We start from the raw sequence: 69,742 nt of genomic DNA, 5'->3' as shown, positions 1-69,742 counted from the left end.
TGCCGTGGTGGCTCCGTATGGAGCAAACGAGTCAACGATTCTGTCTCCACCGGATGTGAGCTCCATGTAGACAGAGACCTGTCTCGTTTTTCTTCTGCATTGTTTCCCCAGTGCCTGGCACACTGTAGGTCCCCAATAAATACTCAGATTGAATCAATGAATGAATAAGTGAATGACGAGACTGAATTCTACCCTTAGAAACTTCTAGAACTTTGGAGGTGATGAGACAAACCACGAGGCAGCGAACACAACCAGCTTGAAATCAGCCGTTATTTCCCTACTTTCTACAGGAGGAAACAGGCTCAGAGAGACTGGATGAGTCTCTCATCCAGTCAAGGCCCCATAGCTCCTGGTAAGTGGGGGACCAGGATGGGAGCTCAGGATTTTGCCTCCAAAGCCTGTGTTTTTCCTCCTTAGTAAAGTTCCGGCTGCAGCTGGTCCACTGGGACAATGGCCTCTATGACTATCTACTTGACAAGCTGGAATATTCTTTCTGGGGGAGAGCTCACGATTGCGTGCCATCTCAGGGACCCCTGGTTGGGGGCTGCTGGCACCAATGAAGGGCCAAGATCCATTCAGGGTGTGCCAGGCCCAGAAATCCCCGCACTCTCCCAGGACGTTGTGTGCAGATGAGGAGACCACCTTCGGAGGGGAGCTGTGGGTGGGCTCTCCTGGCCCACAGCCATGCCTCCTTTCTGGCGCCCTGGGCCAGTGTGGTTCCCTGAGGGCTCCATGACTGCTTCTTCAGGCAGGGACTTCTCTTGTCACAGCAGCTGCCCTTGCTATCCCTGAATGGGCTTGGGGCTTTGCCATTCAGGTCCCTGCTTCCCAATGTATGTTCCATGGGGCTATTTGTTGGCTGTTGATAGGTATTTCTTATAAAAAAAAAAAAAAGAAAGAAAGAAAGAAAAAAAAAAGAAAGATGGTGTGTGATGGGATAAGTTTGGGAAAGCTGGGTCAAACAGGCTGCCGCTGTGATGAGTCCTTGAAGGCACATAAGCGGAGTCAGAAGATCTGACTGATGTTTCAGAAGACCACTGGCTCTCTGCTCCCAGTGAGGTTGTGGTCGGGATGGGGCGGGAGAGGCCAAGGTCCCACCAGGAATTCTTCTCCAAGGCAGAAGAGGCTAACTAAGTGCGGTAAGCATCCCCAATCCAAGAAGCCTCCTGGTGGCTTACTCTTGGCAACTTAGGTCTTTGGCTGGCTTTCTCTCCTGTCTCTTTTCAAGAATCAATAAATTACTTGAGATTAAATCAGGTGGCCTGTTGTTGCTTTTTCACCATCCTTCGTGGGGCTGATGGTCTAGGCATTCATCCCCCAAAGTTACATGGGGTCAGCCTACCTCCTCACTGGGGCATGGGGATCCAAGTTGTGAGACTTCGTTCTACGGCACAGGTGGCAATGCCTAGTTTATTTTTAGTCTGTCCTGCTGTCAAAGGTCCAGTCCCTCGGCACTGAGGCCAGCTGAGGTTAGGTCGGGCTGGAGCTCGGGAGACAGTAATCCCAGCATCCTGCTCTCTCACCACCTCGGCTCTATCCCAGTCTGGCTCTGCAGCTCCAGTTCATGGAGAAATGGGTTACTGCTACGCCTCTTCCGTCTCCCCTGGTGGCTACCAGGTCCCCAGAAAAACTGGACAATGGGGCGCCTGGGTGGCTCAGTGGGTTAAGCCTCTGCCTTTGGCTCAGGTCATGATCCCAGCATCCTGGGATCGAGCCCCGCATCGGGCTCTCTGCTCAGCAGGGAGCCTGCTTCCTCCTCTCTCTCTGCCTGCCTCTCTGCCTGTGATCTCTGTCTGTCAAAAAAAATAAACAAAATCTTTAAAAAAAATTAAAAAAAAAAAAAAGAAAAACTGGACGAGAGCATAGACTCCCTTCACTCTCCCAAGAGTCAATGTGGAAGATAGTAAGTTCTGCTTAAGTCCCAGGATTCAGCTTGGACATTTGTCCGGCTGTTGTGGCTGCTGGGATTCCCTGCACCTGATGTGGACAATGGACATCTGGGTCTTGTGTTCCAGTTTGCTGAGATCCTGAAGCCCCCTCCTCCTTCAGGGTCTTCTCTGGGCCCCTAGTTGGAGGTGCTAGAAACTCCTTTTCCTCCCTGTGCCTACAGGCTGAATTTGAGTAGAGATCCCCTCCCTCCCCATCAAGGCTCTCCTCTCTCTTTGGAACCAGCTCAGAAAACGGGTCTGTTTTGCAACATGAAATTTGATTGGGTCACTCCCCTCTTCAGCAACTTTCAGTAGCTCCCTATTGGCTTCAGGATAAAATTATCCTTAGATTGCCATTAAAAGTCCTGCTTACTCTTAAGGCATCTCTCCTGCTTCTCAGCCACTTCAGGTTCCAAATTTTTGGATTGATTGAATGAATGAATGATGAGACCTAATCCTACCCTTAGAAACTTCTAGAACTTTGGAGGTGGTGAGACAAACCACAGGGCAATATAACCCAATGAACTCCTGGCTTTAGAGGCATCAAGATCTTGGTTTGGGTCCTGAATCTCACTGCAATTGTCCCCCACAGTTCCATGGCCCACCCCCTGTGTCTCACTGTTTTTTTTATGCCTGGGACACTTTCCTCCTCCTGGTTTACCCAGCAAATTCCTATTTGGCCTTCAGTTCTAGGCTCAAAGTCTAACTCCTCTGTGAGGCCTCCCCTGTTTTCTGAGCGCTTCCTAGGTACATCCTGGCACTGTGCCAAGCACTCTCTATGAACCACAATTTCATTTTCATAATCCCACCAAGCCACCAAGTAAGTGCTATAACTTTGCCTACTTTACAGACATGGAAACTGAGGCTTAGAGAAGATAAGCACCTTGCCCATGGTAAGTGAGCTGAGCTGTCGGGATTCAAACCCACTTCTTCCTGGCACCAGGTGCCCAAGCGCCCATCTCCTTCCCACTCCTGTCCTGTCGGATGACAGCTTGCACGCACCCCCCTTAAAAGTGGCTCCGGTGCTCTATGTTTCTCCTGCTTGTGCGTCCATAGTCCCACTGAACTGTCAGTTTCTCGAAGGCAGGGGCTGTGATGATTCATTTGGAACGTGCCTGACACAACAGAGGTGTGCAATTAATGCTGGAGGAGGAAGGAGAGAATTTGGGGGGAGGGTTCATCAAGGTCTCCACTCTAGCCAAAAAAGCCCTGCGTGATTAGTAATTAACTAGTAATGAGTTTCTGAGTGCCGGGTTGCTCATTACCATAAATTCAGTGACTTAAAAAAACGTAAACCCAGGTCAGAGTTCAGAAATCTAAAATGGGTCAGCAGGACTGGCTCTTTCTCAAGGGGAGAATCTGTTTCCTTGCCAGTTTCAGTGACTAGAGGCTGCCTATATCCCTTGGCTCCAGGTTCCTTGCTCACAGCTTTCTGACCTCTCTGCTTCCATTGTCAAGTCTCTGTGACTCTCCTGACTCCCTCTTTCCCTTATAAGGACTCTTAGGACTGCACTGAGCTCATTCTGGAACATCCCAATCACAATTACAGGTTCCCGGGATTAGAACATGGACATCAGGGGGCAGGGGTCATTATTCTGCCTGCTACACCCTGGAAACTGAGAATGGGCCAGTTTGAGATGAAAGAAGGTTTTGGATTCTCAAATGAGACCCCTGCTTGGCCTCAGTTTCCTCATTTGTCATGAGAGAAAAGGAACTGCAGGACCCACGATGTACTCTTGGGGGACATTTTATGAACCAAAGATTCTACCTCTGAAGCAGGAGGGGATGCGGTCAGAACACAGAAGGACCACTTCCTCCTGCCACAGGTGATGCCGATCTATCCAACTTTAACTCTGACTCTCCCCAAAGGCCCCTCCCCACCCCTCCCCCCCCCACCTGCTCCTGAGACCAAAGCTGGTGCTGGAACCACTCCCTCCCCGGTGCCTTTGCCTTCTGCTCCTGGGGCAGGATGGAGGGCTCTGTCTGGCTGTTCTGTGTACCCATGGAGCCCTGACACATGGCTCAAATGGGGTCTCAGGCTGCCCCTGGGTCTGCCTCAGGTGCCTTCAGTGGGCACAGCCATAGGGTAAAAATGGCAGCACTGCTTCACCCTCAAAGATTTTTCAGGCAGAAGTTTGTAATTTAACCAGGAGATGAGATATTTTCCGAGGGAACAACATGGATGCGATATGGAGTAGAATACAAAATTGGCTAGAATTTTGGAAACAAAACTGGAGAACCCATCGTGGGGCAGGCCCAGAAGGAACTGCTGGGGGAAGCAAAGCAGAGACCCTTACTGGGGGCCCTGGAGGGGCCACATGGAGGAGTTGAGAGAGAAAACAGGTGTGTGCTGGGGGCAGCCGGGAGGGAGGGAATAGAGGAGATGAAGGGCTGATCTGTGTTGAATGGGGCCCCAGAGAGGGGGTGGATGAGGAAGATGTCCCTCCCACTCTTTCCATCCCGTGCCCCGCTCCAGCTCTTGCCTCCACCGGCTCTTCCTACAGACCTGCAGCCTGGACCTCAGGCAGGGGAGGCAGATGTTTCCAGATGAGGCCAGATGCTGAGAATCAGGGAGTGCCTGGCCCCCGTGGGCTTGGAAGGATGAGGGGATGAAGGAGGTACAGGAAATGAGCAAGGAGGGAGTGATCTCTAGCCAGGGGTCTCAGCTAAGCCTCACAGCAACTGGGGAGGCAGGTGTCAGGCCCATTTTACAAATGAGTCAACTAAGACTCAGCGCTACCATCACAGGTCTGAGATTCCCCACGTCCCTGCCCAACCACTCCCCACTGAGTCTGCACTCTAGATGGACACAGCACCCACAGCCCTCCTCCAGGCCCCTTTCCCTTTCCTGTTCTCGCCATAGACCCTTCCTCTTTTTCCTTGGCCTTGCTGCTCTGTCCTCACTTTGCCTCCTCCTCCAGGAAGTCCACCCAGGTCCGTCCTGCAGCTCTGCCCTGCTGGATAGTCTGTCCCTTCAATCTGTCACCTGAATGCACCGCCCCCATCAGATGGGAAGCCCACTGTGAACTCCAGCTCCCCCCACCCCATCAGATCACCTAGCTGCTGTAAGGTTGAGGGCGGCTCGCTTCCAGTCCCGTGCACCGGGGGCCAGGCTGGTGTCCACAGCAGGCGCCGGGCAAGGGGAGAAGTACAAAGGCAGCTGCCTGGGGCCCCAGATGAGGTGAGACTCTTGGCTGGGTCCCCAGGCTCATAAAGAAGGATGTTAACGGCCTCTGAGGGAGCAGGCGAGGGTCGATCAAAGGGGTGTGCTGGGGGCTCACTGCTGAGGGAACGAGGCAACGGCTCCTTCCAGGTTGGGGATCAACGCTGGCACCTCCTTTCTGCTCCAGCAAATGGAGTATTTCATCCTAGGAGGCTACTGATCAGAGGAGAATGATTTATTCAATCTCTTACCCTCCCTTCCTCCCTCACCCCCCACCAGGGCTCTCCTGGTCTCTACCACCAACTGGGTCCACCTCTTCCCCTCCCCACCACCCCCGGGAAACCCAGCAGCTGTTCCTCTCCTGAGCAAGGAGAGAGGATGGGGCGGTATCAGCTGAGAGATGCGGAGGGGAAAGGGTAGGAGGTTGGGCTGACTTAACAATACCCTGTGCTCCCACCAGCCTGACTAGGAAAATTGAAAGCAATCGGCTTTGCCGGCGGATAGATTCCAAACCGGGATCTTGCCGAGGCTGGAAGTCCTGCTTGGAAGTAGGAAGTAGGGAAACTATGGGGAAGGGGCTACTTTGGAGAGGAGTGCAGAAAAGCCAGCCAGCCCAGATGGGTAGATGTTTGGGTAGAGGGTCAGAGGTGGTAAACATGGGGGATTGGGGGCCGAGGTGGCAGGACCCCTGGTGGGGCCATGGAGTTCAGTGCCAGGCCCATGGCCCTTTAAGGGTGGTTAAGAACAACCTATTATTTTTACAAACGAGGAAACAGAGGTTCAAAGACAAACAGGGACTTGCTCAAGGTCACGCCGCCCTGACTTAGTGGCAGAGCCAGGACTAGACCCCAGGACAGGATGTGAGCTTGCCTGCCAGGGAGGAAGGCCTTCTCTCTAGCACTGCGTGTTGGCTTCAATGAGCAGCAATGAGGTTTTCTTTATTTTGCATATGAGGACTATTTTCATTGCACCACCAATCCTCCCTGACCTTCCCTCCAAATTCTGATAACAGGCTTTCCCCTTGCCTTGCTCCTTCCATGCTCTCCAGCCCTCCAGGCCTTTGCTCTGAGCCCAGTAAGGCTGGGCCAGCCCCGGGAGTGGATGCAAAGGGATGCCGCTCCCCACCCTATTCATTCCCCAGGACTCTCCATCCCCCAGGTCTTTTCCTGTCCCCTTCCTCTGGCCAGGCCATTGATTTCCACAATTAACTGAATCACAGCAGCTAGGGCCAACCTCTCTCAGTGTGGGGCTGCCTGACCTTCTCTCCCACTGATCCCGCCTTCTCCCAGGAGCGGCTGCTGGGGACAGTTGCTGGTCTGCTCTGGGCAGCCCGCCCCCGAGATACAGCTTTTCCTTCTCATTCCCACACCAACCACCCAGGGCCCTCCACAGGCCACGGCATCATAACCCAACGCATTTGTACAGCATCCGAGCTGGAAGGGATTTTAGAAATATCCTCTGCCTCTACCCAAACACTCACTGGACACAAGGACACCGAGGCTCACAGAGGAGAAGTGAGTTGTTCAAGGTCATGTTCTTCGGCTCGGAATCTGGATCACCTGACTCCAGTCTGGGTTTTCTGGTCCATGTTGTTCTCCAGATTAGGTATTCGCAGTTCCAAGGGTCACATAGACCTTGGCCAACTCCCAGGATTGCCTTCCACAAGACTCCTTTAACTGGATGGTCTCTGGCCTTGGGAGCGAGGCCAGAAAAACAGGAAGCTGGAGGATGGAGAAAGAGGAGAGAGAGGGCAGGCCATCCATCTATCAAACCTTTATTGACCCTCCCTGACATACCAGAGTCTATCAGGGGAGCGGCACTGAGCAGTCCATGGCCCCTGCCTCAGACTGAGGGGAGGGATGCGGGGGGTGGTGGTGGCCCCCACTCACTGCGCGGCTGGGGTAGAAACACGAGGCTAGCAGTTTGAGCAAAGTGCCGGGGGCGCAAGGAAGAGGGAACAGTTCATCCTGCTGGGGCGGGGCAGGGGAGGCTTCACGGAGGACATGACATTTACCCGATCTTGGAAGGGGGAGTACAGGTGGGCCGGGTAGGAGGTGGGGAAAGGGGCATCCCTGGCAGAGGGGCGGCGGGAGCAAAGGCTAAGAGGTGTGAACACCTTGGTACAGCGGGGAGAGGTGAGCAGCCGCTGGGGCCAGTAGGTCACCAGCTGTTGAAAAGGAAGTGGCCAGAGGTTGTCTTACAGAGGTGTGCCGGGCATCCTTGTGGAGGCCTTGTAATGCTTTCTCTTGAAAGCAAAGGGGAGCCAGCGTTATTAAGGTAGGAGGTCAGGATAAGATCGTATCTGGGGAAGCAGACTCTGGCGGGAACATGGAAGAAAGAACTGAGTGGGAGGCCCGCTGGAGTTCTGGGATTGTCTAGTAGAGAGAGGCCCAGGGCTTGAGTGCTTCGCCTGTCCCACAGCTGGGAAGTGAGGGGCTGGCGGGGGGCCCATGTCACAGACAGAACAGATTCCACACTCGTACACCTAGTCAGATACGGAGGAAGAAAGGGAGGAGGGGGAATGTCTCCACCTTGCTGGCTGAGGCGACCAGTGGCTGGAGATACATTTTACAGGAGAGCAGGATGGGCTAGGAGGGAGAGAGGGATAATGAGCTTGGAATTCAACACTGAGTCCGAGGCCCCTGGGGCACAGCTAGTTGGCGATGTCATCTAGGCAGTTGTGTGAATGAGACTGAGTTCTGGACAGAGTCAGAGTCCTGTGGCTCAGAGGTTATCTGCTCGGAGGTACGGAAGTCCGCCAGACCGGGAATCAAATCCCGATCCGAGGTTCTCGTTCTGGGACCTTGGACAAGTCCCTGAACCTCTCCAATCCTTAGTAACCTCCTCTTAAAATGGACAAAGTAATAGTGAACATCAAATGAGACATTTGGCCTGCCCTTGTCATGTGGCATTCAAAGTTCTGGAGGTTTCTCCCTTCACCTCCTCTGTGTTCCTCACTCCAAACTTTAGTCCTCCCACAGTGACCCTGAGCATTCAGAAGGGGGTGGGAGGGTGGGGATGTGGCGGTGGGGTGGGTCAACCCTTCCCCCCACTCTTGCTGCCCAGCAGGGACTCCCTGCCAACCATGGACCAGTCACCAGAATCAAACTTTGGGGCATCCAATCGGATGACAACACAGAGGCCCCCAAGGGCTCGGGGAGGTGGCTCTAGGCCCTGGCAAGGCTGATAGGGTGCATCAGCTGCTGCCAGGCTGAGCTGGGTCCCTGACCAGCCGCTTACCTTCTGTGGGCTTCCTCTCCCTCCTCTGTCAAGATGGGCAGATTTGGGTGATGGGGGCTGACATGGGTGATCCCTGAAGCTAGGTGCACCACTCACGATTCATACCACGGGACAACCCGGATTTAACCCTCTGTCCCTGCAGCCTGAGAGAAGGCCTGGCTCTGGGGTCTCCCACCTCGTGTTTTCTTAGGTCGGATGGGGTGAGCTGGTGGGGTGGAGGGGACGTGTCTGGGGGCATCCAATGCCCTCCCGCCATGCAGATGACATGCAAATGACCACGTGTGACACGCCCCCCCCTTCTGCGACAGGAGGGTCTCAGAGGTTCTGAGAGAGAGGGGCTCTGGGGAGGAGGAGGCTGGCCGGAGGGAGAAAGACCCCGCTCCCCCACCCCCCACCCCGCGGCGACCCCACTTGGGTGGGGTTGGGAGAGGAGCGAGTCCGGTCCCACTAATGGGCTCGTGATTCATCGCTGGGCTCTTGTCTGCGCTAATTGGCTCTGCCGGCTGCCTGATTCATGGCAGGGAGCCGGGCTCTGGGGGACCCCCGTGTCCCTCCCCCGCCTCCCGCGCAGGATGGCTGCGTGAGGCTTTTAGATCCAGGATCCGTTCCAAGGGACTGCTGCGCGGCATCCATCACCGCTGACAGACTGGGGCTCCGGGGTGGGGGCGGTGACGCCGGGGGCCCCCAGCTGCCCGCTGATGCCTCCGACCCCACCCCAACCACGGAGGGGCATCCGAGGGCAGCAGGAGCTTGGGCTGCGTCTTAGGGAGCCACACGGGGTTATTCAGGCAGGCGTGAGTGGTGAGAGCTGGTTTTCTAGAGCAGGGGAGGTGGCAATGGGTGGGAAAAGGGAAGAACTGCAGGCAGGAAAAAAGACTTGGAAGCAGGTGACGGTGGAGCTCAAAGGGAGCAGAAAATTGTGACAGGTGAGTCTGGTGCCTGAGAGCAGAAATGTGTGGCATAGAACTCACTCTGAAGCTTCCTCTTAGGCCCAGAAGAAGACTAGAGACCTGAGGCTCTGTCTGAGAAATTGCTGTGCATCCTACAGGGAAATCACTTAACCAGTCTGAGCCTCCACATCTTAGGACCTTTTAGCAGGAAACAAGGACGTCCAAGCACTGGCACTCTTGGGGTCCTACCTCTGGCAGTGCCTTGGTCTAGGCATTCAAGATCCCTAGGGGTACTGTCTGTCATTCATTATAATCTTCAATGACAGGGCGCCTGGGTGGCTCAGTGGGTTAAAGCCTCTGCCTTAGGCTCAGGTCATGATCTCAGGGTCCTGGGATTGAGGCCCGCAACAGGCTCTCTGCTCAGCAGGGAGCCTGCTACCCCCACCCCTCTATCTGCCTCTCTGCCTACTTGTAATCTCTGTCTGTCAAATAAATAAATAAAATCTTTAAAAAAAAAATCCTCAGTGGCAAAAAGTGTATGCTGCTGCCCGCCCTCCTGCCTGCAGGGACTGGTGGGGGGCAGTACTCCCTGGACAGGGACATCTACTCCCACACCATCGCCACCAGAGCATCTCAGCGCACCGAGCTTTTTCAAGTTGTCCAAGGCCTGTGATGTCTGCCCACATCTGGGTGGAGGTCCTGGGTGAGGCCACACCCACCGGGCTCAAGGCCACCCCGCGGTCCACCCTGAGTGGCAGAAGCGGGCTGGGGCCTGGGCAGGGGAGGCCTGGGGGCTGGCAGGAGCCTACCCCGGAGCTTCAGAACTATGTCCTGCAGGAATTCATGAATGAACAACTGTCCTGCCGCCTCGGCAGAGGGAGGCCTGGGCTCGCAGCCGGAGATGAATGGAGTAGAGTCCGCTGCAAGGCACCAGCGGCGTCTCAGCTGCTCCAGCCAGAAGCCCAGGCATCGTCTCCCCTCTTTTGACCCTCAGCCACATCCAGTTGTCAGCGGGGCCTGTTGGCTCTCATTCTAAACCAAACCCGTTTCGGGTTCTTCTGTCTGTCTCCACCGCCACCAGCGGCTGTGGGCCGGACACCACCGCCAGCCCGGGTCCAGCCTCCCCTCCCAGCCCCAACGCTGGCACCTCCAATCCAGTCTCCGCTCAGCAGCCGGATCTTTTAAAGACATAAATCAGATCTCATCCCTCGCCGATGCAATACTCTCTCGTGGTTTTCTATCACATTCAGCAGAAAATTCAACCTCTTGCCTTACCTTATGAGGCCCTCGGTGATCTAGCCCTTGGCTGCTTCTTGGACCCGCCTTTCTGTTCTGGTTCAAAATCTAGCCGGTTTATTTCCATCTCAGGGCCTTTGCACCGGTGTTCCTTCTGCCCAGAATGCTTCCCCCCACCCCCGCCCTGACACACACTCAGTTCTGCCAATGGCCGGCTCCTTCTTGACCTTCAGGGATCACCTCAAATGTCACCTCCTCAAAGAGGTCCTCCCGGACTGCTCCATCTGTCATAGCCCCCAGGCACTCTCTACCTAACATGGCAATCTATTTTATTGTCTTCAACCCTTAAAACTACCTGATAAATTCTCATTTATTTGTTGAACTGCCCCCCAGCCCACTTCCCCACCCCACGAGTCCTGTCTCCTGAAGTTTCCCTGCCCTGGCCACCGTGTTTCAGGGATGGCTGGGGCTCTGCTAGCATTCTGAGGCTTGAATGAAGGACTCACGGGGCAGGCCTTGCCACCAGCTTTTCCTCATGGAATGTTTTTCTTTTTGCATGTGGGAAAGTCATCTTCCCCGTGTCCTGCCCCTGTAGTTGGACAGCTGGCCCCCTCCATGGCCAGTCCCTCCTCACATTCACCTTCTTTCTCCCTACCTCACCTCACCCCACTGCCTCCCCCTGGCAGGAAATCTGGGGTCAGAGCTGTGCTGGGAGAACGGTCACAGTCATGGCGGGGCAGGGGTGTCATCCCCCCCGCCCCCGCTCAAGATCTCTGTGGCTTTGTAATGGGACAGGTGGCCTGTGATATTGCGAAGCTAGTGGGAGAGGCATCCCAGCAGTGTCCCAGAGCCTAGCACTTTCCACCATGCCACAGCCTCCCCTGCTCCCAGGGAGAAGGAGCAAAAGGAGACTGTCTGGAGAGAGGATCTCTGTCCCAGCGGGGGTGGCCATGCCTAGCAAGGTCACTGCCGACTAAGCCAGGAAGTCCTTCTAACCTAGTATCCATCCACTCTGCAATTTGAGCTCTCAAACGAACTGAGTGACTCTAATCCTCACACAGGATTTATTTCCCATCCCTGGACCCCATCATAGAGGAAACTGGAGGTCAGGGGTCAGGAGAGAGGAGGCCAAGTTCGTGTCCTCAGGGCTTAGAGGCCAGGGTCTACAGGGAAAAGCTCTGATTACGATTAGCAGTACGGCCAGACTGGAAAAACACATCCCCACTTTCCAGATGGAAAGACCAAGACCTGGAGGGTTCCTTCTACCTGTCTAAAGTCAGGGGACCAGGTTCCACCTACTGCTCCTGGCTGCCCCCTCCCCCAAGGGCTCCAACGTCTTCAGGCTTCCCCCATACACCCCACACCGGCCCTGCCCTCCCAAGAGGATGTCCCTGAGATTTCTGTGCCCCTGTGCTTCTTCCTCCTTCTCTCTCTCCTCACGAGGGTCAGGCTTCCTGAAGAAACGTGGACTATTTGAACCCTGACAGTGGTCACTGCTGCCTCGGCCCAGTGCTGACACCTGGGGAAGGCTGCTTGGCTCTGAGGCTGGACTCACTGGCACCCTGACACAAGCGTTTCTTCTCTGAGCCTCAGTTTCTCCATTTGCACATGGCTCCAAGGACGCCTTCTAGTTCTGTGAGTTTTCCTTCTGTGAAGTCCATCTAGCTGGGGTTCTGGGGGAGGGAGGTCAATGCGCGTCATGGGGGTGGGGTGGGGAAAGTTCCTGAAAAGGGACAGTCAGGGCAACAGAGGCTGTTACCCACCGTGGTCACTCTCTGCTCGTTCTGTACTTGCTGTCTTTTTTTTTTTTTTAACCAACCCTCTTCTTCTCCAGGCCCACCCTGCTAATTGGGAGAAAGGAAACCAGGCAGAGGGCTTTGGAAGAAAGTAGCAGAAGGATCCTGATCACCCCCCATCTTGCTCTAGCTGCCAGCCAATGACCTTCCCCACCCCACCCCCACTGTCCACTGAGGAAGGAGGTGTGGCCCACCCTGGGGGCTCCCCCTGATCTGGACACGCAGGCCCTACCCTTGCGGGAGCCTCAGTCTAATTGGGGAGGCCCAACCCCAGCCCTCCGGTCCTTTTGAAATCAGACGTCTCCGGGGTCTAAGGCAGCTCTTCCTCAAATCTACTGACTTCAGGACCGAGTTTGCGCCAACACAAGGAGAGACTTGGCAGCCGCCCCAGCTCCTGGGGGCTCAGAGAGGGTGAGACAGGGGTCTGAGACCACCCTGCGAGTGAGCCACGAAGGCTGGGGAGTCTGGGATAAGACCACTCTCAGGGGCACCAGGAAAGGGGCAAGAAACCCAACAGGTTGAATTTCTAAAAAATGTACCAGGATGGCGCATGCTTTCCCAGCCTTCCGAAGTGTGGTTTTACAATGGGAGACATAGCCCATCAGGGCAGAAGCATGTTTAGACGAAGCGAGCCCTCTCCCTCCTCCCCTCCGCCTGGAAGCTTTCTTTCTGCCTAAGCGAACATGTGATTATATTTATTTCACAGGCCCCGGAGGCCTGATTGTCACCCCTCCCCTCCACCCAGCTGGGGGCAAGCAGATCTAGGCTTCCCCACCAGTGGTTTCTTCTCCAGGAGCTTGGGAGTGGGAGAAAGGGTCTGGGCTCAGAGAGGGGGAAAATCAGTGGTCAAGCCTCTGCTTTGGGTGACTGGAGTAACTCCGGGTGAGCCTCGGGTTTCTGCATCTGTGAAATGGGGGTGATTGGCTGTCCTGGGGCAGATGGCCTCCAGTGTGGTCCCTGCGAACCTCACCTCCTGGTTGTCATGGTCTGACTCCCCTCCCACATGGAACAGGGCCAAGGGATGTAACCAGTACAATCTTGCAGAAATGATAGAGTGTGACTTCATGTGACTTCTTCCTTATTCTCTCCTAGATCACTTACGTGGGGGAAAACCAGCCACCATGTTGTGAGAACAGGGGAGCAGCCCTATGGAGAGGTCCGTGGGTGCAGCTGCTGAGGCCTCCAGCCGCCAGCTGACTGCGACCTTCCAAGAGACCTTTAGCCAGCACTACCCCACTAACCTTCCAAATTCCTAACCACAGAAACTCTGTGGAATAATGAGCGGTGGAGATTGTCTGAGGCCTCTAAGTGGTAGGGTATTTTGTTATGGAGCAATGGATAACAAACAGAGTCTCACAGTCCCTTTCCCTTCTGGCAGGAGCCGTACCAGCAGCTGCCCTCCTTGTCTGGGAGCCCTGGGTCCCTTTCTCCCAGTCTTGCCACCCCCTCCCTTCTAGAACCAGCCGTCTTTAGCTTTCCTCCCCTGTTTCTCCAGCTTACCTGAGCTTAACAATCAGCTCAGACCCCTGTTAAAAACATTAAGTCCCCCTAGAGGATCTAGGTCACCCCAGAGGGCCTTAGGACCCAATAACTCTGGAAAAATCTAACTTGGGTAGAAGCTCTTTACCTAGCTCTTAGCACATGGCAATTATTCAGTAAATATTTGCTCCAAAGTTCTGCTCCTACCGGTATCCTCTCATGGGATGGGCCATCATGAACACACGTGCCACGGAACAGGGGCTGTGCTAAGTGTTGACCTATGTAATTCTCCCTCCTCTGAGCAGGGAGGTGCTAGAAAGCTGTGATGCCGGCATTCAAACCCAGCTTCTTCCCTCTCTGAAGCCCACCTTAACCACTCTCCCTCGTGAAGCTCACTGGGTCTAGTGTCTCTCCAGAGTGCCATCAGAAGCTTCTCTTGCTGTCATACCAGTTGGCTTATCCCACTTTGGCTCTGGTCCAGCCGGTACAACATGCTGGCACCTCCTCCGTGCCAGGAGAGCTCGGCCTGTCTCCCAGCCACTGCCCTCCCTATTTCCCACTGGTATTCCCTGCCTCCACCCCTCTTCTGCGACCCAGCCAAACTCATGGCTTCCTCTGCCAGGAAGCCTGCCTGGGTTGTCCCTGCATTCTCTCCACTGTTTCTCTGTTTCTGAGTCAGAGTCTAGGCTGCCCGTCCCAGGGGGGCATCTGTCTGGATGCCCCACCCCACCCCTGTCGTCAACCGGGGCGGTGACTCTGTGTGGGGCTTACACAGATCAGAAGCTGCCCTAGCTGCAGGTTAACACTGGGTCAGTCCCTCCTTGATTTCTCTGAGCCTCGGGCTCCTCATGCCTATACTGGGCATCTAAAATCTGCCTCGCACTGCTCGTGGTGAAGGTGTGAGGAGATTGTGACTTTGAAAAGCACCTTACTGATTGTAAAGTTCGGGGTAAGTGCAAAGTGTTAGTAAGTATGAGTGTTTTCCAGCCCTGCCTCTGCCTGCCCTACCACGCACAATGTCATACCTTGGCTACAGTCCAGAGGTTATGTTAGTCCTCCCCCAAACACCCCCAATTCCTTCTGCTGCTTCACTACCTGGAAGACTCTCCTCTTTTGACGCTGCCTGGCTTTGCTCCTTCTCAGCCCAACTCAAGTGTCTCCGCCTCCACGAAGCCCTTTGCTTCTCTCCCTTGTGGAATTAATACCTTCCATCCCCTCCATGGGTGCCTTTACTGTCCTTATTACCCTGCTCATGTCTGCTCACATGTCTACCTCCCCCAGTGGACCATCTTATTCACCCCTGTATGTGTGCATGCAGCAGGCACTCAATAAATGCACATTAGCTTTGCATTCCCTGCTATACATTCCAGTCCTGCTTAATAGCCGCCTGCTGCTTTTCCTTGCTATCCACAAACACTTCCTCTTCCAAATAAGTCTTTAGGATTCACTCTCCAACTCCTTCCCCCCCAAATCTCTATCAATTACCTGCCTTCCGCAAAAAGGGACCAAAATGAAGCGTGACTGTGGTCTGGCACTCAGCCTCTCTCCTAGGGCCTGGGACAGACAAGAAAGGCATGGGGAGGGGTGCGGGGTGGGTGGGAAGCTCCAGCACCCCACCCCCACCCAAACTGTTGTGCGGATGGGGTGGGGGTGGGGTCAGTGTTTGGTTTTCTGGCATTTCATTTATGCCTTGGAAGTTGGTTTGGGCTGTCAGGGGGTCTGGGGAGGGGAGCCAGGCTGGTGGCAGGGGGTGGCTCCAAGAGCGGTTTCTGCCATCCCATTGGCTTCCTCCCTGTGCTGAGGGCAAGATCAAACATCAAACGCGGCCCGACTGGTGCCTGGGCTAATGGAGCTGGACAAGCGTCTTCCAGATGTGAGCAACTGTTTTCTCCCACTCCCCATCCAGAGTTTTGAGTTAGAGACCCAAGTCTGCGGCTCTAGGTTTGGGGTTGGAGAGGCTGGTCTTGACTTCTCCCACCCGTGACCACAGGTTTCCACTGATGGAGCCTCTCTCACCTTCCCTTCTTCTCCTCCTTCCTTCCAAGGAGTCTTTTCATGGCACTGGGAAGTCCTTCTTGCTGTATAATGTTCCTCCTTCCGGCTCTCGGGGACTATCTCCTGGGACTGGACAAAGGTAGAGGGGGAGCAACTCTCTGAAGCAGAGAGGAAGGAAAGAGAGATGCTCTGGATGATTCAACGGGGGGAAATGGGGGGAGATAATGAAATCCGTGGAGCTCAAGTTAATTTGAAAATGGGAGCACTCCACTTCCAGGCACTCGGCCGTCAGAGAGGCTATCAGCCTCTTAGCCGCCCCGAGTCCCTCTTCCCAAATGCTATAAGCGTCTAATAAGGATGTAATACAATTGAATTTATTACAAACTTAATTGTTTACAGAAATTTACCCAGCTGCAGACATGGGCAGGGAAGACTGACCCAGGGGGAAGGCAGAGAAGAGCTAGAGAAGGAGATGAGGGGAAGGGAAAGGCGTGGAGGATGATGGAGAGATGGGAAGGGAAGGGGAAGAGGGAAAAAAAGGAGAGGGATACAAGGAAGAGAGGGAAGGAGGGACGGTCTGGAGGTTGAGTGAGTCAGTCCTCATCAGTCCGTGGGACCCCAGCGCCATGTTGGCAAGAGAGGGCTAATGAGCCCGCAAAGAAGGAGGAGCCACAATGACAGCTCACACAGGGCCAGGTAGTGGCCCGGTGGGACCCACCACGGGCCAGGCTGGGGGCAGGGCAGAATTTCCAGGATTAGCGCAGAGTCTGGGCTGCCTCTGGTGCAACTGCTCAGAAGGCTTCTACAGGAAGGCTCACTTGGTTGAGCAGAGCAGCGGGCTGGCTGTCTTGCATCTAGAACTCTCCAGGCCCCTCTGCTCTACACCCTATTGTCCTTCTCCTTTGGCTGTCCACTGCCTCAAAGCACATAAACACCAGGGAGATGAGCACGCACTCGTTCATTCATTCTAAACAAATGCAAGCAAGAAGCAGGTGTCAGGCGCTGCCGTGAGCACTGGGGATTCACCAACTGGGTGCCCCATCGTCAGGGAGCTCAATCTAAGAGGCAGAGGCCAGGACAGATGTGGACAAAGTCTAGGACAATAGGACGGTAGGAGGAACCATAGAGCCTGGCATGTAGTAGGTGGCCAAGGAATATTTGTTGAATGAATAATGTAAGCACACTGCCAGGAGCAGAAGGGAGAGGGGGCTCCCTGTCTGTGGAAACTGGCCAGGTAGCACAGAGGGGTGGTACTGGGGCAACTCTGGGCTCCTTGAAAGCTGCGCTTTATTCACCCTTGGATTCCACCCACCAGCTCCTGGCACAGAGCAGGCACACGGTGTTTGACGTATTAATGATGCATTAGTCAGGAGCTCTTGGGTTGTCAGCGACAGAAAGACATCTCAAACTAGCTTACGGAAGAAGAAAAAGAGGGAGAGGGAGAATATGGTTCATGATAATGGAAATTTCTGGAGTAGGGTTAGGGACAAGGTCCAGGCAAAGCTAGCTGCCGGTGCTACCTGTTGTCCCTGAGCCCCTCTTCGCTCTGCTTTCTTTTCTTAGGCCAACTCAATCAAGCCCTCATTCTTAGTCAGACTATCCCCAAAGGGTGGTAAGAAGGCTTACAGTGTTCTAGCTCAGCATCCCAGATAACAAGAAAAAAGTACTTTTTTCCCTGTAGTCCCAGAGGAAGCCTGTGGCTGACTCTCCTTGGGTGGCTTTGGTGACATGCTCCTTCTTGAACCAATCACGTGACTAGGGGTATTGTATACACAAATTTACCAGGCTTTGACCATGTGGCCATTCCCAGAGTGGACAGAGGGGTGAAGGTAGAGTGAAAGTAAACCTCTCCCATAGAAAGAGTTGGAAGGAGGAGGTTTCCCACAGGCTAAAAAGGGCGAAGTGGTGCTAGACCACAGATGTCCATGACAGATGAGTACATGAATGACTGGATAAATGGCTTGGGCTTTGAAAGGTGAATAGGAGTTCACTAGGTAGCAAGAAGAGAGAGGGTCCCCTTATATGTGTGTGTAGACGCACAGAGTCTGATTTAACATTCTGTTTTATTTTTGTTCCCGCCTGCCCATCCATGTCTGTTCCCATCTGTGTGTCTGGACCATCCTGGAAGCCCCAGAGGGCAGGGACAATGTCTGCCACACTCCATCTGGGCACTGCCCAGGCCTGTCCATTCAGACACTTAATCAAGGCTGGTTAAGCTCTGTGGCCACCCTTCCCTGCAAGCAGGGTGCTCTGTCCTTCCTTCAGTAGATCTGGGCTAGGCCAGGCCTCTGTCCAGTACTGGAGAAGTGGGTGGAGACAGCGAAGACCCAGAGACATGAGAAGGGGATGATGGGGAAGCCTCTGTCCAAGATCTCTCCCATTCCTCTGGGGCTTTCTCCTTCCCCCGATGGCAACAGAAAGTCATTAAAAAGTCATCTGTGAACAGTAAACATAATAATCTGACATTTTAAAGGAGGGTTTTTAAAAAGGAAAAAAGCATGTCATGTAATGGCTCCTTCTGGCCCTTGAGCACATGGCATATTGAATTTGGAGTTACTACTCCACTTTTTCCCACTTCCTGCTTCCCTGTGCTGCCCCTTGCCTCCTAATTACAGCATCTGACAGCCACTTCAAGGTCACAGAGGGCCATGTCTTTGACTTCCCTGACTCTGCCAGGTGGTGGTTTAGGCTACGGTCGGCTCATCCACTCCTTCCTTCCTTGGCCGGCACGTTCATTCACCCTCGGCTCTTGAGCTCTTGAACCCAGGCCTGTGCTAGGTGGGCGGAACCCTGGAGGGGTGACAGACAAGATCACTCCCCTCCCCAAGGGGCTCAGCACCCTGATGGAGAGAGAGAAGGCAATCCCCGACCAACAGCACGGTGTGCCGGTGGTGGGGAACGAAGCAGGGCGCCTGAGGTCCACGTGGGGTCCCCCAGGCTAGAATAAAATGGGGGACTTCCCCAAAGAGGTGATTCCCGTGCCAAGTTGCGCTGGTGAGTAGGAGGGAGTGAGACGGTTCCAAAGGGGGACACGGTGGGGTGACGGGGCTGGGGAAGCACACAGGGGTGATGAGCATCATTGGCTTCGGGTTTTCTCTTCGGCGGAGTTCTTCCCCCTCCCGGCTGCCCTGTCTCCATTCATTGGTGTGCATGGCCATTCGTGCCTGCCTTCGTTCCTGCCTCCCTCCCTCAGTGCCAGGCACGGGGCCCAGTCCACAGCCCACACCCCTCTCTCAGACTCGGGGGGTATATCTGCACATGGGGGAGGGGAGGATAGGGGACCCGAGCAGAAGGAAGGGGCGAGAAGGGAGATTTGTTTTTTTTTTTTTTTTTTTTTGGAAGAAAAGCAGCATTCTGCTCCCTGAGGGGGTCGGGCTGAGACTTGGGGGTACGTCATAGGCCCCTCCCATAGAGCTTGGGGGAACTCTTACTCCCCCCCACCCTGACTGCTGGTCCACTAGAAGGGGGGTCTCAAAGAGGACTGAGATGGGAGCCAGACCTCAAAAGGCAGAAGATGGAGAGAAAGCTGCCAGGGGAAATGACCTGTTTCCAAAGCCTTGGGGGCTACAGTGATGAGAACCAGAGAAGGGGCTAATGGAGATCAGATTGCCAGGGGGCCAGCCCCCAGCAGCCCCCTCCCCAGCTTGCGGGAAGGAGAAGCCCGGGGACAGGAGGTAGGTGGGAAAGGGCCACTCTCCCCACCTGGTCCATCCCTAATCTCAGCCTGAGTTGAGGGGTTTAGGGCTGGAGGAGCAGGACCAGGTCCCTAGGGTGCAGGTTCCGTGGGTTCCACGGGCAGCCACTCAGTGAGTCGGTCAACAACCTGCCCAACACATGGGACCATCTGGCCACGGAGGACCGGGGCACTCAGAGGGAGAAGAAAGCGTGGGCTGCGCCCCTGGGGGCATTCCCAGCCTGAGGGGAGAGACACGTCCCACAAGTCCCCAGTCTGGGGCAGGGACAGGGACCACAGCCCTGCAGTCTGGACCCCAGTCTGGTGAGCCGGGTGGTTGGCCCCAAGCTGCCCCTGCCCGTCAGGGAAGATGGTGTCGGCCCAGAGGCGCTCACAACAGGGGCCGAGATGAGGAACCAGCACTGCTCTAGAAATAACCGGTACTGTTACTAGTAATAACCACAGCCTAATGAGGTGAGCTCTCCTTTGGGGGCGGGACCCCCCAGGAGGAGTTTTGTGCACACTTAATTGCATCAGTCTTCACAACCACCTCAGGAAGAGGAAAGGGCTGACCTTAAGGCCATTTTGCAGGTAGGGAAGCCAGAGCTTGGAGGAGGGGAATCAAGTGCTCCCAGTCCTGACCTCCATGGCCTCAGCTCCAGGACCCCCCGGGAGCCAGACACCCCCCTTGCTCTCCTCTCCTTCCGCCTCTGTCCCTCCGTCTGTCTCTGGCCTCTGCTTTTTGCTCCTTCCTCTTGTCTCTTCTCTTTCTTGGCACCTCTTTCTCCTTCTCTGTCTGTGTCTCCTTCTCTGCCTCTCCTCCTCCGACTCTGTCCCATCCCCTACCCAGCCCCCTGTCCCCGGGACGGTCCAGCGGGGCACTAGGTCCTGGAAAGCCATGAGCTGCCCTCCTGCTTGCTCCGGGCCTGCCCCTTCCCCTACATCAGGGAGCCAGGAGTGTGGGGACAGCCTGGGGGCAGGGGATGCAGGTGGGGGACCTGGGTGGGGCACACAGGCCACCCATCTCCTCCTCATAGGACACCGACAGCCCCGGGAGAGGAAACTTCTGGCAGGTCTTGACAGGAGGCAGGTGGATGTGAGGCTGGGGCAGCTGGATGGGTCACGTGCGGACGAGGGTCACTTACAAAGTGGAGAGGGAAATACCTCTCTGCAGCTTCTCCCTGACCGTCTTCCCTTCCTGCCCTTCCCCCTTCTCATCTTTCTTCCTCCTTCCTTTTATCTTCCTGTTTACCTTCTCCCCTTCTCCATTTCTCCTCCTCCCCGCCCTTCCCCAAGGCTTGCATTTTCTCTCTCTTTCTCTCTCTCTCTCTCCCCGCTTCCCCATCCCTCCTCCTCCTCTATCGATCAGTCTCCCCAGCTCTAGCCAACACAGAGGCCTTGGACGGTGCTCACAGTCTTGCTTTAAATTTATTGCCCAGTAAAGGAGGCAGCAGATGGAAGTCTCCACCACCCCACCCCCATCCCCGTGTCTCCTCATCCCAACAAAAGCCAATCTAGACGCGAATGTCGAATGTCGTCCATCAAAGGCACCAATATGGGGTTATTTATAGGCTACCCCCTTCCAAGAAAGCAGAGTGTTTTTCCTCCTCTCTTTTCTCTGTGAGCTTTCGCGTCTTAGGAGCGAGGGGACGGCTGGATTCATTATTTGAAAAGCTGCACACTGAGCTTCCCATCCCTCAGATTCCAGGGTAGGGGGGCATGGAAGTGTCTTGATTGGAAATGAATTAATTAGAAGTGAGGCTCTTCAAGTCTCCGAGTTGGGTTATTTATAGTGTTCGGTTAATTTTGATAATTAACACTGGGGAGGAAAAGCGAGTTCCGGGCAAAGCGGTGCCCGCCAACAGAGACACACTTCCCGCCCCGTCTGCTCCCCCTCCCCACGCTGCTCCATTTGGACTCTGTCTAAATAGGCTACTCCCTGCCGCGGAGTCCCTGGTTTTTCTAAAAGTAGAACGAAGAAGAGAAGGCCAGAGGCTGCGGGACTACTTGGGGTGAATAGCAGCTTCTGAGAAGTGGGGGGACCCAGGCTGTCGAGGATGCAGGTGTCTGGTCTCCCATCCATCTGGCATCAGGCCAGAGTCCCCTCCTCTCCCGGGGCCGCATGTCCTTCCTGGAGGAGCAGGATCCAGGCTGAGGCAGCCCAGGGACCTAGGAGAGTGGGGAAGGCTGCACTCAAGGGCATGGGTGCCCATTCTACCAAAGCAGCCAGGGACAGAGGAGCCAGTGCACGAGGGCTGACGGATCCAAAGTCAGCCATTCTCCGGCCACCTGATTTGGAAGGAGAGAAAGCGTGGATCAGGAAGAGATTTTTGGAGACTCGGGAGGTTTAGACTTGGATCCTGAGGACCGCCATCCCGGGAGCAGGATGGACATTTCAACGAGGAAGTGATCTATCACCAACAATGAAAAGGGAGCTTCCAAGTGCCCCACTGTGCATGGCCAGCTCCAACTGGCCCCATCCCTTACACAACACTGTCTGCTCCCTGTCCCGCTCCTACACCCTCTGCTCAGAATGTCCTCCCCTCTCCCAAGGGAAGGTCCTTTCCTTGGACAAGGCAAAGCACATACAGGACCTCCCCTGGGAGCCTTTGCTGAGTTGGTGTTTCCCTAACTTTTGTCAGGTGCAATCCTCAGTGCCGGCAGGGGGCTGGTGGAAAGACAGGGGGAGGGGACTGTGAAGGGCCCAGCTGTGCAGCCCCTTCCCTTCCCTGGAGCTGGGGAGTGCGGTGGGTTCTGGACTGCCCCCAGACACCAGGGTGGTTCACTAGGAAGGGATCGCCTTTCTTCCCGGGATAAGAACCAACTGCTGTCCCCTGAGTGGAAGGCAGGTGGGACCACCCAGCACAGGTACAGGAAGTGGTGGGAGGCCTTTCTCTCCGGGCCAGGCAGGCTACCGCTGCCTCTGCAGCCTGCTCTCTGGAGCGCAGAGGCGGTCTGGAACACCGGGAGGAACTTCAAACGCAACCGTCCTCTCCAGCACTCTCAGGAGGGAGGCTCTGCTCTGGGGCTTGCCAAGGGCTGGGCCAGACCGGAAATGGGATCGGTGACCAAGGGCCGTGGGCTCCTGTTGTTCCTGCAGCCTGTGCCAGCTCCCCTGCCCGCCCTCCGTCCCTCCTCCCCTGCGGATGTTCTCAGGTGTCTCCACCAAATCCCTTCCCCTGCCACTCCTCCCCTTCTCTCCAGCTCCTGATCCCTGATAGGAGCGGGGAGGAGAGAGAGAAAAGGGTAGAGTCCTTCTTCTGCTGGCTTTTCCCTGCATTCCATCTCCCCATCTTCGTAGGAAAATGCCCTGTGTCCTGGTCTTGCTCCGCTTCCTCTAGGCTCCCCACTATAAGCACACTGCCCTTCCAGCCCCATGTGCCTCTCTACCTTTGGATCTGAGGTCCTCCTGCAGGAAGCCTGCTGAGGATGCCCCTCGCTGCCCTCCCACACGCACACGCACACCATTGTTCTTTTTGATCTGCCGGGTCACTGCTGGGTTTGCTTCTAGGTTGTTTGGAAGTTACTTATCCATTGCTCATGTTCTATCCTGCATTCTCTGTGTCAGACCCCACTCCTTCTTGAGGGCAGTGACCTGTTCCTGCCGGAAACTGGGGGCTCCCCAACAATGAGGGTTTGTGGAAATGGAACCCCTTCCACTTTCCACCCCATCCCCACCCTAAGTCTATGGAGCAGACCTGTTTGCTCAGCCCTCTGCCTCTGTCCCTGCACTGTCCCTGTGCCAAGAGGATTCCAGGCCCCTGCTGCCCTCTGTGGGCGGGGCCTGTGGGCACTTGGCAGCTAGGGGGTGGGGGGGCTGACCCTGACCACAGCAGGCCAACCTTCAGACATCTCTGAGTGGTTTTCCCTCACTTTTTCAGCCTGGGGGCCTTTGGGGAGCTGCTCTTCTGTCTCCAGCTTCCTCTGAACTGAGAGCCCATTTTTAATTAAAGTGGAAAAAGAGCTGAAAATCTGTTCGCATTTAATCATCTTGACGACCTTTTTGCTTAAGAGTTTCCAGCTGAGGGGGGATGTTGGGGGATGGGCGAAGGCGTTTCTGGAGATTGGGCCTGGGTCAGAGAGGAGGAGGGAGAGCCTCTTACAGGGATGAATAATGGAACAGGAGCGGAGGTGGCTGGGGCTCTGAGTGCCGACTCAGCACTTTCTTCCACCCATGGGCTCCTCCAGGAGATGGCCCCACCCGCACCTGCCTCCCCTCCCCAGGGCACCCTGGGGGCTGGACCAGGCTGGGGCTGGACAAGAACCTGGCCTCAGACTGCCCAGGGAGTAGGAACAGGAGCAGTCAGGAGAGGACCACTTCCCTCTCCTCACATTTGGGAGAAACCGGCCTGGAGAGGTGTTGTGAGTGGTCCCGGATCACGCAAGGAGTAGGGGCAAGCTGAGGGGGGAATGCTGACCTCTGGCCTCCTTTAGCTCGCTGTGTTGAAATGGCCCAAACTGGTCTGTAATCCCCTTTGTTTGCAATGGACCCACAGCATGACTTAGAATATGTTGTGCCCTTCTCTGGGCCTCAGTTTCCCCAATTGCAGATGGCTCCTGGGGGTGGCTTCCCCTTCTGAGATCGGAGTCCTGGCCTTGAGTGTATAACTAGGAACACTCTTGCACTCCTGCTCCAGGTGTGAAACACTGTCTGACTGGGGAATCCCTTAGACTGGGAGATCCCTAAGGCCTTGTGTTGCCCTCCCCGCCCCGCCCCTGTCCGGCACAGCAGAGGGGAGGACAATGGCGTTGATGTTCCTCTCCATGTTCCAGACCCACCTCTGCACTCCCATGGGACAGCAGATCGCAGCCTAGAGACTGCGTCTCCCTCCTCGGGGTAGGGGTCTTCCAGGGCCAGGGGTCTGTCTCCTGTCTCCTGGAACTGCCCCCACCCCCACCCCCCAGGGCAGGGCTGTCTCTTCTCTTTCCTCAGAGGGGGCACTCATGACCAGTGGGGTGGATGGCACTGAGAGAGCGGATGTAGGGGCAGTTGGAAACCTGGGCCCTCTGTTCTTAAAAGTTCAGCCCTGTCTCAGGGGCCCCCCAACCTTGGGAGTTTGGGACAGATGGGGAAGGGATGCTCCTCCTTTGGCTCCTCCCCCTTCCTGGGCCCTCTTGGGGGTCTTCCCTTGACTGGGAGACTTACCAGACTGTGCACCCATGCCCTTTACCCTCCCCTGCTGGAAGCCAACCCAGACAATTGCACTTGACCCCACTTCCCAGACGCGCCAGAGAGAAGATAAGCTTGAGCCTGGGATATCTCCTCCCCCAGTGATTCCCGTGGGAATTTTGCAGAGCCCAGGGCCTGACACGGCTCTGGCTCTTATCTGCAGCAGGAAGGCCCCGGAGCCTGGGTCTCCAGTGCTGAAATGTCATCTCACCCCTCATCCGGTCTCTAGTCTGCAGGCCAGAAGCCACCATCAGCAGCAGCATCAAAGAGTAATTGACATCTCTCAAACTCCCTTGACTTTCGGAGCACACTCACTCAATACTGCTTTGACTCCTTGCAGTAGTTCTGGGAGGGTGGTATCTCACATCCATTTTACAGATGAGGAGACCGAGGCCAAGGGGAGGGGTGGGGAGGTGGGAGAGGACTGGTCCCAGGGCACACGGCAAATAAATGGTAGATTGGTACCCGTGTCATCTGATGCCCCGTCTTCTTACCTTCCCACCTGCTGGCTTCACCCTGCTCCAACCATGGGGTAAGCCTCCTCGATATCCCTTTGGAATGTCTTGACTGTCTTTGGATGCAGGATAAAAAGTGAGAAACGTGACTGAGTCCCTTAGAACTGCAGGGCAGCTCTGTGACCCTAAAGGACTGGCAAGGAGCAAGGTTGAGAGTCAGGAGGAGCTTTCTGGAGGATAGCCACTCACAGGGGAGTGGGAGACTAGGGCGGAGGCTGGAACAAAAGGTCAGGGAAGCTTGGGCCCTAGAGTTAGCAAGAAAGACCACCTCCGTGAGGCACAGGGTACCCAGAATCTCCCCCGTGTGCCCTCACTACAAGGTTGGGAACACTTCCGCTGAAGCACTCAGCAATGGATTTGCCCTCTCTGGGCTTTCCCTTCTCCAAGACACAAAGTCTGGAGACATGAAGTCCCTACCACCTATGTCTGATCAGATCTTGTGATCCCTTGATGAGAGATATGGGTGTGGAACAGGGCAGATGGGAAGGTGGAAGCCTTGACCGATTCAAAGGGAGAAATTATGTCAAAGGAAGAGAGGAGACAGCTCTCAAGGAACCCGTGCAAGGGCCTGGGGATGGGAGCTGCTGAAGAATGTGGGTCAGGTGGGGGTCCTTGCAGGATAGCGCAGCAGAGGCAGGAAGGGAAAGCTGGCCTCCGGTTTCCCAGGCTGGCGCAGGCGGCGAGGGAGGGCACTGCAGCCCAGCCCACTTGGATGCTCGAGTTAATCTAACTGGACTCCAAAATTGGCTAATTTCTCCTGCCCCTTGCACTATGAATGCAGCCCCCGCAGCCAAACTGCACCAACCCAGACCTGGTCCAGGGCCCCACCCTGCCCCCCTCATTGGTCAGGACCCTGTCGCAGCCCAGGAGGCAGCCCAGAGGTAATCACTGCATCACGCTTCAAAGCCACTGAGCCAGCTCCTAATGGGGGGCAGCGGGTTTCACTTACCTTGCCTGGCCGCCTGCCCAGGGCAGATGGGATGCAGCTGGGGGAGGCCTGGCAACCTCCCCCTCGCTCCCCTCCCCCTCGGAAATTGTCATCCTCTTGCCCACCTCCCTTCACCCCTTCTCTGGTTGGTCTTTGGAACTGAGGGATAGGGGAAGACGATTCCCCCAAAGCAGGAAAAGGGAGTACTCACTGAGTGAGCTTGAAATCATGTCTTGGATCAAAAGACAAAGATCATCCCCTGGCTTGTCTCCACCCATCCAACCAGGGGCCCCCTGCAAGCCCAGGTTCTGTGAATGTGTGTCGGGGTTGGGAGCGTGAGTGGTAGCCTAGCATGGAGGGCCAGGGTACAGCCGTTTTGACAGGCAGGTTCCAGCTCCCCAGCTCCGGGTGTGGACGGGAGGGGCAGAGATGGAGGGACGGACGGAGGGACCAGGACCTGAGGGTTAGCAGTGGGGCGTGGAGGGCCTGGTGTCTCACACTGGCCATTTATGGTACCACTGCTTCCTTTCAGGGGGTCCTGGGGCGAGTGGCTTATCCACTTCAAGCCTCAATCGCTTATCTGTAAAATGGCAATGCCAGCATCTCCTTCATGGGAAGACAGTGGGAATTAAAGGAGATGATGTGCAGTGCTCCCCACCCATAGGATGTCTCCATAGATGTGAGTTCTCATGGTCTGGTTTGGGAGGCAGGCTGGTTGCGCAGTGATTGCTGGGGATGTGTACAGGGATCTGTGAGTGACGTCCTGCAGGGGGCCTGGGGCAAGGGGTCCCAACAGGACTGGAGGACAGGGATCATGTTTTAGGAGCTTGCCTTCCCAAGGGGGCAGGGTGATGGGGGAGGCAGGGTGATGGAGGAGGGCCAAAGCCCTCCCATTCTGATGTCTGAAGATGAAATTGGACTAGCACTGCCACTCCCAGCCCCATGTCGATGGCATTGACATGATCCATTCTCTCCTCTTAGGCTCACCGTTGAGTCCAGGAAGACTAGGAGCGTGTGTGGTGGGGGCAGGGCCCTGGTGTGTGCAGCTGTTACAGGAAGTAGTTCTGGGGGACCCTCCAGTGAGAGCGGCTGTCCCCCAGCTCTGCCTGTCTGATCTCACTTGCTCCTAAAAGCCCACTCCCCATGCCCCATCCCACGACCCTGGCTCTATGTGCCGAGGGCTGGGGACAGAGGGCCGGGTTGAGGGAGAAATTTTGGAAAGACACTCGTGTGTGGGGTCAGGAGTCACAACCATTAGGGAGATAGACTGAGGCCGCCAGCGGCTCCCTAGGGCCTCCGATATTGTTCCAAGGCCAAGGGACAGACCCCGGGATCCCGCACTGATCAGGCAGAGGAGTCCCTGCTGGGTGGTGGTGCAGATGCAGGACGCCAGGTGATGGCGTTGGTGGCCATGGCCCCGCAGTCGTGGCGATGAGGGTGATGGTGGTGACAATTAATTGTGTGGTCACAATAGTGACGGGGAGGACTCTAGGTGTGGTCGTGATGGCAGTGATGCTGGTGTCATGGTGACCATGTTGGTACAGGTGGCCGTGACGGTGACAGCCGTGGTGACAGTGATGGTCCCTGCAGAGGGACATCCTGATCACAGCTGTGCTATCCACGGCACCATCAGGCCAAGAAGCCACATTATAAAATCATGCTTCACATCAAATAACCAGCCCCTGGGACAGCCCATGAGGACTATTCACTGCTGTATCCCCAGTGCCTCCAACAGTGTGGGGCACACAGTAGGTGCTCAATAAATACGTGCCAAAGGAGTGCAAAGAGCTCAAGTCTCTTCTGGTGATGAACACTATGTTGTCTCGTTTGTTCTTCACTGTGCTCATTCAAGATCTTTCTTTTTAAAGATTTTATTTATTTGACAGACAGAGATCACAAGTAGGCAGAGAGGCAGGCAGAGAGAGAGGGGAAGCAGGCTCCCCACTGAGCAGAGAGCCAGGACCCTGAGACCATGACCTGAGCTGAAGGCAGAGGCTTAAACCACTGAGCCACCCAGGCGCCCCAAGATCTTTCTAAAGACATTCCCACTTGATGGATAAAGACACTGAGTCTGAGAGCGATGACATAACACACCTAAGACACGGGGGAGTGAGAGATCTGTGTGGGGGGGGGGGGGTAGAGCATGTAGGCATTTACAGCCAGGCCTATCTGACTCTCAGTTTGGTGCTCTCTCTCTCCCCCAGCATTCTGCAGCCACTCTCCCCACCAGCTCTCAGCATTCCATCGTGGTCTTGCGCTCAGGCTTAATCATAGAAATACTGCTAATAATAGTAACAGTTGCTGTTTGTAATTGTTCGAGTAGGGCTTAAATGATCAAAACCATGGAAATTATTAACAACCCAGGCCCAGCCATGGTAGTGTGGGTCATATTAAATCGTGTTGAGATGGATAACCTTGGCAATAATAGTAACCGGGATCATAAATTAATAACAGGAGTATTTAAATTAATGCCACACTGTCGATACCCTTGGTAGTAAGCAGCTTGATGCTGCTGTTAGTACTAACGTTGGCCCTTCCTGCCGTCCATGAACTTGACAGAGAGGAAAGACCGAGCTATAAAAGCTGCTCGAGGAGGAAACTGTTTAGAGGTGGTCCCTGTCTGGGAGAGGGACTCCTCAGGGATTCCTGAAGAAGGGCTAGCTGCCTGGCCTTGGAAGTGGTGGATCGTCCAAGCTCATGCTCAAGGACACAGTGATGTCTACCTGTTTTTTCTGAGGCTGTCCCCTGGACTTTGTTGGATACACAGGAAAGACATTCATAGGGCAGATCCCCCCCCCACACACACCCATGAATGAATAAATGAGCTTCAGCTGATCTAGGGAATCACCTACCAACCGCTTAGGTGCTCGCTTCACAAGTGCACTTGATCTTCCCCCTCTTCCTGTAACGTGGGAGGGCAGTACAGTTTTTTTTCTAACTCAAAACTGAGGTCCACACATGGCTAAGATCAGGCTGTGGGGATAGGCTTTGTAGACTTGTCCCTTATAAGCTCTCTGTTCCTTGGCCTCTTTGCCAGGGGATCAGGACAGGGTGGGGAGAAGCAGGGAGAAAGTAGTGAGGTGGGGGTCCTTCCCACGGAAACACTGGTAGTACTCTCCCTAGGTTGCCAGGGGCCCGGGATTGGGACCTGCTGTGGTTTCTAGAGCCTGGTGAGTGTGGTCCCAGGGATGCTTAGATAGTACATGGTACATGGTTATGAGTCTATCCCACCATGTTTCCTTTTATTCCCTTCTACAGGCCTTCTTTGAACACCTGCCATATACCAGGCATTCAGATAAGAAACCATAGTCTCTGTCTGCAGGGAGCTCATAAGCCAATGGAAATACAGTCTAGTGAAGGCTATATTGTTGGGGCTGTAAGTGTATGTTTGTGTATGGGTGTGTGTATTCATGAATGTGTGTGCACTTGTGAGAGACTGTGTGTGTGAGGGCTTGTGTGGAGATGACGGCACACGTACACGTGTATGTATGAATGTATAGGTGAGTGTGTGTTTGAAGGTTATAACCACATGTGTAATGAGTGTGCAAATGTGCACGAGTGTGTGGGTGCACGTGCATGTGTAGAATGCACAGGTTTACATGAATGCATGAGGGAGGTGTGAACACACGTAGTGGGTAAGCACATATATATGTGAGTTTGAGAGCGGGCGTATTCCTATGTCTGTGTGCACACCTGTTACCCCTTCAAACCCATCTTTTGAGAATTCAGATAACATCCCACCTTAATGTCCCTTCTGCTCACTTTCATGGTCAGACCACCTGCTGCTTCTCCCCTCCCCTTCTCCTAGGACTTTGCACTGGGAAGGGACAGAGGTAGGGGTCTGGTATGGACCAGGAGATGAAGGGCGGGGCGGGCAGGGGGCATTCTTGCTGACAGTGGCTGGGTAGGGAGCAGGACCCCCGGGAAGAAGCTGAAGCTGGAGGCAGAGGAAGATGGGTAAGGCAGGGAACGGGTCTGCAGCGGAGAGGAGCAGGAGCCGCAGAGGGGATGCCCTGGTCCCCGAGCCCACAGCATCCGGGAGCAACGCGCACGAGCGCGGACCCGGCACTGGGTACCGGGGCGGAGTCTCGAGAGGCTCAGAGGGCCCGGGCGCGGAAAAGCGGCGGCGGGGCGCGCGGGCGCGCATCTCCGCGCAAGCCCTCCCTTCCCCTCCTCTCCCCTGCCCCCCCTCCCCTCCCCTCCCCTCCCCTCCCCTCCCTCCCCTCCCCTCCCCGAGGCAGCCGGGCGGGCGGGCGCGGTTCCGGGGGTGGGCGGGCTGGGCGGGGAGGAGGCGGGGCCGCCGCACTGGCTTCTCGCAGCCCCTCCCGCCCGCAGCCAGAGTGAGCGGAGCCTCAGCCAGCTCTGGGGGGCGGGCGCTGGAGCGCAGCGCAGCGCAGCCCTATCCGTCCGCGGACCGGACTCAACTGGAAGCCGAGCGCTGCTGCGGGAGGCTGGCGATGGGGGCAGGTGCCTCCGGCTGCGCCATGGACGGGCCGCGCGTGCTGCTGCTGCTGCTGCTGCTGCTGCTGCTCCTGGGGGTGAGTGCTAGCTGGAGGGCAACCCGCGCCCTCTCCCAGGACTGGAACCCCAGTGGGTTCAGGTTTCCCGAGGGAAAACAGAAGGGAGCTTTGGGGTCCCAGATGCTGGGGATGGATGGCGGGAGAGGAGCTCCGCAGCCAGGATCCGCGGAGGAGCGTCTAAGGTTCTCAGAGCGCAGGGGCGACCCTGAGGCCAAGGGTGGAGATGCGGGAGAGAGGGGCGCACGGATGCGCGTCCTCAGGTACGGCGGAGGGTGCGTGTGGAGGAGCTGAGAGGGGTCTCTCAGATGTCTGGGTTCTGAAGAGGGCGTTTGGATGCTGAGACCTCGAGGCGACTTTCTTCCTGAGCATCTTGATCTCTGAAGGGTTGTGGGACGGAACCCAGGCTGAAGGAAGAGGAATAGGACCGGGATTAGAGATATGAGAGGCCAGCGGGGCAGGGGCGGGGAACCAGAGACAAGGAGATAGAACAATGGGGGAGGTCGGAGGGACTGGAGGCAGAGGGGACCGGGCATCGGACAATGAGGGCCAGCCAGACAATGGGGGGGAGGGGTGTGGGAGGGAGAGCTTCGGGGAGCGGGGGTCGCCCGAAGAGAGAGAAATGGGTTAGGGAGAGCAGAAAAAGGACGACAGCGAGGGAGAGAGATGCCAATAAAATGAAAGAGGGCAGAGAAGGGAGAGCGGACCCCAAAGTGGTCGGGGCCACGCCTGCCCGCCGAGGGACAGTGGGACGAGCAGGCAGAGCAGAGGGACGGACGTTTCCCGCGCCTGTCGCGCGCTCTTTCTTTCGGCCTCGCCCAGTCTGGGAACTGCGGCTGGGGATGCGAGGCTGGGAAGGGAGCGCCCGCTTCGCCGGGACGAACCCTCTCCCTGCCTCCCCTGCGCCCGGCGGGGTCCTCCGACGCGCTCATTCTGGAGGTTTGAAGCCGCGCGGGGGACTGGAAGGGATGGAGCGGGCATCGTGCCAGCCGGTCTGGCCGCAGCCAAGTCTCAGGGTGCAGAGCGCCGGGACTCGCGAGGAGGGGAAGGTCCCGGCGGCGCGCAGCCCCGAGTCGTGGCTGCGGAGGAGACCCGCAGGGGGCGCTGAGAGGCGAGGGCTATGCCATCTGCCTCTGCGGGCGAGCCTGGGGCTGCGCGCCGCGCCCCCACTCGGACCCCCCATTAAGTTAAGCCGCCCGAGCTCGGCACCCGCAGTTCTCATGGGTCCAGCGCCCAGGCGGGTCGGGATTCCGCACGCGCCCCAACCCTCCCCGCCCCAGCTTTTGGTGGAAGACGCTGGGCTGGGCACGGAACGGAACACAGGCGCTCCAACGCCCGGATTCCGCCTCCGCAGGGGACTGCGGGTCTTCTTAAGCATCTAAGTCCATCCCGTAGTCCCAAGATACTCAGGAGGTGTGATCTGTGTGGGCCCAGGAACGGAGTGCCACAGAGTTTGGCAATAGGAGTCCTCACCCTGCTGTCTTCATTTCTTTTCTGAGTTGCACCCCTAGCCCCCATTTTACAGGGAGGAAGACTGAGGCTCTGAGAGTTTAAACGACTTGGCCAAGATCTCAAAGCAAGTTAAACCAGAGTGCTGGCCAGGCTGTGCCGCGCCGGATTCCCAGCGCGGCACTCCCCATACTCCCCCATACACCCCATTCCCCGTAGGGGGGCAGCCGGCGTCCCAACGTTCAAGAGCCGCGTTTCTCGGCCGGCGGTGGAGCTGTGGGCTGGGGTGGGCAGAGACCCCCTCTGGACGCTGGCCCCATCTCCGAAGCTCAGCCGCCTGGAGCTGTCAGTACCTGTGGCTTCTCTGGAGATTTGGGAGGGACTGCGGGCCGGTTTGCTGAGAGAGATGCTTCTTGACTGGAGAGGTGGGACTGGGGCGGCCAGTAGTGCGGCCCCCGGAGCGGCGAGGGCGTGGGCTGCGGACCCGGGCTGGGAAGAGTGCCCCCCCCCCCCCCACAGAGGAGAGGCGAGGGAAGAGGGGAGCTGGGCGCGGAGGGCCTGGGGGCTCGGGAAGGTGGACCCCGCAGACAACGGGCCCGCAGCCCCCGCGGCGCTTGCCTCCGCCTCGCCGGGCTGCTGTCTGCGGGCTGGCTGTGCGCACCGCGGCGGTCCGAGTTTCTTCCTGCGCCGCAGCGATGGAGTGCTGAAACCGGAGCGCGTCCCGGCGGCTCGGCTGGCGGGCCGCGCCGGTAATGGAGGCACTTTGTCATTCAGACGTCTGAAACCGGAGCCGCCCGGCTGGCTAATGCGCCTAATAGGGATGCAACGAGGGCAGCAAATGGGCGGACAGGAGCGGCCAGGCGTGGGGGGGGGGGGGGTGGGAGGCGGCTCCAGGATGGAAATTGGGGTCTCCCCCACCCCCCCTACCAGCCCGGGCCCATTCACGTGCCTAGATTCTTCCCGGGGGGTGGGGGTGTGCGGGGCAGGGAGCCAACAAAATTGGCTGAGCGCCTACTATGTGCCACGCACTGCCCTGGGTAATGTCTCTTGCGTCATTTAATCCCTGTAAGATCCCTGCAGAGTAAATCTAGTTATTCCCATTTTACAGTTGAGGGAGATGAACCTCTCAGACTTCCGGGGCATGAAAGCAGGCTTCCCCCAGTCCGTGCGTGGTGGCGCCCTTGTTGGAACCCAGAATGTTCAGCTTGGGGCTTGGGGTTTATTCTGTCCTCCGTGGACAGGATCTTCCCCACCCCGACTCCCCGCCCCGGTGCCCGCCCCGCCCCAGCCTTCTAGATCACGGGACAGGAGGACCTTAACCATCACTAGCCCTAAATATTAGATCTGTGTCTCATGTCCTTGGCGCCACTCATTTGGCGCCCCTTCCCCCCACCCATAGTCCCCAGGCCTCTCTCAAAGTCTTCCTACAGCCTCATCCTCAGCAATTAGCTTGTCTCCTACCCCAAATTCAACCGCTATCTAAGGGAGTAAAGCGCGTGTGCCAGCGTCTCCCCGGGTTTGCATTGACCTCAAAAGACCCTCCACATATTTGAACACTCTCCTTCCCCATGGTGGTGGCTAATGGCTCCATTCACCCAAGGAACCCCTTTGCTGAAACTGTTGTGAATGGTTAGGACTCGTCACACTGAAGCATTCATAGAGTTTCAAATTCTTTCAACCATTTTGGTGTGTTTTCTATTTTGTCCAATTTAAAAAAAAATTAAGGTTTTTAAAAGTCAACAACTCTAAGGATGATTCCACCTTCGTTTTTTTGGAAGCCTTGAACTGGCAAGAGGATTGCAAATATTCTCAAAAATGGGATGAAATCATTCCATCAAATTGGAAATGAGTAAGTGTAATAAATGTAGATTTCAGGCACATGGGTCAGTTGATCACTTTGGAATAATGAGCCTAAATCCGTGTCATCCCTCCTTGCTTCCCAAGTTTGCCCCACCCTGGACCAGTAGAGGGCGTGACAGGGGCGAGGCATGAAGCCACTTAGCAGAATTGCCCCCGTGAGCCTCAGTTTCCCCAGCTGTCAGACAGGAGGTGAAGGCAGTCCCTCGAGTCCTTTTCCCTCAGCATCTTGGCTTCTGGAGTAGCTATGTGGAGTGATCTCTCCTCTCAATCACGGGACTGTGATTTCCCTGGGCAGGGGTGGGGGAGGATAGGGCCGGGGTTGGGGAGTTGGGGACCATGTCTCATTGGAAACACTTAGCTCAATGTTGAGCAAATAGTTGTTAACTAGTAAATGGTTGTTAATCAATTACCTGTGAGGAGAGCAATTCCCATTCTCCTTTGGTCCCCCTGCCCTCTTTAGACTCTTCCTGGTGGGTCCTTCTTCATGTCTATCCTGCCCCTCCTCTTAGGTAGTTTCCTCTCTTTGGGCCTGACTACAATTCCCCCCTCCCTCTGCCTCCGGCCAGGCTCAGCAGCCCAGCCCGCGACAAGACACTTATCTGATAGCTAACATTTATGGAACTCCTACTGTACACTGGACAGACTTGCATACCTCATTTCATGTAAATTTCATGACAACCCTGAGCAGTAAATATTACCGACCCAATGTTTTGGATGGGAGAATACAGGCTTAGAGAGACTGGGAACTGCCCCAAAGTCGCAGACTGTTAGGTAGCAGGTCTGGGGTGTTTTGAAATAGGACACATAAAACAAGCACAGGAAACACATGGTGGCTAATTATGGGGCCTGGAGTCCAAATGGAAGACTTGGGAGAAGAGCGAGGATGCAGGGCTGCCGCGGGGAGAGCGCGTCAAAGGAGAGGGGCAGGCAGAGGCCGCTCGAGTGCCACGGACAGACACCCTCAGCTCTCCACCGCTCAGCTCTCTGCTGAGCTCAACCAACTGGAACCCAGCCAGCAGCCACAAACGAGGCAAGAAAGACCTTGGGAAAGAAAACAGAGGGCTCCTGAAGTGTGTAAACACCTTCATTTAGTGTCTATAGCATCTGATGAGGCAGGTACTGTCACCATTACCTAAAGATAGAGAGACTGAGGCACAGAGAGATTTCAGCATGTCCCAGATCACCTAGCTCTAAGCCATGAGCCAGAGCCACGGGGGCCACCGAGGAGGAAGGCAGAACAGCTCACACCTTTTATTCAGAGAATGCCCCCTTCCCCTCCCTCCCCGTGCCGGTTCAGATCCCACCTACGCTCCTGATGTACACCTTCCTGCCCAGGCTAGTTACACGGTTTCTACATCCAGTTTGACCTAATGAGTTAGAATGGTAGGGGAGGGGCTGCTCAGGTCACACTCTGGTGTTGGCAAAAACTGACAACTGATATCTTGACAGGAAGGAGGGAGAAACACTAAAAAAAAAAAAAAAAAAAAGGAAAAGAAAGAAAAAAGACTGACAGGAACTCAGAGACAAAAGTGTGGTGGTGATTTGGGGTAAAGAACACGAGGGCTTCACTGCACTATCATCCAGAATCATCACTGAGTCCCCCCTGAGTCATGCGGAAACCGTGACCGTATATTCCGGAATGAGAAGGGTGCAGCCATCGTGGTTAACATGAAAAACATTAGGTGATCAGAGCAGCAAATCCTCAGTTCTTGGGAAATTCAACTCTCCTGAAAGTCACCCCCATCCCACATTTCCCGGCCCGGAGTTCTAGGTAATTGAGGTCATTGTTGTATTTGCACATTCTGAAATCCCGTAAGTATTCAGGTTGGGTACCAGGTGCTGGGGCCACCGCAGTCCTGCCCCCCCCAGAGGCTGACCGTCCAGTGGGGGACATTGCAGCATGTCCCCCACAGTAAACTGGGGAAACATGTCACAGGTTTCAGAGGAGCCGCTCTGCCTCCTCTGGCAGGCGTGGGGCTACAAGATCATTTCCTTGAAGTGACATTTAAGCATGAGCCTTCAAGGATGAAAAGAAATCCAAACAGACCCTTCCCAAGTCACTCTGTCCCTCCTGGGGGAAAGCCTACATCTGGGACACCCCCCGCCCCCACCCCTCCTGGTTTCTGGTCTGCAGATGTTCCCAGACCCGTGTTCCTACCACCTGGGAGGAGACGGTGGCAAATACCTCAGGACCCCCATCCTGTGCTGCCCTCACCCTCCCTGCTGGTCTCCTGAGGACCACCAGCTGCCTCCTACACAGATCCAACCTGTCCAGCCCCCTCCTTCCACCAAACCCTGGTTAGACCTCAGGGTATTTTAAAGGACTGGGGGGAAAAGGGAGTATTTTTGGCTATGAGCTTGCCAACGTGGAAGCGAGGAATGTCCAAAAGGACCTTTAACACTCTGCTCTAGTCCCATGACCCCAGAGTCCATGCTTCCTCCTGGTACCAAATAGGAGCTGCATGGTCTGAGGCCAGGGAAACAGGCTTTGGAGTTTTATTAGACGCAAAGAATTTTTTTTAAGGAATAGAAACATAAAGCAAGCGGCCAGCACTCTCCACCCCCTCCCCCCCAGGGAATCTGGCGCTAAATTGTTCCATCCATGAGCAAAGAGCAAAGATGCCTCGGTGGCAGGAATCTGACTCCCCTTTCCCCTGTTCCGACACTGTTCCCACCGGCTGCATGGGGGCAGGGAGAGGAGAGGGCTGGTGGCTGGAAATCAGATTCTGGTGGAACTGGGCTGCTGGGTGGTGAGAGAAGCCAGCAGGCGCCCCTTTCTCCCTGCTTGGTGCTGGACTCTGGCCAATCGGCTGGTTCTTTGCTCTGGCCCCAAGTGGGCTCTGTCTCTGTGGGTGAGGAGAAGGGAAGACTCAGAGAGGGAAAGCAGAACAGGTCAGGACACCAGGGAAGCATTGGAATTTGAACCCATGACCACAGCCTTCTGCCTTCTGCTCTTGGGTACAGACACCGCTCACTGACTATTTAATATGTGAAATGGTAGAATTAAGGACCCAGAGGAGGGCCCTGCTAGCCTTTGCTAGAAAAAGGCTTCCCTCTGTGTAGACAGAGCCCTGCAGCTGTCCCTCCAGGGGAGAGGCATTTGGGCCAGAGTTTAGCTGCCAGGGGCCCCCTTGGTGGGGAGCCCCGTGCTAGCCAGCGACCCACTGCTGGGTCCCAGTCTGCCTTCCCATGTGGCGTGTCCTCAGGATTCCAGAAGTTGCCATCACCCCAAGATGAACTCTGTAGAACGGGAGTGTTGGGACTCTGACCTCACACCCCCCGCAGCCTGCAGGGGCACCCTGTCCCCGACTGCCTCTCTTCCCCCGGTCCCAGCTTTGATGTGCCTGATGCCTCCGTGGTGAGCTCATCCGGACCCAGGTGGTTCCAATAGAAGACGTTAGGAGGGGGTGTTTGATCTCTGGGAAGACACCTCCTTTTGCTTCTCTCGCTGGTCTGACCTTCCGATCTACCCCCCCACCCAGGTGTCCCTTGGAGGTGCCAAGGAGGCATGTCTCACTGGCCTGTACACCCACAGCGGGGAGTGCTGCAAAGCCTGCAACCTGGGTGAGGGGGTGGCCCAGCCTTGCGGAGCCAACCAGACAGTGTGTGAGCCCTGCTTGGACAGTGAGTACAGGGTCGGGGGAGGGGCTGGGGGAGAAGGGAGGGCGCCAGGCCTGGCAGACGCGTGCCCACTAGAAGCCTGACAAGGGCTCTGCCTCCTGGCAGGGTCTCCTCCCTACCTCTGTGCGGGCACCAGAATGGGTCCGGCCCAGTATAGGAGGCGAGAAGGGAAACTGAGAATGGCTGAGAAAGTCTGCAGAGGGAGGAGGGGGACCTCACAATGCGGGATCCCCAGGTGTGCCCTTTCCCAGCCCCCAGGTGGAGAGGCCTGGTAGGGGAATGTGGCCAGGTGGGAGGAGTCGCTGAGGCTGAGACCAGCTAAAAATACCATCTGCGCTGTAAAATCAATGGCTGCCACTTACCCTCAGCGTGTTTGCGGGGAGGGGAGGAGGATCAAGTCCTGGCTGCCCTGGAAACTGACCTTGGGGGATCCTGGGAGCGTGTGGCTACCCGTCCCCCCAGCTCTGACCAAGGAAGCAGAGCTTTCCAGAGGTAGCGGGAGCAGGGACAGTCCTCACTGTGGGGTGGTGTCAGATGGGAGAGGGGAGAGGGCTGCTGTGGCCCGTCCTACCTGGGATTTCCTCAGGAAGGGGAGAGAATCGCATCTTCGGGGGCTGCTGCTAAAGGATTCAGAAGGATGGCAGGTCTGGGGGCTGAATTCTGTGTGCTTTGTCCCTGCTGGATGCCCCCAGCCTCAGCTGCTGCCTTCAGGCCACCGCCTCAGTGCTCCTTTCCTGCCCAGAAACCTCCTCTCCCTGCCTAGTCACACCGTACCTTCTAGGTGGCACGCGCCGCGCACCTGGGCCAGTGGGAACCATACCAGATTCTTCTTTAATCATGATAGGAGCAAGGGTATAGGAACTGGGAACTCTTTTTTTATTTAAAAAATAGATTTATTTGTTTATTTGAAAGAGAGAGGGAGAACACGGGGCGGGGGAGGGGTAGAGGAAGAGAAAGAGAATCCTAAGCAGACTCCCCGCTGAGTGCGGAGCCCGATACGGGGCTCGATCCCACAACCCCAAGATCATGATCCCAGCCGACATGAAGAGTCAGACACTTAACCAACTGAGCCACCCAGGTATGGACCTCCGGGTTCCACCCTAGGAACTAGGAATGCTAAACTCATCTGCCTAGTCTGACATCTGGATTCCTCTCTACCACATCCCCCCAAACACACACAGCCCATCTATCTGGTAACCCCAACTCCTTGGTGTTCCCAGTCACACAGCTTTCCTTTCTCTGTGCCTGTGGGTCCTGTAAGTCCATCCCGCAGCAGAGAAAGGCCTGGGCCTAGATGGAGAGGCTAGACATTCCATCGTGCCTTTGCCATCTTTCCACCTGTCCTGGCCTCCCAGAGTTTCCATCCCAGGGCAGAGCTGGCCAACCGTAGGCTACGCTGAAACCTCGTCTCTCATTGCCTAGACTCCTGCCCAGGTCCTCTCTGCCCTGGACCCTAAGTCTCCCAGGATGGGAACCCACTCCCTTCTATCAAAGCAAGAGGTGGGGTAGAGGAGCCCAGAAGAGGGAGGCTCGGGCATTTCCAGGGAACGAGGGACAGGAGCTGGAGACCAGCTAGGAGGTGGTGGCGGGAGTCCTCCCTCCCATTTGCTCCCCCGTTCCCCTCCCCCCTCCAGCTGTGTTAACAGGCTGCCTTTATAAGCTCACTTTATGGCATTGGAGACCCCAGCGGACTTTCCCCTCTATCCTCAAAACGTTTCCACAAGGAAACCCATTAAGCTGCTGCCTTCATTCTCTGCCAAAAAATACCACATTTTCCCCACCTCCCCCTAAAACTGTCTCTCAGTTTCCTACTAATTTTCTGTGCTTTCCCATGGGCAGCCCCCCCCCCAATTTCTCTCCCCCTCCAGTGTGACTAAACCCACCCCCTGCCACATGTCAACCAGATAGAATCCTCCTGTTTGTATAAGCTGGACATCCTGCATTTGGAAGTCCTTTCTGCATCCTCTCTCCCTGGGACCCAAGTTCACTAGACTTGCCGTTGTCCACCCCAAGGGGCCCAACCTTTGTAGGATCCCTGTGGTGTGTATAGTGCTTTATGGTAGAATTTCATTTATTCCCCACCCCAACCCTGTGAGTGGAGATACTATTCTCTGTTTTACAGAGAAAGAAAAAACTCAAAGAGGTGAAGGAAAACACCCAGAGTCACAGCTTATAAGTGGCAGAAGCAGGTTTTGGGTCCAAGTCAGCCCCATCCCTGGGAAGAGAGACACAGGGGTTCCATCCTCTGCCAGAACTGGCTTGAAACTGGTCTCCTTCCAGGTCCGTCCTTGTCTTGTCTTCTCTTCCCCCTCAACGGCTTTCCTTTTCATTTCTCTCTGCTTTTCTTTGGCATCTGCTTCTCCACTCCTACCCCGAAGATAAGGGCTCTGTGCTCCTTCTGGTGTCTTGGTTCCTTTAGAGAAATCTGAGATCAGAACCCAGGGCAGGCTTTCATTTTCCTCTAGTGGGATCCTAGTCTTTACTTCTACTTCCACACTCTGAACACACCCTCCTTCCCTGGCTCTCAGTTCCTAAATCCTGCTCTTTCTGCCCCTGGAGCAAGGGTACATCCTTCTGCATTCCGACTGGCACAGAGTTCTGCACCTGGGCGGGTAGGGATGGAGATTTGGCTCTATGCCTTCCCCTTCCTTGCACTTGGAGGAGAGGACCCCTGGCGTTCCTCCCTTTATTCTATCAGACATCACAACCATTAAGAGAGCATGAGTCAAGGGTGAGCTTGGAAATCTCCCCTTTGTGCACTGGGAAGGGCAGACGACTATACAGGCAAGTCCTTCTTGCTTTCTCAGCTCCAATCCCTCCTGCTGTTTTGTTGTCTGGAGCCAAGCCCTTAAGCAGCGTGGGGTAGCGCCATGGGTGGGAAATTCTGCGGTCTAACCCTGGTCGGGCCACACCTGAGCCCCCACCTGCGCGAAGAGGACTAGAAGGGCAGCAGAGGCGGGAGGCTCCCTTGTGAAGGCCCGCCTGTGCCTGGGTTGGGTTGACAGCCCAGCTCTGGCCCCCGGGGAGGGCTGGGTGGGAACCACGCTCAGAGTATTCCTTAATCACGCTGGGAACAGGGGTCCAGGGCTGGGAACTCTCGAAGACTATTTGCCAAGAAATGTACCGGGCTCCAGCTGGGTTACCCGCGAAGCCTCATACTCATACATCCCGCACCCAGGGCTTCTGGCCGCCCCCCTTCCTCCTTCCCCTTGGACCGCCTGCAGATCTCACAGACTTGGGGGGGGCGGATCCCAAGGGTTCGGGGAGGGGCCTCTGCATCCCTGGTGCCCAGGCAGCGAGCGGAGACCTTCCAGGCCCCTGGCTGTCCTGCGCGTCCATCTGCCCACAGGCGTGACCTTCTCGGATGTGGTGAGCGCCACCGAGCCGTGCAAGCCATGCACCGAGTGCGTGGGGCTGCAGAGCATGTCGGCGCCGTGCGTGGAGGCAGATGACGCCGTGTGTCGCTGCGCCTACGGCTACTACCAGGACGAGACGACCGGCCGCTGCGAGGCGTGCCGCGTGTGCGAGGCGGGCTCCGGCCTCGTGTTCTCGTGCCAGGACCGGCAGAACACCGTGTGCGAGGAGTGCCCCGACGGCACGTACTCCGACGAGGCCAACCACGTGGACCCGTGCCTGCCCTGCACCGTGTGCGAGGACACCGAGCGCCAGCTGCGCGAGTGCACGCGCTGGGCCGACGCCGAGTGTGAGGGTGAGCGCGCCCGGCCGAGGGCGCCCCCTGGGGGTCGGGGAGGGCTCGGCAGGGGCGGGTGGGGGAGGCCGCCGCTGCCCTCCTTGGAAGCCCAGGCTCAAAGGACCCCGTCTCACCGCGTCCTTCTGTGGGCTGCGTGTTGGGAATGCCTCCAAGCCTCCTCCCAGGCCTCAGCTACTACACTCCAACTCAGTTTCTAGGGCTTTCTTCGCCGGTGGCTGCCCGCCCGCGATTGGATGAGCAGCAGATAAGCACTCGGAGGTGACCACTGGGGCCCAGTACAGTGCGGGACTTGTCTGACCCTTGAGCAGGCTCTCTGGGCTGGGAAAAGGGCCTTGAGGACCCTCAGGAGTCGGGACCCTTTGGCTGGGAGGCCTGGTCTGGGTCCACAGTGGTTTATGGCCCTGGGACCTGGAATGGAATCTGCTCTGTCACTAGCTGAGTGATGGTGAGGAGGTCTCTCTCGTCTCTGGACGTCAGTTTCCTCATTGGTCATACAGTTTTCAGCGATGTCTGGGTGGTGGGTTAGGGAAGGTGACTGGCCCACCTTAGCTGGTGTTGTCTGGGGACGGGGTCTACAGTGGTTGTTACCCTTCAGCGGAGGATGGCGTTGGACTCAGGAATGCTAAGGAGGTGGTGGGCGCAGAGGAAGAAGGGCAGCAGGAGACCCAGGGCTCAGGAGCCCAAGGAGGAGACGGGCGCACATGGAGGGCTGTTGGCTCCAGGGTGGGGGTAGGAACTGGTGCGCTCACCTTAGCCGGGCATCAGGCGTCAAGGAGTGCACCTAGTTCCTGGGACAATGCCTTTATTTTCTGTCCATCCCCCTGTGCCCGGGCACCTCGTTAGCTACTTCCCTTGGGGACCTCTCCCTCAGGGCGCCTTCACTCTAAGCAACCAGTGCCTCCTTCAGGGAGCCCCAAGTTTGTTGGAAAAAGGTAGCCCTTGCCCCAGTCTGATGAGGTAGACGTTCCAGCAGTTAGGTCCCAGGAGGTCCCCCATTCTGAGGGAGGCAGCACAGCCTCTGCCTTCAGTCCATCCCCAGTCAGATGGGGGAGACAGATTCCCTACCGTGGGGAGCATGGCTGCCTTCTGCATCCCGCTATCCCTGGCTCCGGGAGCTCAAGCTGGGGAGGGTGGTTAAACTGGGCTGAGGCCAGGTGTGTGTGTGTGTGTGTGTGTGAAGCTTCCTGCATGGAGGTTGGGAGGGGTGGGGGGAGTGGGGCCCAGAACAGAGTGGTTCCGGTGGCGATCGCCCTCAGCCAGGAGACAGGCAAGTGGCGTCAGGCGCAGGGCAGAGCAGGGAGGGAGATCCAGCAGCTGGCAGGCAGGCAGCACTGTTCAAGGGCAAGTCTGGACCAGCCAGCAGGGGGACTTAGTCAGGGGTGCGGTTAGAGCAAAGAAAGGTGGTGGCTGGGGAGGGGGAGGGTCCCGCCTTTGGACGCGTTCACAGTTTCCTCTCAGGTATGACCCCACTCCCCCAGCCATCCTGAAGGAAGAGGGTACCCCCGACGGCTGTGTTTATCCTTTCCCCTCTTCTGTTTTCTGCTCTAGTCTCTGAAGGGTTAAATGTCAGCTCTAGCCAAGGGGATCTTCCAGAAAATGGAACTGGATGGTGGTTTGGTTGCCCCCCTCCTTCCAGTACATTGTACTTTCTTGTGTATACATTTCAGGTGTCAACATGGTGACTCACTCAGCCTTGGGATCTCTTCCTCCCCCCTCCCACCCCAATGAAATTTGGGTTTAGGAGTAACCGGTCCCTCTCTCCACCCCCAAGTCTGACAGCTCCCATTCCGGAAATGGCTGTCAGGACTCGCCAAGGGCTTAGGGGGTTGGAATGCTGGTGGACATGGCCCCATCTGGATCTCATCCTGCTGTCCCCACCCCCGCTCAGCCCTGCCCCAAAGGGGACTGGAGAGATGAGGAGAAAGTGCCCTGCACAGCCCTGTCTTCAGCCTGGTCTGTCCCTTAATGCCCACTGCCAGTCTTTCCCCTTTGAGATTTCTGGAACCTCTATGATGGCCTGACTTACCAACACCCCCCCAACATACCTTCGGCCTCTGGGGGGAGGGGGGGCCTAGCCAGTTGTTCTCAGGCTCAGGGCTCAGAAGTCCCCACCAGCTTGCCCAGTCCCCTAGCAGGGCAAGAAAAGACCCTGCCCAGTCCGACACCCTGTCTGGGGCTGCCAAACGACAGGGCTGTGTCGTCCACTTCCTGCCCTACCGCTGTCCCCTAGGGCTGAGCTGGGGGAGGGGGAAGATGGGGCAGCAGACGGCAGCCCCCTCCCTAGTGCCAGCCAGATGGATTCCAGATTCACCTCAGGGGGCCTTACCCCTCAGAAGGTGCTGAAAATGGGGGCCTTTGAACCATCTTTGTCTTGAGCCGAGGAGGCCCGAGAAACCAGGGGGCAGCTTCCACTCCGACTTGGGTGGGCAAATGGGGTGGAGCCAGGGAAGAAATGCCTCCCCTTCACCCCATTGGCATGTCCTGTCTGCTGCCCGTCCCTGCCCCAGGTGTGGGAAGTGAGGACAGATGGGGTAGGCAACTTTGCCCAAACGGGTACCCCCAGGCCGTCTGGAGCCACAGCCCCTGGGACAGCCCCTGGCTGGGTGGCACAGTGGAAAATCCCGCCCACTGGTGCCAGGAGGTGCCAGGCCCCCTGTCAGGGAGGCTGGAAGTGTCCACTGACATGAGAGGGCCAAGGTGGGTGGCAAGGCACAGTCCTCCCCACCTCCCCCTCACCCAGGCAGTGGATAGTATCTTCTTTGGAGGCCTTTGTCCCACCACAATCTGCTTCCGCCCAGGGAGGCTGGGGACTACCCAACGCTATCCTCTCTGGCTGGCGAGATCACATGGTTTGGTTTGGGGGCCACACAAGACAGGAAACTGGCTAGCCGCTGGCTAAGGGACGGCTGGAGGGAAGCCAGCCAGCTGGTCACCCCCTACCCCGGCCAAGCCTAGAGTTAGGGCATCAGAGACCATAAGGGAGGCCGGGTGCCAGTTCTTAGGCAGGTGGTTTGCAGGGAGATGTCTTTCTGTCCAGACCTGAGTCCCCTCATCCTTCCTTAGGATCAGGGTGACTGGGACCGTTGGGACAAACTGGGACAAGGCAGGGTATGACATTTTCCCAGAGTGATGCCAGCTAGAGGCCTCCTGGTGCCCACTCTCTCTTCTGGGTGTGTTTGCCTCCATGCTAGGCTTCCGGGTACCCGGGGAGGCAAAACAGAGTCCTAGGGTCCCAGCTACACCTCAGACACAAGGGGGCTTAGAGACTGTCTCTCTTAGCATCCCCGTGCTATAGATGCGGAATTGAGGTGTTGAGAGGCGAAGGGTCTGGTCCAGGGTCACACAGTAAGTCAGGGACAGAGCTGAAGGGGACCCAGGCCCTTGCTCTTCTCTACCGTCAAGACTCATAGTCACAATCCTGGCTCTCACCCTCCCTGTGTAACGGCCTGGAACAAGGCAGGGCCTGGGGAAGAAGGGCTGGAGCCGGTCAGAAGGGCAGGGGAGGGCCCTGGGTGGGGAGCGGGCCCTCACTCCTGCAGCTCCTTCCCCCAGAGATCCCCGGCCGGTGGATTACCCGGTCCACGCCTTCAGAGGGCTCAGACAGCACCGCCCCCAGCACAGAGGAGCCTGAGGGACCTCCAGAGCAAGACGTCATAGCCAGCACAGTGACAGATGCGATGACCACAGTGATGGGCAGCTCTCAGCCCGTAGTGACCCGAGGCACTGCCGACAACCTCATCCCTGTCTACTGCTCCATCCTGGCTGCTGTGGTTGTGGGCCTGGTGGCCTATATTGCCTTCAAGAGGTGAGGGGGGAGGGGCAGGGGACAGACAACTGGGCCTCTGCTCTCAAGGAGGGCTTTACCATGACCCTGACCTGAAAATTCACACACTTTTTAGAGTCAACCCCAAACTACGCTCATCCTCACCACCAGCTGCCATGTGCTGGGGGGGGCGGGGTGGGGAGGGTTGGGGAAGTGACTCCTGTCCTGTCTGGCACCAACACCTCCCCGCTCCCCTCCCCGCTGCTCCCCTCCCTGACACCCCGCCCCCAACTGCACACCGAGCTTTCTTTATCAGCCACCTGTGCCCTCATCCCTCAAACCCCATTGCCCCCCGCCAATGACCTATGTCCTCATGGGTCTCTTCTGTCCCATGTCACATTGGGGATGTCGTGAATCCATCAATCCATCAATCCATCCAGAAATTCAGGATGTGCAAGAACTTCTGAAAAGAGTTTTACTTATTTATTTATTTTTAAAGATTTTACTTATTTAATTGAGAGAGAGAGAGGGAGAGAGCATGAGCTGGGGGAGGAGCAGAAGGGGAGGGAGAGGGAGAGAGAGAAACCCAAGCAGACTCGATGCCGAGCACAGTGCCCGACGTGGGGCTCCATCTCACCACCCCGAGATCACGATCTGAGCCAAAACCAAGGGTCAGATGCGCAACGGACTGAGCCACCCAGGCGCCCCTGGAAAGTGTTTTAAATGTTCCAGTGCATTTTCCATTCCTAAAAGGAAAATCTTCAAAGTAATCCATGCTTGTTTGGGTAAATGCAAACAAGACCAATGTCTTGTAAAGCAAAAAGTAAAAGGCCTCTTTTATCTCCCCAAATCCTACCTCTCTCCTCATTGGAATCTGTTTGGAATGGATCCTTTCCAACCGTTTTCTGTGCCTTTATAAACACATGTACATAAAACTTTTTACAGTTAGACGTAAACACAGAGAAGTTTTTTTTTTCTTTTAAAGCATCAGTGGGCTCCCACTCTCCATATTCTACAACTTACCTTTCTACTTAATCTCCCTTGGGAGAGCTTTCCCCAGGACATTCGGATTATCTGATTGCTTTTAAGTGCTCACTCGGTGTATGGATGGATCCTAATTTATTTGAACAGTCTTCTTTTGATGCACGTTTGATTTGTTTTCAGCTTTTTCTTATTGCTACTAATAGCAGAGGAAATCCGGAGCATATCCCCGCCCACATGTGGGAGCAGTTTAGCAGGGTGGACTGGGAACAGTGGAATTCCGGAGAAATCACTGGGCGCACCATTCATTGCGCGAACATTCATGGGACCCTTGCGGCGTGCACCGAGCCCTGAGAGCCGGTCCGCCCGCACAGTGCCTCCGGTACAGGCCAGGGGTGGGCGGGGATGGAGAGGAAAAAGGACCATAGGGGGCCTAGTGGCTCTGCTTGGGAGGCCTGCTTGGGCCCCGGCCCCCACACATCAGAGCACAGATCCCTGAGGTCCCTGGCCTGTGTGGGCCCTCGCCCCCTGAGCCTGGGCCTGTCCTCTGGCTCCAGGTGGAACAGCTGCAAACAGAACAAGCAAGGAGCCAACAGCCGGCCCGCAAACCAGACGCCCCCGCCGGAGGGAGAAAAGCTTCACAGTGACAGTGGCATCTCAGTGGACAGCCAGAGCCTGCATGACCAGCAGCCCCACACGCAGACGGCCGCAAGCCAGGGTGAGCAGTGAGGCCGCGGGGAGCGGGGGGACACTGAGGTAGGGAGGAAAGGAGTGAGTAAGGGTAGACTGTAGGAAGGACGGCTGGAGGGGCCGGCTCACAGGGAACAGGGCCTCTGTGTGCGATGGGAGAAGCAGGCAAGCGATCAGGGAGGAGAGCTCTTTCCAGTGGAGAGATGTGGGAGGGGGGAGCTTTGGACAAACTGGTGCATCCAGACTCATCAAGCTAATTGTGCCCCCTAGGGCTAATTACTCCCCAAAGTGGCTGCGATTAGCCTCCTGCCCTAGACTTCTGGGGAACAAGTAGTTAATGATGGGCCCTAATTAGTGGCCCAGAGCCCAGCTCCAGGATGCTTGCTGTGGTGGAGTCTGGGACTGAGTGGTGTCCCTCCCCTGCCCTGCCATCTTGCCCAATTGCTGGAGGGTAGTGGGGGGCGGGTGAGATGCAAGGGTAATGCTGATGCTGTGGGCAAGAGGGGAGCCGAGTCAGCACCCCCAGACCCCTCCGCAGCCCTGCCCCCCATCCAGGACCTCTGCCTCCAGGCCCTGTGGGGGGGGGTTCCTCCTCCCTCCCTCTACCAGGGAGGAGAAATCCTCAGCCCTTTTTGGGTCTTACTCCAGGGGCCCCCATGCCCACTGTAGGGAGCAGGGGGTATGGTGGGTCGCCTCTGACGCCCCCCGGTTCTTGGCAGCCCTCAAGGGGGACGGAGGTCTCTACAGCAGTCTGCCACCAGCCAAGCGGGAGGAGGTGGAGAAGCTGCTCAACGGCTCTGCGGGGGACACCTGGCGACACCTGGCTGGTGAGCTGGGCTACCAGCCAGAGCACATAGACTCCTTCACCCGCGAGGCCTGCCCCGTCCGAGCCCTGCTTGCCAGCTGGGCCGCCCAGGACAGCGCGACGCTCGATGCCCTCCTGGCGGCCCTGCGCCGCATTCAGCGAGCCGACATCGTGGAGAGCCTGTGTAGCGAGTCCACGGCCACGTCCCCCGTGTGAGCCGCCCCCAGAGCCCCTGCCCTGCCCCCACATTCCGACGACTGATGCTCCAGCCGCCCCCACAGGCCAGCGTCAGAGCTGAGCTCCTCTGGGCAGGGCCTTGGGGCCGAGGCCCCTCCACCACTGTCCTGTCCCGGCTCCCGTGTGGCCCCGTCGCTTCTGATCACTCTCTCCGGCGCCAGAAGGGCCCCTGCTGCCCCTCCCACCCCTGCCCCTAAGCATCCCATCTGCATCTTCTGCTCCCCTCTCCCCACACTTCTAGGTGGGCCAGCCCCTCCCACTTCAGCAGGTGTCAGGCCTGGGGGGCTGACACCAAGGGCGGTCTTGGGGGCGGTGACAAAGCCCGAGAGACTCAAAGGGAGAGACCGAGGAACCAGAGCCATGGGCTCTACACTGTGAACTTGGGGAATGAGGGACCATCACTGTGGCCTACGTCCTCCCTCTGCCCCCTCACCCTCCTCTCTGGCCCAAGATGAAGACCACCAGAGGCTTGTCAGAGCTGCAAGGGAGTTTTGAAGTCTAGTCCTACCCCCTTGTTTCATGTATAGGACAGACAGGCCCAGAGAGAGGGAGCGACTTGCCCAAAGCCACCCAGCAATGGGGAGGACAGACGTGGGCTGGCCCCCGCTCTCTGAATTAGGGGGTACAGCCTTCAGGTTTGCTTGAGGTTAGAGAGCCGGCAGAGGGGCGGGGCAGGGAACCCTCTGGGAAGTGTCTCAAAGCCAAATCCAGGGTGCCCTCCACCGCCTCCAGGCCTGTCCAACCCCCGTGGAGATGGGAGGCTTCGCCCAAGGCCTGGTGCACTGATCCATCACGGTCAGAGGCGGACTTGATGGAGCATGGTTTGAGGTGTGTGGAAAAGGATGCCGCTCCCCTTTGCCAGTCCCGCTCAGACATGCCAGGGTGGCGTCCGCGGTGTGGCCCAGTGTGCAGGTGGCCTCCATCCCGGCACAGACCCGGAGCCAACACGTCAGTGTCTTCTCCTAGAGTCAGGCCCGGGGGTCAGGGACTAAGGGCCCCCAACCTGGGACAAACAGATACACACACACACATACACACTGAGCAATCCTGCTTTTCTCCACAAGTTTTTTCTCTTGGGCTGGGACCGGATCCTGCCCAGGGCAGCTGCCAGAGAAGCACTGAAGGGATTTGAACTCGGCTTGCCCTCTTCCCTCGCCTCTGGTTTGGCGGGCCAAGGAAGGCTGAGGCTTGAACTGGCGTCTGGCTTCCGAGGGCCTGCACGTGGAGGAATGCTCCCCCCCATCCTTCCTTTTCCTGCGAGCCTGGGTTTGGCTGGGCTCCGACCGCTGCTGCGAAGAAAAGTGGACCAGTGTGGGAACGCAGCAAGAAGGAATGGAGGGAGACTGTGGCCCGCAGAGGGCCTCCCCACGTTGAGAAGACCCTGCAAAGGACTGTTTGTTCCCTAGCTTGGTGCCAGAAAGGGGCCGTGAGGTCTCATAAGGTCCCTCCTGGCCTGTTCTGTTTTGCTTGACGTTGGAATGAGTGTGGCGCCCCTCTATTTAGCATGCCCGAGCCCCAAACCCCAAGCAGGGTGTGCGCTGACGGCTACCCTATCCCCAGCCCAGGGTTCTCCCAGCTCCGTGTAAGGCAGCGGGAACATTGTAAGTAGATGGCATTTCTGTGACCTCAATCGACGGGAGGGAGGGGGGAGCTCACCTGCTGGCCCCCACCTGTGCACCTGGAGAGCTGGACAGGATCTGAGTGTATTTATTCTCCTCCCCAGCAGCTGGGGAGGGGGTTGGGGTACCGCAAGTATGTTTTAGCATGTGTTTGGTTCTGGGGCCCCTTCCGCCTCCCTTGGGCTGAGATGAAATCCTTGTCGCCGCCCGGCTGGGGGCTATGAGCCCCAGACTCCCTGTCACCTCCCCCTTGCATTCTGTGTAATCATTTCTTGGGCCTTCCTAAAACCTACACATAAAACATAAATGATGAACATTATAATAGCAAAGAAAGAAAGCCGGTGCAAAGAGATTTTCTGGAAATGCACGTGATTGGAGCCAGTGGGGGTTGTGTGTGGCGGGAGGGACCCAGGTCTATTTTCTAATTTGGTGAGTTCCTGTCCTATTGTTTCTCTCCCCCCCACCCCACCCCCGACAAAATGGGGAGTGTTCACAGAAACCGAGCAAATCCTCATGTGTAGCCATGAAGTTAATTTAAGTGGGATAGGGAAGGTATGGAGGCCCTCTGCCCCCAGGTTTTGGAGAGGAAAAGTGAAAATGACCACGCAGGAAGCTGGCCAGCTGTGAACTTGACCAGATGTCAGAAGTGAAACTGACCACAGGGGAGCCAGAGGCTGGGTAGGAGGGCCGGGTCACAACCCCGCAGCTCCCAGCCACCCACATGGCCTGGGAGCCGCACACTCACACCCACACACAAGCACACACACAGGGTCTGGCTCCAGATGGCCTGGCAGGATCCTGGCTGCTTGGCCTGTGCTGAGGCAGGCCCCTCCCTGGCGGCTCTCTGGGGGGCAGGTCCCAACCTCGGCTCCTGGCAGCCTGGCTTCCAGCTCTGCCTGGCCCAGGAGTGGCAGGGTTCCCGGCCCCAGGCCTGTGCCCCTCTCTGAGGCTGGTCCGGCAGCTGGTCAGAGCAGCTCAGCCTCTGCTGGGCCCTTGGCTGGGTCTTCTGGTGGGGGCTGGCTCATGGCTGCTGGGGAAGGCCACGGGAGGCTCGCTCTTCCCGGAAAGAACAGAAAACAAATCTTCGTGGTCTCAGGATCACGCAGGGGCCAGCCGGCCCCCAGCCAAGCCCCAGCCAAGGATTAGATGAGGCAGAGAGTGGAGCTGCCTTCCATCTCCCACCACCACCCCCATGTCTGTGAGGGCTGTGATTCGGAGTCGAAGAGAGAGAGACGATCTGGCACACGGATTACCCCCAGCGTGATGGGGGAGACAGGCTCTGTCTTGAGGAAGCCTTCTGTCTGCTGGAGAAAACACAGCCCCAGACTTTGGGTACCTCTTCTCTGATGAGGGAGGTACAATCCCCGCCCTCAGAGGGCCCCCATTCTGTTGGGAGGAATGCCTCTACTTTGGTGGGGGGAGCCAGATGCTGCCTGTGGGAATAAGGGAGACACAGTCCAGAGATCCTGAGCGGGGGACAGCAAACAGGGCCTGGGTGGTGTGCTGTGCCACGCCAGGGGTGAGCAGGGTGCTCAAGTCTGAAGACTTGTCAGAAGAGGGATGTTGAAGCTGAGCCCTTACTGAGAGTGGAGTCAACAGGCTGGGAGGAGAGCGTTACTGGCAGAGGACGCAGCTCAGCAAAGGCCCCAAAGAGAGAGCAGAGCACATGGGGACGCGGCGAGGCTCCTGTGCCTGGAGCCCAGAGAGAAAAGGTCAGCGGGGCCAGATGGGGAGGGGCTCACAAAGACACAGGCTAAGGGGCCCGGACTACATTCTGAGAACACTGGGGAGCTACTGAGGGATTTTTAAGGGGGGGGGGGGGTTGTGCCACAGGCAGACTTCCTCTGAGAAAGCCCTCACTCTGGCTGCGGTTCGGAGGCTGGAGGGTGGCAGGAGAGGCGGGGAGGTGGAAGTCAGTGGCAGCCCGAAGTAAAGAAAGCCTCAGCAGTGGTGAGAAGAGGCCATTCAGAAAAGCTCCTCAGAGCACACAGAATTGGGAAGGGGGATGGAAGGGGCTCCTACTGACCTAGGGTCCCCGGGGGTGGGCAGCGGAGCCGAGAGCCTGATAGCCATCATACCACAGATTCGCACCCCTTCTCCCAGCACATTGCGGAAAACCCTCTCTGCCCTCCTCCACCCTAACCTCCGTGCCTCTTTCTCTAATTCCCCCACAAGGGCAAAAATGCTTATCAGCCTCCCGTCTGTAATGTGGCCCTCGGGAGGGGTGCGTGAGACCCCTCCTCTGCACTCACTGCCTTGCTCCAGCCGTCCTCATCCTCTTCTGGGATCCCCCTATACCGGCCCTCTTACAATTCTTCAAGCTTCAATATTCCATTTGGCCACAGGGCCTTTGCACATGCTGTCCTTTCTGTCTGGAACACCTGCTCCTTCTTTCCCAAGTGCTTCCTTGGGGAGGCTCTCACCATACTCTAGACACAAATCAGGTTTCTCGATTCCACGTCCAGAGGACATCGTGTTCCACTCCTTTTCTTCAGAACTCTTTGCAATCAGGGACCATTTGAGCGATTATTTGATTACTGTAAATGCCAGAAATCCTGAGACAGGGTCTGGTTTTGCTCACCTTCTAATCCTCAGCACCTGGCCTGGCATAGAACTGGTGCACCCAACAAAGATTTGTGGAATAAATGAGTGAAAGTGCTTTAAAACAGCACTGTCCAATAGAAATATTGGATATACATGATTTTACATTTTCTAATAGCCCCATTTATAAGAATGAAAAGGAGCAGGTGAGATGAATTTTGTATTTTATTTAGCCCAATAGAGACAAAGGATTATTTCAACATATAATCAATACTTTTAAATTATGAATGAAATGTGCTAAAATTTTTTTCCTACTAAGTTTTCAAAATTCAGTGTGTATTTTATTCTCACAGTCCACGTCAATCTGGACTAACCCCGTTTCAAGTGCTTATAGCTGTATATGTGGTTGGTGGTCATCGCAATGGGCGGCCGGCTCTAGGGGGTCACACCTCCCAGAGTAGGGACTCGTTTGGAGCCTCTAGTGGGCTCCGAGGACCAACAGAGGCTGCCTTGCTTCTTCCCACGTTATCAGTCCCCCTAGAACTGAGGCTTTTAGTTCTCCTCTTCCACCCCCAACCCCTACCCCCATGGCCTCTCTCTTCTTTGCTCAGGCTGGGAAACCTCCCTTTATCTATTTCATTCTCTAGGCTAGAGCATGAGACCCTTCATCTTTGCCTGCCCATCAGGGCAGCTTGTCTTCCCCTAGTGCCTCCCTTCCCCCTTTCATCCAGTTCAATGAAGCCAAGACGAGATTAGAAGCGTGTAAAAGTCCTCTTCATTCAGTGTGGAGGGGAGTGGCACGGCAACTGAGCCTGGAGCCCAGTGCTCCAGGGGGCTGGGCCAGAGCTGGAGTCAGGAGGAGACATTTCCCATGATGCTCCAGGCTTTGGGGAGGAGGGGGTCTGCTGACCATATGCCTGGGGGACACGGCTCGTCTGATAATGTAAAGCAGATTCTCCCCAGATTTGTGACAGCTGGTGGGCAGAAGGCCAGGGGACAAAACTGATCCCCCAGGCTTCTGGGTGCAGGACAGCAGGCACAAAGGGGATACCTTCGGCCTCCTGTCTCTCTTTTCTGACTGCCCCCGACACCTCTACCCTTACGCGGACACTCCCAGCTACGCCGGGCTCCCCACAGCAATCTGCCTGCTCTGGGCTCACTCCAGCCCCTGCAAAGTCCCCCAGTTCTCAGCACATGGCCTTGATGGTCTCTGGGGCAATGCCCTCATTGATACAGGGACCCAGTATTCTTCCCAAGGGAGACGCTGACAGGGAGGCCCTTCTCATGCCCACGTGCAGGGGGATTCCTCCCAGGCCCCACTGAAAGTTAAGGCTCTGCACAGTGGTCTCCATTTCCACACCCCAATTCTACCCTCTCAGTCCCCCAACTACATCAAAAGATGCCAGGAACATTTTCCTAGGGGAAGAATACTCAGGAACATTCCAACTCTCACCCTCCATCCCCCAGGGCCCTGTGTCCAACCCTCTTCCCACAGCATCCGGGCACTTCCCAATCCCTGTGCCTCCCTCCCAGCAATCCCTGCTCTGGTTGTTTCCAGCAATGTTCCCAAAGGGCTCCTGGGAAAGGTAGGACTGGGTCTCCTCCCTGCTCTGAGGCTCCCTTTGGAAAAGTCTGGGAATCCTCCCGTCCCCCTCCCATATTCGAGTGACTCATAGAATCTGGTGGTCCTTATGCGTCATCCAGCAGGAGCCCAACATCCCTCTGAGAAGCCCTCCATGCTCTCTGGCCTGGGCTTGGGGCTCAGCGTCCACATTCCAGGGGCCCAGCCCTACCCTGGGCCGACAGCTTCAATCAGCAGTCCAGATGGTTCTCATTCTACTCCTACAGACCTTGCAATGCCAGCAGTCGGTGCCGGAGGTGCAGGCCAGGGGCACGGAGCAGCCCTGCTTCCATGGGTCAGGCTCGGAGCCCAGGGAGGCCACACGGTCATGACCTCCCGGAAGATGGTGCTGACAGCCGGGAAGCTGGCCACCTGGGAGCTCCCCTCTCCTCGCTCTGTGTACCAGTTCAGATTCTTGTTGCAAGAGGGAGAAAACCCAACCCAGGGTGGTTTAAGGGAATGTACTGTCCGTCGGAAGGGAAGGTCTAGGGGTGGGGCCAGCTCAAGGCCTCAGATCGGTGCAGAGGTTCCAACAGCATCCCAGGACCTCCTTTCTTCCTCTCCATCTCTTGCCTTCACTTCCTTCTCTGGACGATTCCCTTGTGGTGATAAGGTGGCTGCAACAGCTTCGGGTCCAAGCCTGTGGGAATGAGAATGCCTAAGTTCTAGAATCCCCCCAGAAGGTCTCCAGGCATCCTGGGTTCCAACTGGCCCATCCCCATGGCCATGGAATGGCGATCACTGATTGACTAAGGTCGGGTCACACTCCACCCCGAGGCAGGAGTGTCTCCCGTCTTGATGCATGGGGATTGGGTTGGGGATGCAGAACTGAGGTACAGTTACCAAAAGGGGGTAAAGGACAAATGTAGCCCCCAACCTAGCTCAACATTTGAGCTCCTTCCTCCTCACCAGGCAACCGGAACGAACCTCCACCCCCAGACCCAAGTGCATCTTTAAGTAAGAATCTCCATGAAACCACAGCGACATTGTGGTCAGCAGGAACCAAGAGGCATTGGGGTCCCAAAGGTGGAGAAAGTCCTCATGGCTGCAGGGACCTGAGGGGGAACCTGGAGGGGAGGTTTTGACCTGAGCGTTGAGGGACGGGCAGGATTTGGATTGTGGGGGGTGGAAAAAAAGGTGGTGAGAATATTTCAGGCAGAGAAAACAGCTGCAACAAAGACCAAAGAAAGAGGAGCAGGGATGACTCAACTTTGGCATAAATAATAATGGGAACAAGGTGAAGATCAGGCCAAAGCTAGCAGGGACCCCAATGCCAGCCTGAGGAATTTGGACTGAATGGGCAGCTACTGTGGTTGTTGAAACAGGAGAATGTTCTGGAAGAACATTCTGGAACATTCTGGAAGAAGAGGCAGGAAGCCCCACCGGGAGACTGGTGCTTCAGGCACGAGAACTAGCAGTGGGGAGGAAAAGAGGGGAGGAACTCAGGAAATGTTAAGCAGGGAGGATGACCTCGTGCCAGGCAGGGAGGATGACCCCGTGCCAGGCACTGGATCGGATGGGAAACAGCACAGCAGAGCAGAGTCTCCGTGACTCCCCGTCTCCAGCTCTGACAGCCGAGGGCACTGATGATGCGGTTCATCGAGTCGGCAGCCCTGAAGGAGGAGCAGGCTTTCATGGAAGATCTTGTATTCCCTGTTAAGTTGAGAAGCCTGGGAGCCATTCGGGGGAGAAAGGCAGGAGGCATTTTGGTTATACATGTCAGGAGCAGGGAAATGCCAGGGCTAAAGTGGAATGTTTTTAATCACCTGCCAACCATTGGGTGAGGTCCCTGCTGGACCGAGGGAGGATGCCCAAGAAGAAGGAGACAGAGATGATCAAGAAGGGCCAGTCGGTGAGTGTTTGGACCTGCAGCATCAAGGAAGCCTAAGAAAGGAGCCAGTTACCAGGAGGAGGGAGAGGTGATCCCCAATACCAGTGCTATGGGGACACCTGGGATGGAGGGGACTGGGAGGAGCCACTGGATTGGTGGAAGGGTGCAGGAGACAGATGGCAGTTGTCAGAGGCAGTTGTCAAAGGGAGCAGGGAGACAGTGGAACCCCTGTTCTCCTAGAAGGACTCTTCTCCTAGAAGCTTCTCCTAGAAGCTTTGCTGAGAGGGGAAAAAGATGCGCTTTGCCTGGAGGAGGGACGTCGCTATGGGGAGGAGGAGGAAGGACGTGATCTCCAAGGTCAAAGAGGGCTGACCTTGAGCCATCCCTCTCCTCTTGGACTCCAAAGCCTGGATCCATCAGCCCAGCCCCACTGTGTGATGTACCACAGCCTCAAGGGGCCAGGCCAGCAAATGGGAGTGTGCTTTGGTCCTCAGGACCCTTCCCCTCTTGTTGCCCCAACCGTCTCATCCTCCATCCCCCAGCCATCCCTTGATCCCCCTCTCATCCCTCTCACGGCCCCAGTGCAGGATTAATTGGCAAGAGCCAGAGCCTCGTTCTCAAGGAGCTCCAAGTTCAGTTAAAAGGAAGAGAGAGATTGTCGGAAAATCTACATGGAATCGGATTCTGCCAGGAGAGCCACGACCCAGATCCCTCGTCAAAATGCCACTTCGTTTGAGACTTTACTAAGCAGCCAGTGGGCTCTGTGAGTGTCTCACTCACAGGGGGATGACTGGCCAAAAGCCAGGGCAGGAGTGAGAAAGCCCACAGCATTCACACTGGATTCATGCAGAAGCCACCTGGCCTGCTCTGGGCACCAAGGACCGCCTCTTCTTGGGGTCACACATGGGCTGGGCACGTGCCCAGAGAGTGCCACATGCCTGTCAGGCTGAGGCCTGCCTCGCGCCTCTCCAGGGAAGCTGCCAGAAGCCCCGGAGCAAATGACTCAGGCGAGGGGCGGGCCAGATCGGGCACTCTGCCCTCCCCCCCCCCAGCACCCCCAGCCCAGGTGCAGGCTAGTCAAGGGATGGGAGGGGGAGCATGGGTGCCAGAGGTGGGGGCTTGGCCTCCCAATCTGGGAGCATACTATCCTTAATAGGAGGGAAGTGGGCTTGTCAGACTGGCCTAGAGGCTGTCTCAGACTGACCTACACTCAGAGCTGGTGCCTCCGATGCCAGGCAGCCCTCCGTCAACAAAGAGTCTCCATCGAGGAAGGGTTGGTGCGAAGGACTGGTCTGGGGGAGGCAGGGAGCCTGGAGGGGGACTGGAATTCAGTCAGAAGGATTGGAGGGTGAAAATAAGCTGACCCCATTCGAATATTTCCAAAGGCTCCTTCCCCTTCCAGGATCCCCTGCCCCCTCCCACAGAGTGGCAGGGACAGCTGGAACCCACCAGGGGAAGAAGAAAGGGGATCCCAGTTCAGAGCCTGGTGTCTTAACCCTGATGCCGCCACCGAAACCCCTCTCCACTGTGCTCAGCCCCCCACCCAGGCTGCAGGAGGCCGGCGCCACTGGGAGCCGGGCTGGGAGCCACATAGGCCAGCCCTGGTGGAGGGGCAGTCCTGCACGACCACCCTCCAACCCTGTGCCTGGACCCCTGTGCGTGTCTCCACCTGTCCACTACTCTGCCAGTCACTCTGCCTGTCACTCTGCTGGTCCACGGAGACTCCTCGGGGTTTGAGACCTTAATTTGGGATTCGGAGAAGTCTGCCCTTTCGAGACACCCCACCCCTCCCCACACTGGGCTCTGCTGGATCTCACTGGGCAGCCCCACACGAACTGTCCCTGAGTCCCTAAAATGATGGCTCCAGGGCCCTGCCAGAACCCTCCTCCCACCCTTGCCGCAGCTCATTTTGGCTCTGTCACCCAAGGGACACAAGTGGAAAGAGTGTGGGTTTTAGAGTCCCGGAGTCCTGGGTTCAAACCCCAGCCTTGCCACTTCCTAGCTTGGGGATTTGGGGCCCGGTGATTCGCATCCTGGCAGAGCCTTTGTTTCTCAGCCATAAAATGGGAATAGATAGTACCCACTTGGGAGATTTTCTGTGAAACTTGAAGTTAATATATGGGAGGCTAGAACTCGCACAACCCTGGGGCCCATGTGAGCCCTCACCAGCCTGACTCTGCTCTTCTATGCCGACTCCCACCCTGCAGCTTGCCTTGCGTTCCCTGAGGACAGGCTGGACTCCCCTCTTGAGGCCTTTATTGCTGTGCCTGCTGCCTGGGGGGCCCTCTCCCCAGCCCTTTCCTACTCTTCCAGGAAGCCCTCCGGACCTCCCTCTCCCATTGCCTCCAGGATCTCCTCAGCGCTTTGCATATAAAGGACCTTACTCCAAGTGGGCTCCTTGCTTCCTATCTTTTATTAGATTTATATCTTCATAGCTTTACAAAATCTTTTATTAAATTTGAAGGTGATTCCTCTTGGCAACCTTTCCCATCCTCACTGTGATCCCCTTCCCCCAGCACGTGGAGGCCCACGATGTGCCCCCAAACCCACGGAGGCTGATTGCCTTCCTCTTCCCTGGAGCGAGCCCAGCCCATCTCCCTTCGACCTGCCTGGACCCACTTCCACACGGAGACCTCACACCAAGGCCCTGCCACTCAAGGGGAAGCTGAATGGTACTTGGCTAGAGAGAGAACTAGCGAGCAAAGAGAGAAGCACATTAACTCGGGCGGCCCTGTGATTTAATCCAGCTTGACACGGTTTGGCAAAAGCCATTCAGGGTTGTCCCTCTAGCTCCAGCCAGGCCGGCAGCTCTCGCCTTCCCCCATTCTTGGCTGACACTGTGGAGAGGGAGAAGCCAGCCACAGACACCCGTTTGCAAGACAGACGTAGCCTGGGCCTCGGGGCTGGAGCTGGAGGAGGGCTGTGGGTGGGGGCGGGGAGTAAAGCGGGGGACAGTTCAGAGTTTGGCTGCATTGACAGGGCAGTGGAGACTAATGCATCAGACACTTGCCTGCCTTCCGGACTGCTCTCCCCCACCAGACCCCCGACACAACCCCTTTTAGACTTTTACTAAGGTCCCTTCATTTCACCTGAACTATAAATTCTGTGGGATCAAGGGACTGGCTCTTCCTGATCAATCCCTCACACCTCGAGCTGGGCAGGAGGAATGGCTATTCGTGCAACCACCCCACTAAACAGATGAGCAAACTGAGGCTCAAAGAGTACAGTAACTTTCCCAAGGTCATGCCATGGATATATAGCAGAGAAGGGAACCCATCTGAGATGTTGGCCTTGAAATAGCCTGGGCCCTTGTCACCGTCCCCTGGGGGAAGGGGTCTCGAGGGCAAGGTATCTCTGCAAACAAACTCCCAAAGGTCAACAAGTTCTGGAGGATTCCAGGGCAGAAAGCAGGCTCCTTTGGCCTGCCCCCAGCCTCACCTGCATGCACCCTGGTTCTCCCAAACTGACCTCCCAGCTTAGAAGGCCCTGAGCAAGGTCACTCGCCACCAACCAGAGGAGATTCTGTCCGGTTTGGTAGCAAATCCCCACTGCTCCCCCTTCCCGTGTTGCCCTGGTTCTATGGGGAGGACCCAGGACCCCTGCGGCCAGCGAGGCCCATGGAAGGCTATGCAGGGGTCTGGTCCCCAGGTTCCAATCAGTCTCACACTCTGATTCATCCCTGTGTAAACAACAAAGCTCTGATCTCTCCCTTCTGCCTTAGATCTAACCTCAGTACCTTCTCTTTAGAGCAGGTTTTAAAAACTGCTAAGTAGCCACCAGACTGATGGGAAAGGCATGATTCTTGTCTCCGATCAGCTCCCAGTCTGATGGCAGAAACAGGTCCCACACGGAGGACAGCACAGGGTGGTGGGCATCTGTGCAGGGGATGGAGGAGGCAGAAGGAAGGCCACGGGGATGGACTGGTCAGCAGCAAAGAAGGGGGGTTGGGTTGGGGGGAGTGTTTTTGGCTGGAGGAAAGGCCTGAGGGAGAAGGGGAGGCTTGCGTGGGTGGGGGCGGAGGCCGCCTGCCAGGACCAGCAGAGGGAGCCCAGGTTGGGGGTGGGTGGGCAGGACCCCGGCCCTGGGGGGCCCCAGATCCTGGACTGGGCTCCCGCTGAGAAACCTAAGCCTGGGGGCCCTCCCCCTTCCCAAGGCTTCGGTGCTAAAAAGCCCACGACATTTACGACTTCAGGAGGGTAAAGAGCCTGAGAAACGAATCGCAGACCATATGGATTTGTTTCCTGGGTTTAAAAAAATCCCTCTAATTAGGCCGGGAAAAGCCATTGGCCTCTGTCTTGAGGCCCCTGGATTCAATTACCGCCCCGCTTCCCCCACTCGCGCGGGGACCCTCCCCACCTCCTCCACGCGCAGGGTCAGGGCTGGGTGTGCTGAGCAGGGTGGCCGGAGGGAAATGGGGCGACACAAGGTTTATATTCATTTCTGGTGATTCCATATTATATCTCAACCTAGCACCCCCTCAGTCTCCTCACCCCTCCCAAGCCCCTAGGCTCCCCCAGCCCCTTTGTCTTCCCACCAGTCCCCTCCTCTCCCCACCCCCATCTGCTAGGCTTCGGGAGGACCAAGGTCTTGGGACAGGACCTCCTTGGATTCTCTCTCCTTCTGCCAGGAAAAGCTTCTTGAATCAGAAGAAGGAATCTTTGAGCAAGTTGAGGGCTGTAATTATGGGTGTTTTCAAAAAAAAAAAAAAAAAAACAAAAAACAAACGTTTTAAGAGTTGGTGTAATACCTTTTCCACAATAAATTGAAATAAACCACGAAAAAGTCCCTTACTCCTCCACCTGTGCTCTGGATTCTCTCACAGTCTGTCCCCGTAGTCTATAAACACTCTCCCACTTCCCTCATCCTATAAACACCTTCTCTGAGCCCCACCACCCTCAGGCCTCTGTCCTCTCACCTTCCCTGTCAAACTCCAGATTTTCAGAGAAAGACATTCCCTCTGTCCTCCCTCTCGCTCTCAACCAATAGCACCGTGCTCCCCTCGCACCCCAGCTGGCCCACGTCCTTGTGGGATCGGGTGGGGCCTCTGGAGACCCACCCTCCCAGCATCTGAGGAAGGGCCTCACCTTCCCTGGGCTGTTGTCCTTCCCCGACCCAGTTACCTGTCCTCGAGGTCAGAACTTCGGGGTTCCCTTCTGGGCCTTCCCCTCTCTCAAGGCCGTGCTCTCTTGCTAGCTCATAGAATCTACTGCCATGGTGACCCCCATGTCTATCAGCCCAGGCCCCCAACTACACCTGGTTTTCTGGTTACCTACAAATGCCAGCATCTCAAACCCTGCATGCTCAAAATGCAATAAGAATTCCTTCTTTATCTGCACTGCCCCTCCAAAACCAAACCAACAGTAACAAAAGTTCTGCCCTCAGGGGCGCTGTTCATTTTTGTGTAATTAATAAACATTTTTTCTTTCCAGAGCCATTTTAGGTTCACAGCAACATTGAGTGGAAATACCAAGAGCTCCCACCTGCTCTCTGTCCTCGTAACACATGTCCATTCCCATGATCGGCATCCCACGCTGGGTAAACCTACACAGACCCATCATGTCACCGAAAGTCTGTATCTACACTAGAGTTCACTCTCCGTGTTGTACAGTCTATGGGTTTGGACAAACATATCATGACATGGATCCACCACTGTAAGTATGGAGCAACTGCCGAATCATCTTCCAAAGAGGATGAGCCATTTTTGCGTTCCCGCTAGCAATGAATGAGAGTTCCTCTTGCTCCTCGTCCTCACCAGCATTTGATGTATCTGGGTTTTGGATTTGGACCGCTCTATTAGATGTGGAGTGGTGTCTTTTGATTTGTACTTTCCTAATGACCCATGATGTGGAATATCTTTTCATGTGCTTGTTTGCCATCTGTAATGCTTCTCTGGTGAGGTGTCTATTCAGGTCTTTTGCCCATTTCGAATCGGGTTGTTCATTTTCTTACTGTGAGTTCTTAAGAGTTCTTGTATATTTGGCATAATGGTTTATTGGATGTGTCTTTTGCAAGTATTTTCTCCCAGTCTGTGGCTCATCTTCAGCTCATCTTCTTGTTTTCTTGACATTGCCTTTCACAGAGCAGAAGTTTTAAATATTTTTTTTAAAGATTTTATTTATTTATTTGACAGAAAGAGACAGCAAGAGAGGGAATAGAAGCAGGGGGAGTGGGAGAGGGAGAAGCAGGCTTCCCACTGAACAGGGAGCCTGAGGCGGGACTTGATCCGATGACCCCACAATCATGACCTGAGCTGAAGGCAGACACTTAATGACTGAGCCACCCAGGTGCCCCAGAAGTTTTAAATTTTAATCAAATCTAGCTCATCAGTAATTTCTTTCTTGGGTTGTGCTTTTAGTGTTGTATCTACAAAGTCATCAGTGGCACCTGGTTGGCTCAGTGGGTGGAACATGTGACTTGATCTCAGGGTTGTAGGTTTGAACCCCACATTTGGCATAGAGATTACTTAAAAAGAAAATCTTAAAAAAATTTTTTTAAATAAAAAGTCATCACCATACTCAAGGTCAACTAAGTTTTCTCCTGTGTTATATTCTGGGAGTTTGACAGCTTCACATTTAACATATAGACCTACCACCCATTTTGACTTAATTTTTGTGAATAATGTAGTCTGTCTAGACTTTACAAATGGTTGCCTCTGTCATTCCAGCATTATTTGTTGAAAAGACACCATTGTATTGCCTTTGTGCCTTTGTCAAAGATCATTTGTTTTTATTTCGCTCTGTTTCTGGGCTCTCTATTCTTTTCCTTGATTTATTTCTCTATTCCTTTGCCAATACCATGCTGCTTTGCTTACCATAGCTTTATAATTAAGTCTTGACGTCAAGTATTATTAGTCTTCTTACATTGTTTTTCTCTTAGTACTGAGTTGGCTATTCTAGGTCTTTTGCTTTCCACATTAAATTTCAGAATCATGTTGTTGATATCCAAAAAATAACTTGCTTATATTTTGATTAGGATTACGTTGAATCTGTAGATCAAGCTGGGAAGAACTGAGATCTTGACAAAACTGAGATTTTAGTCCATGAACATGGAATGTCTCTCCATTTATTTAATTCTTCTTTGATATCTTTCATCAGAGTTTTGTAGCTTTCCTCAAATAGATCTTATACATATGTTGTTAGATTTATATCTAAGTATTTCCTTTTGGGGGATGCTAATGTAAATGGTGATATGTTTTTAATTTCATCCATTGCTGGCGTGTAAGAAAGTGATTGCCTCTTGTATTTTAACCTGTGTTCTGCAATTACTTATTGGTCCCAGGAGTTTTATTGTCAGTTCTTTCAGATTTTCGTATATATGATCATGGCATCTATGAACAAAGACAGTTTGATTTCTTCCTTCTCGATACCTTTTATTTCCTTCTCGTCTTGCAGTAGCTAGGACTTCCGGGACCATGTTGAAGCATGATGATGAGAGAAGCATCCTTGCAATGTTTCTGATCTCAATGGGAAAGCTTCCAGTTTCTCAATGTTAAGTATGATGTTAGCTATAGGTTTTTGCAGATGTCTTTCTCCGGTGGAGGAAGTGCCCCTCTATTCCTAATTTACTGAGAGGTTTGCTTTTTTTAAAATCATGAATGGGTGTTGAATTTTGTCAAATGCTTTTTCTGTATATTGATACGATCGTGTAACTTTTCTTGAGCCATTTGCTATGAAGGATTACATTAATTGATTTTCAAGTACTAAACCAGCCTTGCATCTCAGATAAATCCTACTTGGTCACGGTGTATAATTCTCTTTACACATTGCTGGATTTGATTTGCTAATATTTTCTGAAGATTCTCACATCTGTGTTCACAAGAGATATTGGTCTGTATTTTCTTTTCTTGTGATGTCTTTGTCTGGCTTACATATTTGGGTAAAGCTGGTCTCATAGAGTTAGTTACTAAGTATTCCTTCATCTTCTGTCTTCAGGAAGAGATTGTGGAGAAATGGTAAAACTTCCTTAAAGGTTAACATTTACCAGTGTGGTCCATCTGGGCCGAGTGGTTTCTGTTTTGAAAGGTTGTCGTTGATTCAATCTCTTTAATAGAGATGGGCCCATTCAAATTGTCTATTAGTTCTCTGCTCTTAATTGATGACTCTTCTACCCACACAGGCTTAGGGTCTTGGTTATCATTGACTCCAACCTCATCCCTATTTCTAACTTCAAACTAAGTAGCAACTACCTTGGTTCAGGTCTTCCTTCCATGCTCCAGAGTAACCAAGAGTTTGGAAGCCAGGTTCTAGGAGACTAGAAGGAGACAATGTTCTGACACTACTACTTAAAAGCTGTGTGACCTTCAACAAGACACTGAACCTCTCTGGTCTCGGTTTCTTCAGCAACTGACTCTTCGTTTCAGCTCAGGTCATGATCTCATGGGTTGTAGGATGGAACCCCGCATTGGGCTTTGTGCTCAGCAGGGAGTCTGCTTGAAAATTCTCTCCCTCTTCCCTTTCCCCCACTCACACTCATGTACTCTCTCTCTCTCTAAAACAAATAAATCTTTTAAAAAAAGAGAAGATTTTATTTATTTATTTGTCAGAGAGAGAGAGAGCACAAGCAAGGGGAGCAGTAGGCAGAGGTAGAAGCAGGTTTTCCCCCAAGCAAGGAGTCTGACACGGAACTCAATTCCAGGACCCTGGGACTATGACCTGAACCAAAGGCAGGCACTTAACAGACTGAGCCACCCAGGCACACTTGAATAAATAAATCTAAAAAAAGAAAGAAAGAAAAACAAATGAAACGGTCAAACTGCTTTCCAAAGTAGTTGTACCATTTTGCATTCCCACTAACCGCGTATGAGTCCATTTCCTCTTTGTCCATGTTGATACTTAGTATGATCAGTTTCTTTTTTTTTTTTTAAATTTTAGCTGTTAATAGGTGTGTAGTGGTATTTCACTGTAGTTTTAATTTGTATTTCCCTAATGACTAATAGTGTTGAACACTTTTCATGTACTTATTTGCTATCCATATATCTTCTGTATCAAAATGTAAGAGATGCTTTTGCCACATTCTGCATTCTTTCTTGAGATCGCTCAGCCTCCTAAATGATTTTTAGAATTCGCATATGTGGCTTTTCACTCTTTGTAAAGCTCTGTGGGTTTGACGAATGCACAGTGGCACATGTCTACCATGACTGTTGTCATAGTTTCTTCTCTCTAAAACAAATCTGTGCTTCCACCATTCAAGCCTTCCTTTTGTCCCCCACAAACTCCCTGCAAACAGTGGTCTTTTCACCATCACCATAATCTTGCCTTTTCCAGAATCATATAATTAGAATCATATGTAGCCTTTTTAGACTGGTCTCTTCGACTTAGATACATACATTTGAAATTCATCCATATCTTTTCTTTTTTCACTGAATAACATTCCTCTGGCTATATATATATATATATATATATATATATATAACCAGTTTGTTTATCCATTTACCCTTGGAAAACATCTTGATCATTTCCAGTTTTGGGCAATTATAAGGCTGCTAAAACATGTGTGTGGACATAAAGTTTTCAGTTGGGTGAATGCTTCCGAGTGTGATTGCTGGATCGGATCTTCAGCTTTGTAGGAAACTGCCAAACTGTCTTCCAAAGTGGCTGTACCACTTTGCATTCCCATCAGCAGTGAGTGAGACTTCCTCTTGCTCCCCATCCTTGCCAGCAACTGGTGTTGTCTGTTTTTAAAATTGGAGCCATTCTAATAGGTGTCTTGTTTTTGTTTTAATTTGCAATTCCCTAACGCCATGTGATGCTGAGTATCTTTTCCTATGTTTATTTGCCATCTGGGTATTTTCTTTGGGGGAGGTGTCTGTCCAGATTTTCTGCCCACTTTTTAATTGGTTTGTTTGTTTTCTTGTTGAATTTTAAGACTTCTTTGTATATTTTGGATACAAGTCACTTTTCAGAAATATGTTGTGCAAATATTTTTTTCCCAGTCTGTGCACTGTCTTTTCATTCTCCTAACAGTGTCTTCAAAAAGAAGATTTTTATTTTGATGAAGTTCAAGTTAGCAAGTTGCTTTTTCATGGATCCCAGTTTTGTGGTCACAGCTAAGAAATCTTTGTCTAACCTTTGGTTATAAAATAAACAATATTTTATTATTATTAATAATTAATATTTTATTTAAAAATTAAAAATGCCTTCTCTTATGTTTTTTCCCGGAAGTTTTTTTTTTTTTTTTAAGATTTTATTTACTTATTTGACAGAGGAGATCACAAGTAGGCAGAGAGGCAGGCAGAGAGAGAGGGGGAAGCAGACTCCCTGCTGAGCAGAAAGCCCAATATGGGCTTTGATCCTAGGACCCTGAGATCATGACCTGAGCTGAAGGCAGAGGCTTAGCCCACTGAGCCACCCCGGTGCCCCCCGGAAGTATTTTGTTTTCGTATATGATGTGATATGTGGGTAAGTTTTTTTGTTTTTTGCTTTTTGGTTTTTTGCACGTAATAGATATCTACTTGTCCTAGCACCATTTGTTGGAAAAGACTGTCCTTTCTCCACTGAACTGCCTTGGTACCTTTGTCAAGAATCTGTGGCCCATACACATATGGGTTATTTCTGACCTCCATTCTGTTCCACTGGTCTGTTTGTCTATCGCCACACCAATAGCATATTGCTCTGATTATTATAGTTCTATAATAAGACTCGAAATCAGCTAGTGTTAGCGCTCCAACTTTGTTCTTCTTTGTTCTTTTTTTTAAAGTTTTCATTTATTTATTTAAGTAGTCGCTATACTCAATGTGGGACTCGAACTCACGACCCTAAGATCCCAAGTCACATGCTCCACTGACTGAGCCAGCCAGGTGTCTCTGTTCTTCTTTAACAGAAGCAAGTCCAGAGCCGAGCACTTGGTCCAGGGCTAATTATGCTCCATTCCCGAGTAGTCTCCGCAACGCTGCACGGGTTATGAGCTTTTCCAGTCCAGCTGGTGGGAACAGACACTTTTGCCAAACAGGCACTGCTGTCTCCTCCTTTCAGAGGAGAGATTATCTTTCTCAGCCTTGGGTCACTTCCTCACTCCTGTGCACTGACGGGTACTCAGCCTAATGCTCAAGGGGACCCCTCTGCAGATCCCCTCTGTGCAGACCTCTCCTCCCGGGTACTCTTTCCTGCCAACTCTAGATACCATGTGCCTTGCCCCCCCCCCCCCCCGCCCCGTCCAGGCTCTCACTTCTACCCCTCCTCTCTGGGAGCCCCCCTACCTCCCCTGCCTGGGTCCTGCTTTGGTCTCTCCTCTGGGCCACAGCCTGGAAACCCTCTCCAGGCAGGAAGCTGGGGGATCGGAGGGCCCATCTTGTTGTTTCCTTGTTTCCTCTCCCTCCGGGATTACTGTCCTTCGTTGCCGGACCTTGTTTCACACATTCTGTCGGCCTGGTTGTTTTGGTTGTATCGGGAGGGAAAACACAGTCGTTGTTACTCCGCCCTGGGCAGAAGCTAAGGGATCGTAAGGTCTCTTCCAGCTTGAAAGCTTGCAGTTAATTAAGACTCCTGGCTGATCTCCTTGTGCCACAGAGGTCTCCTTGCTAAGTCTAAGGAGGCCCTGCCAGGGCGTGGGAGTGGGGATGGGCTGGGCAGGGCGAACTTGGTGCAGGGCATGGAGGTGGGGGTTGGGGGGCACTCCGGGCAGGGCATCTGGGGACACAGGCAAGTAGGAAGCGGGAGAGCAGCCCGGAGGAGCAGAAAGGGAGGGCAGAACCAGGCTTTCCTGGGCCCAGATGTGCTGCTTCCCTCCAGGAGGCTGAGGGGAGCCCCCGATGTGTGAGAGGCTTGGGCCTGGAGATCCCACAGGAGTTCGAGCTCCCACCCAGAGCCCCGCGTGGTTTGGAGGACTGGGGGGCAGTGGGACAGCTCATGGTAAATACTTTATTGTGCCCCTGAAGTTCTGAGGGTGGGGGATGGTGTGGCCTTATCATGTCAGCCTGGCAGCTTGCTGTAGTGCCCCGCCCCCGCCTGAGATTGGGTTCAGTGGGGGCTGGGCCTTGGAGGTGCAGGTGATTCTGCTATAGCAAGGGGTCTGGGACTCCGGTTTGAGAAGCACTGTTCCATGCAATGGGCCTCGATCCCCCCACAAGTTGCTGGGAACGTAGCAGGCCGGCTAGTCTCCATGCTCTGGGAATCTCCCAGTCAGGAGCCCAGTGGGAAATCAAGGTCTGGGGTGAGCACTGGCTTATGGGGAGGGAAGGAGCCCAGGCAGGCTCCTGCAGGGTTAGCCTGCAGGGGAGGCTGTCGGCACTCTTTCAAGTCCCTGGTGTCCTGGGCTCCCTCCCATCCCAGATCTTATCTCTGGGTGCCTGTCCCTGGACAGAGAAAGTTCCGGGGCACCTCTGGATCCCTGGGGCAGGAAAAGGGGGCAGATCAAAGGGCAGACACCCTAACAAGGGAATCTGAGATGCCTTCTTTGTCTGCATCCCGGAGAGGCCCTGCCTGAGACAGGATGGATGGGAGCCCTGGGCCACGGCTGGGGAGGAGGGTGTGAGCGGAGAAACCCAATCCTGGGGTATTCACTGTGGACAAAAGGAAGCTTTTGAAGAGGGGGTCAGGCTCCTCTCACCAGCTGCTCTGGCTGGAGGCTTCCGGCAGGGTCTTAGGACATCTGGGTCAGGTTCCCTTCAGGGGCAGAGAAGACCCAAAGGGGGTGACATTTGCACCCGTATTCGTTGGGGATCAGGTCCCTCACCCCCAGGAGGAAGCCTAGCAGCAGAGCCAGAAAGGGGGTGATGCAGCAGGAAATAGACCCCTCCCAGATTCTCCAATCTCAGACACCCCTGACATCCTTGTCTTTCCTGGGAGACCAGACCAGCCACTTGGGTGAAACACTATCCCTAGGCTCTGGGCTCCCCCACATCTGGAGCCCCAGCTGCCGACCCACCATGGAGGCTGTGAACTCTTCCCCCGAAGCCTGCCTGGTCCCAACAACAGGAGAAGAGCCGAGAGGAGCAGCAGCTGTCTGAGTGGGGCTGTCTGGGCCACAGGCGGGTGCCGGGGCTCTTGGGAGTGGGGGAAGCCGGAAGGGGGGAAGGATCTGTGTTTCACCTGCCTCTGTGGTAATTTGGGGGCTTACAGTTGTTGTTAGGGTTGTTGGAGGTGGGTTTGGGATACAATTAGCCTTATCCCAGCTTTTTGTCTGAATTCAAGGAAACCCAGAGACGAGGACCCCCAAACCATGTACCCCACAAGTCCCCCACTGAGACCTATTGGACTCCACAGAGGCTCACTGGACCAACACCCCAGTACTGCCAGGCCGGGTCTGGAGGTGGAGATAGGTGGGGTGCGGGGCAGGGCACGGGGTTCCCTCATACCTCCGGCATCGCTCCCTGAGGTCAGTTGTTCTCAAGCCCCCCAGATTAGTTGCCGAGTAACGAAGTGCCACAAATTTAGTAGCTTACAAAACAACGCACATTTGTTATATCATGGTTTCCGTGGGCCATAGTCTGGGTCCAGCTTCACGTCAGGGTCTCACAAGGTTGCGGTCAGGGTGCTGGCCGGGCTGCACTCCTTCCTGAGTTCGGGTTCTCTTCCGAGCCCCCTCTTTTCTTACAAGAATTCGGTCCTTAGGCTTTAGGATCAGCTGCCTCCTGGAGGCTGCCCTCAGCTCCTTGCCACGGAGTCCTCTCCCTACAGGGCAGGTTACTTCCTCAAGGCCAACAAGAGGCTCTAAATCCCCTCTTAAGAGCTTTCACCTGATTAAGCCAGGCCCACCCAGAACCAGCTCCCTTTTGATAACTTGAAATCAACTGATTTAGAACCTTAATTTCATCTGCGAAAACCTTTCACCTTTGTCATACTTTATTGACTAGAAGCGAGTCTCAGGTCTGTCCACGCTCAGGGAGAAGGGATTATCTGAAGGTGTAATTCACCAGGCGTCCCCCTAACCTTGCCTCTGCCACACCACCACTGAGGGTCTTTGTAACGTAACTACGTCTCCTTCCACAGACCTCTGCCATCTCTGGGCTGTGTGATAGTGAGCATGCCCCAAGCCCAGGGAAGGGGGTCAGGCATGGACCCTTTCTTTTTTCGACGTCTACTCAACAAAGGGCTGTTGAATGTACACAAGGCATGCAGATTGGTGAGGCCATGACGCTGGTCGCTGAGACCCTCATCCTCAAGGGAGAGGCCAACCCTACATACAGAAGTCATTTTATACCTTTAGGTACATCCAGGAAGGCTTCTGAATGGAGGGATACTCTGAGCTGGTTCCAGTGGGATTTTGAAGGTGGCCAAGGTTGGGAGTGGGCAGGGGAAGGGCTATTTTGGCAAAGGGACAGCTTGATAGCAGTGAATTTGGGAGCAACACGGCTGCTGAGCACGGGGCTTCAGATGAAAAGATCAGACCGGAAAGCCGAGAGGGAGGGCTGAGAACAGACCAGCTGGGGAGGCAGCAGGGAGCCTCGAACGTGAACTTCAATGAGCAGGGGAACGACATGACGATATCTTGCCGCGGACAACTCCTGAGAGTCCCATCTCCCTCTCTGTATTGGGCCCCCACTACG

At 55.1% G+C, this 69,742-nt stretch overlaps 1 protein-coding gene across 1 annotated transcript; it reads left to right on the top strand.

Annotated features, from left to right (window-relative positions):
- Window positions 1-30,370: 30,370 nt before the first annotated feature.
- Window positions 30,371-49,604, top strand: NGFR (nerve growth factor receptor). The gene is made up of 6 exons (XM_045986639.1): window positions 30,371-30,551; window positions 37,322-37,463; window positions 40,810-41,169; window positions 44,725-44,977; window positions 46,474-46,634; window positions 47,326-49,604. Exons 1-6 carry the CDS (start codon window positions 30,471-30,473, stop codon window positions 47,625-47,627), a joined length of 1,299 nt encoding a protein of 432 aa, XP_045842595.1. The 5' UTR covers window positions 30,371-30,470; the 3' UTR covers window positions 47,628-49,604.
- Window positions 49,605-69,742: the final 20,138 nt, after the last annotated feature.

This window comes from Meles meles, chromosome 18, assembly GCF_922984935.1.
Source record: "Meles meles chromosome 18, mMelMel3.1 paternal haplotype, whole genome shotgun sequence".
Classification (NCBI taxonomy): domain Eukaryota; kingdom Metazoa; phylum Chordata; class Mammalia; order Carnivora; family Mustelidae; genus Meles; species Meles meles.
Note: the sequence above shows the minus strand (reverse complement) of the source record. Positions and strands in the feature narration are given on the sequence as shown.

Coding starts and splice junctions, on each gene's coding strand:
- NGFR (XM_045986639.1), top strand. CDS start 30,471: ATGGGGGCAGGTGCCTCCGGCTGCGCCATGGACGGGCCGCGCGTGCTG. Junction 37,464..40,809: donor GTGTGAGCCCTGCTTGGACA/GTGAGTACAGGG, acceptor ATCTGCCCACAG/GCGTGACCTTCTCGGATGTG. Junction 44,978..46,473: donor GCCTATATTGCCTTCAAGAG/GTGAGGGGGGAG, acceptor CTCTGGCTCCAG/GTGGAACAGCTGCAAACAGA.